The sequence below is a fragment of the Poromitra crassiceps genome, assembly GCF_964638095.1.
Source record: "Poromitra crassiceps genome assembly, chromosome: 9".
NCBI lineage: Eukaryota > Metazoa > Chordata > Actinopteri > Beryciformes > Melamphaidae > Poromitra > Poromitra crassiceps.
In genome coordinates, this window is record NC_139630.1 from 51,587,211 (window position 1) to 51,647,536 (window position 60,326).

The 60,326-nt window shown below is 43.3% G+C and overlaps 1 protein-coding gene and 1 pseudogene across 2 annotated transcripts; both read right to left on the reverse strand.

Annotated features, from left to right (window-relative positions):
- Positions 1–4,575: 4,575 nt before the first annotated feature.
- Positions 4,576–43,762, reverse strand: fndc4a (fibronectin type III domain containing 4a; the record flags this gene model as incomplete). The annotated part of the gene is made up of 6 exons (XM_083643378.1): positions 4,576–4,617; positions 9,750–9,886; positions 19,781–19,870; positions 30,073–30,277; positions 32,082–32,197; positions 43,687–43,762. 6 exons carry the CDS (start codon positions 43,760–43,762, stop codon positions 4,576–4,578), a joined length of 666 nt encoding a protein of 221 aa, XP_083499504.1.
- A 10,705-nt stretch (positions 43,763–54,467) lies between these two features.
- LOC310782579 (single-strand DNA endonuclease ASTE1 pseudogene) lies at positions 54,468–56,820 on the reverse strand (annotated as a pseudogene). Its single transcript has one exon. The product of its transcript is annotated as a single-strand DNA endonuclease ASTE1 pseudogene (transcript).
- Positions 56,821–60,326: the final 3,506 nt, after the last annotated feature.

The following is a 60,326-nucleotide window of genomic DNA, read 5'->3' on the forward strand; positions in this document are numbered from 1 at the left end:
CCGCACAGTGGTCGAGCTGCAGGGCCAGCGCGGCAGGGTGGGTGAGGCGGGCGAGCCTAGGAATCGAGCCCACGAGATGCCTAGTTGGAGAAAATGACCAACAGAGATCCTCTTTAACCTTCCTGCTTTGAACATTTCTTCAGCATAAAAAAGCAGCAAGTGTGAAATTGCTGCTGATAAAAGCAACACAATTAACTTTTGACAAAAGAGAATAATGGAGAATATGCAGAAGTAGTGAAGTTGTCTTTTATCTTCTATTTGCTGGGCCTGTATTCTCATTTGCCTTGAGCTGAATGAGCTACGTTTATGCATCACATTTAAATAAAGATCTGAGGGCACAATAAAACAAGAGATCAAACTAAGAAAGAACATAAAATCACATTTTATGAAAAGGGGCTGTTAGGGGCATGAGTGTGTATCTGCCAGTGGACTTGGGAGCACCAGGCAGCGCGATGCCAGTTCACAGAAGCAGAAAATAAATCAGACTCCAGGGAAGGACTGAAGTGTAAGGGCCTAGATAATAGCTAATCCTTTTTCTATTTTATACTATCACATGAAATCAAATATTTGGTTATAAAGTGCTTTACGGGTTTGTCAGTGCTTGCAACATGTTTGTGGACAGATTCAACAATCTCACTTTTAAGACCTCATTCTGCATTTCTATCCTTGGTTTACATTAAAATTAGTATTTAAAAATAAAAGTAGATCCAGTTTCCCAAGCAGGAACTACTGTATCTCTTCTAAAGGGTATCCCTCCACTATTTTCTCTTCTATCAATGAAAATGCTATTTGCTGCAAACTACTGACTACATCCGATCTTCTTAAGTAGTTCATATTCTGGTTTTCGTGGCGGTCAAGTGCCGAATATCCCCCATGGTAAAACTAAGTGGAGTATTGCCTTAAGGGGGGCTGCAGGCAATGCTATAAAGGAGTTTTGAGTCTGCACTTCAGAACAGTGACTGTCTGATTCCATGACATGGGCAGGGTGCTGGATTTAAAGAGAGAAGAATGATGGGCGAGACACACTCTCTAGAGGCCCTGTTCAGACTCTCTCTCTCTCAACACAGAATATAGGGTTTATAATTCAGTATTTAATTCATGTTCATTATCAATGTCTAATTTGTCCATGGTGGCATGGGATCTGCAAATGAATCACTCATTAGGTGAGTCATTAATTGCTAATTGGCTTTTTAACATCATTTCAAAATGCTTAATTAAGCTGCTGATAACAAGCTGCACTCTGGCCTAATTGCTTGATATTTGGTTGGCAATGGCTGTACCATTTCAGAATTTAAGTGATATTAAGACTCTATTATTGATAATGACATAGGCTGGTGGAGGTCAGAAATGTGTGTTGTTGTTTTTTTTTACAATTATTGCAGCTGAGAAACGAATACAGAGACGAATAATCTCCAAGGCATTTTAACACAAAAAGCAATTGTCTACTACAACTATCTAGAACAACAATAAACAAACAGATACTGAGCTGTCTAAGTTTGATTTGATTGTTTTTATAGCCTATATGCATGATATCACAGAATGTAAGTCAATTAAACTTAATGGAGGAGACTGGAAGTAGTGGTGGATGTAGAAAAGGAACATAATGAATGGCTCAGCAGTGCTTAGTGGGAGTTGATGGCAGCAGGCCCATGAAACCTAAAGAAGCATGAAGGAGCATTGTTACTATGTGCATGCAGAAGACCCAATGAATGTCAGGAGATATAATGAGCTTGTACTTATAGTGATCCTCAGTCCTCTTTGACAGTCTGTTTCTGCCTCATTACTCCGGCCCATTTGCACAGACAAGAGCCACAGTGCAGATGGAGAACAGGGACGGGAGCTGGATGTGGTGAATATCAATAGATACGTGGAAAAAACTGTGAAAATAGAATCGACTGAGTATGCAAACCCCATATTTACAGATCTGTGAAGCAAATCTAAATGAATAGTTTTTCATTTCTGTTAGCCTGTGATGATCTTAGCCATGTCACAATTTACTTATTTGTCTATCTGAGCTATCAACAGACAATTGGCTATCCCCTGACCATCTGGAAGCAGTCTGCAGTAGTTATTTCACCAAGACACAGGTCGGAGATCTACTGTAGGAGAATACGATCCATTAATCCTTACACTGTGATCACCCCCTATTTTAAGCTGAGCTGTACTTAGATACTTCTACAGTATGTAATTACATTTTGATTAAGAAACCTTCCAGTTTAAAGGCCAAGCAAAATGGCTTATTGAATTTATTCTGTAAAGTAATACAGCAGACAGTCCCGTCAGTGTAGACCGATGCTGTGGGACATGTAGACTCTACAAGTATCGACTGAAATCCTTGTGCATTGGCAGTTTTGCTGTAAAAATAAGTTGAACCAATACTGATCTTTTAGGCACTACGTATTACCATGAACAAGAATTCAAATCATGAGAGACCAGTGGGTAAAATTGAACAAGCAAGCTTTATTCACAAATGGCAGGGCAACTAATTTTGGCGTAATGACTCCATGATAAGATGTCGCTCCTCTTGTGGTGAGAGAGGAGGGCATCAGCTCAGACTAGGATAGTCCCCCCGTAGGGAATTCTTCAGGAGTAAAGACATTGGTAGTTGACTGGGGACGTGGGTGGTGCGAAACACCGCTCCAGAGAAGGCGACCAGCCCGAGATCCGCCCAGCCACTGAGGTGAACAATCCGGAAGAGGATGATGACGCAAGTATGACATCACCGATGTTTTGACAGATGACATGGGCTGATTGGCTATTGAGGATGGGGTGATATATGATGCCATAATGGTGACGTGACTGGATCTTCATTCATGAAATTCGGTCGAGACCCCTTTGTAAGTTCTGTCATACTTCATACAAAACATATGGGGCCCTATCTTACGCCCAGTGCAAAGGGCCAGCGTTATCTTTGCTAGTTTCTAGCACTCCAAATCTCCCTTTTTTTCTTTTAATTATCACTGGGTCGCTGAAACACATCCTTTGATTTACTGACCCAGTGGTAAAACACTTTCCCTTGCACTTGTACTGGGCATAATATATGGCCCGTACTGTTTTAACTGAGTTAATCTACAAATAAATGCAACTTCAGTTTTAATAACTATACTATGATATACTGTATGAGCTTTTTACCTTTAACCATCCTAGACCATCAATATCTAAGAAAATTAACATGAATGAGAATCATTTCATACATAAATGTCTTCATATATTTTATGAAAGGTTGTCCGTTCGAAGCCACTACCTCTTGATATGTGTGATCTGTGGTTTTCTCAGTGTCATTCATGCTAGCAAGGATTGTTACTTCTGCTTGGGGCGAGCTACCTCCTGATCTCAAAATCATGAGTCCTGTGCTTGACAACATCAGGCCAACGTTCACTGCAGGCTTGAATGTTTTAAGCAGATGTGTGAGTTGAACATAACTCGTGTTCAACATGTCTCGTCACTTTAAACTCAACTCACCTGACGCATCACAAAAGCAATCCCAGTCGCAGAGCCGCTACTTCAATACAACATTCAACAGAAGCTTTATTTGACACTTCAGATAATACAATGGTCAGGACATTTACAAGATCTAAATCAAGGGAAACAGATGAAAAAAGATCTGCCTGTGTTAAAAAGCAGGGCAAACGGAATAATCAAAATATTAATAGTTTCACAGTATTGCAACAATGTTTATTGTTATGTAAATTAGAATGCACATCAAATGCTATTCTACAGGCAAATAACCTGCATGCAACTGCTTTTCGTAAATGATTGGAATATTTATATACAGACATGATTGCATTACATGTGAGAAATGTGAATGGTATACACAAAATAGCATTTTTTTTTATTTTGAATACTTTAGAAATGTCTGTTGTGGTTTCTTTACATGGATTTGGGATGTCAATATTTGCCTTTATTGTTACTGCTTTGTTCTTGCTGACAGTCTTCCTTCACCACCCATACAGTAATATGTACTGTATTATGATATGGCTGTACATTAACACTCGGTGCAATGGGGGGGGGGGGGGGGGGGGGTCGATTTAAATGACAAGTTGTCTATAATATATGAACATGGCATAGTTGTACAAGCCAATATCAAAAATACACTGCCTATTTAAAACGTGAAGACAGGCCTCCCAGAGATGCTAACTGTGGTAACCGTGTGTATTGTATATATAATATATAATAACATACCAAGCATCTGGCAAAGTCATTGATGTTAACTACATCATGTAACATACGTGTGTATGACTGTGTAGTTGCGTGTGTGTGTGTGTGTGTGTGTGTGTGTGTGTGTGTGTGTATATGTGTGTGTGTGTGTGTGTGTGTGTGTGTGTGCGTTTGGGGGAGGGCGGGGGTAAGTGTATATGTGTGCCTGCCTTTGTGTTGACATTTTGTTTACGAGCATGTGGGCATGCATGTGTGCCATTTGCAAGATTAGCTTGAGCGTCCTGCACCAGCGACCGCACCGTAGACAACAATGTCTCAGCTCAGATATTTGTTTTCTCATCAGTGAGAAAGGTTGAAAATGGGAGTGATGGGAGGAGGAGAGAGAGAGAGAGAACCACTGCATCCGCATTCTTCCCCTCAAACTTCAATGATGTTGATAGATGGCACCGAGGGATGAAACTGCAAAACGAACAGAGAAATAAAAATCAGCATGGCTTGCTTTTCCTTTCTCCTCTCCTTTTAAAGGCATCATTTGATCATACTGCAGCACAGTGGATCTCAGCGTGGACTCCAGGGACCACCAGGGTGTCTCTGAGGGTGTTCCAGGGGGTCCACAGCAAATGGATGAATTGTTAAACTTCAGCATTATTTCATTTACAAGAAGTGAGAGAATGTAGTATATATAATATAACTAGAAGTGCACTCTGAGATCACAGACCTCCACCAAGGGCAGGTCAACATCCTCCCAGCCACTCCCCCTACCCACCCCTGGAACCCCGACTCTCTACGACCTTCCTATCCCTAGCTAGTGTCCTCTAGAGAGAGAGTGGCGTCAGCGGAGGACCAAAATGCGAGACTCATTAGCCAATGAACAGCCAGGAATGGGTCTCGCGCTACTTTTGCATGCTAAAATATAGCTGATAATGTACAATTTGATTCAAGGGATGAAAAACCCTTTCAAAGTACAACACAAACTGTCTATTTTGCTGCAACTCGACAGTGCTGCTTTTTTTTACTCAAGAGTTCCAGGACCTTACTTCCTGGAAAAAAACTGGTCCATTGGAGTGAATGGAGATGTCGGAACTCTTTTATTATACGGCTCTGTCCCTAGCTATGGCCCCTTTACCCTAGCCCTGTCCCTTTCCTGACCACGCCCCCTCCCATCACCCCTCATATACCTAGCCACTCCTCCTATCCATTCCTCATATCCCGACTCTTTACAACCTTCCTATCTGTAGCTATGGCCCCTTTTCCCTAGCCCCGCCCCCTCCCATTGATCCGCCCAAAAATGTAATGGGTTCTTCTTTGACTCATGCTACACCCTTCCACCAAGTTTCATGACAAGTAGTTTTGCCATAATCCTACTAACAAACGGACAGACAAATGGCACTGAAAACATAACCTTATGGTGGAGGTAAAAAAAATATTCTCAGATTTGTGTCTCATCAAATGAGGGTCCATGGCTCTAATGTGTATCAAATAAATGGTCCTTGATATGAAAAAGGTTGAGAATCAGTGCTGTAGAAGGCCACTGCACTACGTTACTAAATGATGTGCACTGAGGAGGACATTGATTTTAGCCATGAACTCAAATAGTATTAGGAGACAATCTATCATCATCTACGTTCCACAATGATACAGAGAGTAATCCCTTTTAAAGCACTTCAAAGGTTTGCGTCATTTGATCTTGGTTAAACTCAATAAGCCCTGAAGTTTTAAATTCCTTAATTAATTTTTTTGTTAGCACGTTTATCCTCCAGAGTGTCTGGCAACAACGATGCTGCAGTGCTTCAAGTGAAATAATTTAAGTTAAAGTCATGAATTTGGGAGGATATTTGGACAACATGGGCGTATAAAAGTCATTAAAAAGTTGCCCTACAGTACTGTAAATAAAAGACGGCAAGATAAAAGAAGACTGTTAGACCTGCAGTATAAGCATCTGTCTCTTTCTCAGTTCTTGCTTCAAGTGAGAGATGATATAAGGACAACATTGGGGCGGGGAGGAGATGAGAAGACTGTCAGTTGGCTGTGTCCTCTCTAGGGCTGGTACTTTGATTTGTTACTGTATGTAAGCCAGTAGATTTTTACAGTAGACCTGAAGGGGCTGTTTCCTCATTCCCCATTTTTTAGCCCATCCGTTGAGATATCACAGGCCCTTCAAAAGCTCTTTATTGAAGTTGTAAGTCACACTTTTTATCGATCAGCCACTCGTGTCGTCGTGTGTGCATCGATCCGGAGTCATTGATTGGCGTGGAGGTGCTGTGATTGGCCAACTTTGTTGTGTCTGTTGCGAGTGTCCTTCCCTCTAGCAGGTCTTTGGAGCCCACTGTGCTGCTCTCAGATAGTCCAGAAGAGAAATCATCAGCATGGATCCCGGTCATCAGCAGGGTTCAGCCTGATCATTCACAGTGAAAAGGACGATGAAAGCCACCTTCCCACCCACCCGATCATTTTTCTCTCGTTCTCTTGTTCATTTTGTCTGCTGCTGTTTTCACTCTCTGCTGTGTGCCTGTGTGTACTGAAAGGCCCAGATGCCGATGTCAAGATTTGAGTGTGAGAAAGGATTGGGGGGTTTATTTCAGCAGCCATACAAGAATGTTTGCAGATTTAAGGTTACTCATGATGTGACTGTAACTCTACTGCAAACCAGTGAACAAGATTTTTTGGAATAGCCTATGTTCTGTCCAGCTAATGCGAGCATACCAGACCATTTTTAATACTTATGTTAAAGCTTAATTAGCCTTTTTCTCACAGCCATGTGACAGTTATGACGTACAAACGACTTCAATAGGGTAGCGTGGGCTTTTCTTGGTGATCATAAAAAAAGCGCCATTATACTGTACACCATAACTGACTGAAATAAAGCTTCAGGAGTAATGGATGTGATTTTATCGTGATCATTTTTTAAGTTTACATACATTACCTACAGTATAGCATAGCCAGCTGCATTTGCGAGAAAAAGCCTAGTTTAATGAGTTTGCAATAAAACGTTATAGTAGACGCTTAATGATCATACGTTCTGAATGGCCTGTGTGGTAAAATTACTATTCTAACATAATAAAAACCAATGAACTAGAATTCAAAAGTATAAAATGATTTATTTACCAAAAAACAAAGTCTACAGAGCCCTGGTTCAACCCCCTCCCCCCTCCTCTGCTGTCTCTGGGGACTGACCCAGAATCACACCATTCAGACAGCTATATAGACCTAATCAGCGGGATGTTTACATTTACTTCCGGGTACCCCTGAGGTCCACACATTATAATGGCGGTGGACGGCACAAACTGACGTGTTGAAGACAAAAACAGACAAAGAAGACAAAAATGGTTCGTCCGTGTTGTGTTGTTGTTTAATATCATTCATAACAACACTTTCACTAATGTTAGTGGAGACCAGACTAGCTAATTTACCTGTTGGACCAGACCAGAGTAGACTTGAAGCTAAATTAAATTAACGTGGCGTCAGTAGCTCTTTCTCGCCGAGAAGAGCCTGGTGACGCGAGGTTAGTAGCTCTGTCTGTAACGTTAACAAGTCTGCAAAAAAACAGCGAGTTTGACAGACGACCAAACGTTATTAGCTAGCTAACACTACATCAAACAAACACAGAAGAAAGGCTAGATACGTCGGACAAGCATGTTTACCAACCGTTTAACCATTTAAATTGAAAGTAGTCGGCCGAAAACAGCGAGAGGGTTTGACAGCATTTATTTGACAACACGCACATTTAAACCTGCCGCCTTCCCCAAGTGGTACCCGGAAGTAAATTTGTTTACATGGTGACGTCACGGTGATTTGGTCTATACCTCTCACAGGAAGTCCTAGATTAAAGCAGTTTACTGCAGATAGCGCCCCCTAGGTCTCCACACCTGCTTATGGCTTCAGGCACAAAGCACCAGCTGGGGACTTATTAGCCTGTGGTCATTATGTCAATAAACAGCTTCACCCAAGATCGAAGATCTCATTCACAGTTCTTGGCTGGTTGAGTTCCTCAAGCTCTCATCAGAGCTTCTCTGATAGAAACCTTGCTTTTCTACATTCGATTACCTAATGAGGACCGGAAAAGGAGACAAGCCAACACAATGACAAAATCCTCGAACGATTCTCCCCTTCAGCTAATTTAAACAGGAGAACTCAATATGTCGCCAAGTTAAATCCTGCCCAGAGGTCAACATTCACAATGCAAATGACCTCTGCTATCGATTTTGGTCATGGCCTCAATACTCAACCACAGTGACTTTATCTGTTATCCATTGCCCCTTTTGACATCGCATGTATTCTCCATAGTATGAGATGCTCTGCGCCCTGCTCTTCCACTCAGTCAACCATGTAGCAAGTCAGGATTTGAGCACAATTCAAAGTTGAACTCTGGTATCATAGAACAGCAGCATGTAGCTACAATGTCTTTTATTTTATTTCTTTTTGAAGTTTTACACTGTTGGGGACTGTGCTTGAGTGGGAATGCAGTGTTCTGGAGATTCCCATGCTCACAGCAGTATAGGAGATATAGCCTACCATATCGTTTATGTGCTCTATTGAATGTGTTTGGGTTTTTTTCCAGTCGAAGAATCCGTGATGGAGAAGGTTACATTATAGATTGGGTTTTTTGCTACAGTAAATATACTGTAGGAATCCATGTCTGAAATGGATACCGATATGAACTGAGAGGGGTCATGGAGAAAATTAGTTGGCGTATATAAAGGTCAAGCTTCAAATCAACTCCAGGAAATCAGGTCTGTGGAGATGTGTCCCAGCAACAGTGCGGTCTGAGTAAATATGACTTCATGAAACTCAACGGGCGATGATTCAGCACGATGCTACGTGGCAAAAATATACAGTAGCTGCTATTTCAGCTGTGCAGGAAAGTGCACAGCACTTGGATAAAGTGTAAAGAGCACCAGAACCAATGTTCTCAGCATGAGAGAGGAGGCACAGGGATGCTTTTGGTGCTCCAGGTTCTCATCACTTACCAATGGGCCAGTTTCCCAAAACGTACTCCTAAGCAGTGTTGGGCAGTAAAGCAACACGTTACTGTAATTTTATTACTTTCCTCCTAGTAAGTAGTAATGTAAGGGATTACAAAAGTAATGTGATTACAGTTACTAATCAAAGTTACTGCATTACTTTTCAGTGCGGTCCAACGACCTTCATCAGATTCATCTGATGAAGGTCGTTGGACCGAAACGTTATTCTTTTGTATAACAAACCTTTATTTGCAAGTGGAGACAGTGTGCGGGAGTCCTCCGTTTTTATTTTAGTCAGCAAAATGCCCTTCTCCGACGCACCCGTCGTGTTAGGTGTGCAAAAGCTTTGCTCCTTCATTTAATTACCTTATTAAATTAATTACTCATTATTTATATACTGCCATATGTTCGATATTGGGGGAAGAGTCAATTATGTATTTATACATGTATGTATGTGTTTAGTATAAAATCAATAAATATGTTAAAACAAGTAAAGTAATCTTATTACTTTTTTAAAGGAGTAATACGTAGCTAATTACATTTTCTGAGCAACTTGCCCAACACTGCTCCTCAGTCTTTCATTCATTTTTGAAACCAGCTGAGATGTGTTGGGAGACGCAGCTCGCTCACCTTGCTCCGCAGCAGCCCCCCGCTGTGATGCTCCGGCGTGCTCCTCTCCGACAACGACGGCTTTGGCTTCTCCTTGCTGCTGCTGGAGTCGTTGTCCTTGATGATGTCATACTGTCGGCAGAATAGGACAATAACCGCTGCCCATGGGGGTGAGAGATAGTCACATACAACACACACACACACACACACACACACACAGGACACACACACAGGAAGAGGTTTAGTAATCCATCACGACCGTCTAATCCTAATGTTAATTTAAAATTAGATATTCCTATGAATCTGGCTTCAAACGACCAAAATCTTTATATGATGATAATAATAATAATCAATGATGGTGGTTCACAGACGTGTGTGTGTGTGGTGGACACACACGTCCCCTTAGTAACAACTCAGTAAGATGTACTGCTTTACTTGAGGGGTCACACACATGTTAAGTAATGGTAAAGTAAGCAGGAACTAATGGTGCATTCCTTACTAACAACTCGGTAAGATGTACTGCTTTACTTGAGGGGGCACAAACATGGGAACTAATGGTAAAGTAAGCAGGAAGTAATGATGCACTAACATGGTAAGTAATGGTAAGGTAATCATGAAGTAACGATGAGTAGCCTACTCATGAACAACTGGTAAGTATTTGGTGGAGTCATGCTCACGAACATGGTAACTAATAGTCAGTTCTTAAGGAACTACCTGTTCATGAACTAGTGAAATATTTAAAAAAAAAAATCAGGAAGTAATCATTACTTACTGGTTCGTTAACATGGTAACTAATTGTCAGTTCTTAAGTAACTACCATGGGAACTAATGGTCAGTTCTTAAGTAACTACCATTAAGGATCTTTAAGGAACTACTGATTAACTATTAATGAACTAGTGAATGAAAACAAATGAAAAAAAAATTTTTTTTAGGGAAGTAATCATTACTTACTGGTTCGTTAACATGGTAACTAATGGTCAGTACTTAAGTAACTACCATTAAGGAACTACCTATCAACTACTCATTAACTAATCATTAACTATTCATGAACTAATGGTTCGTTCCTTAGCCTACTCGTTCCTCAGTAACTACCCATTTTTTGTGTTACAGTATTATGAAGTGTTACCCAAAATTGTACTTAAAAAACTCTGTTGTGTTGACATTTGATGTGTAGTCTCGGTTTCCAGACGTTTGGTGAGCGGCGCCAACAGTGCCACCTAAACACCAAACTGGGAATTTACTGTTCCAAATCTGGTTCATTGAGCCCAGCGAGAAAGGCCGGCAGCAGACACGCCTACATTTATTATTAGAATTGTATTTGGTAGCGGCAATGCAATGCAATGTTTCATAGTTCCAATATAGAGCAAGACACTGATGTGCTGCAAAGAGAGTTTATACCTGTTGTTTATTTTACAATAATTTGTCCTATCCGCAAGCAGCAAGTGGCCCGCTTGCTACTGTGAAGCGCTGTGAAGTCATGATCAGACTCTGTAACGTAGCCTCGGGAGTCGGGCATATCGCTGGGGGAAAGACCTCTAGCCGCCGCGTCACTAGTCTCTTAGGACAGACGAGTTGGCTTCCGCAATTTTCAAATGCTTCCGCCATACCGTCTGTACTTCGTGGGGGAGAATCATGCACCAACCGGAATGGGAAGCAGAAAGGCAGGTCTTCCGCTCATTAGTCCAATCAGAATCCAATATGCCGGCAGAAAGGCGGGTCTTCCGCTCATTAGTCCAATCAGAATCCAATATGCCGCATTCGCGTGTCGTGATTGGTCGGATTCCGTAGAACTTCCTTCCAGTCTGAAGGTTTTTTTTCCCAACTTCCTTGTGCATGTTCTGGGGGTGTAACGTACAGACTGTATATAGCTGCATTCGCCGGATGTAGATGATACAGTCTGTTTTAAGAGACTACCGCGTCACTGGCTGCTCCCAGAAAGCAGGCCCGCCCACAACACTCGTGATTGGCTCTCCGATGCAAGGCTTCCAACAGCACCACCTAACGTTATGAAAAGATTTAAATAGTAATATTCTCAGTCTTACAGTAGTGAAATGGATTAAGACTGAGAGCTGAGTCTATTTGATGTGTGGCTCGATGCCTAGGGGTTTAAATTCCCCGCGAAGTAGGGAGCTACCTGGGTAGGCACCCGTCCAATCAGCGCCGCCTGACGTCACGCCTGCTTTGCATAAACGTGGTACCGTGGGTACCGAAGAACACAGAACTTGACCTGGATCAGACCCAATTTCAGTCCTCTTCATCAGCCAACCTTCATACGCCTTCTGTGTGTACTTTCTGTGTGCTTTTTCACTGCCTTCCAGTTGGTCACCATGAGTGAAACTGTGTTCAAATCTCACCCCTATATATACTGTATGCGGCGTTTTCTTATGGAAGTTGTGTGACACTGTGGTAGTCACGCCTGTGCACAGCTATGTCTTAAGAGATCGCTGTTAAGATAGGGCCATAGCTAAATATATAGGATGAGGCGCAGCAGGACTCAGGGTCACCTAATGTTTTTCAAAAGTTTTTTTTTTGCGGCGGCAGCCAAGAATTGTGTAGCTAAACCGGCCTAATCAATTTTTACATTATTTTGTATGGGGCGGAACAGTCCGTTTGCCATGACCACTATCGTCTCCCGTAGTTTCTCGCTTTGCTGTGGCCAAGATGGCGGAGGACTCCATTTAGGAATTACAATTAACGCCAAGTAAGTAATTTATCATTCAATTTGGAATAATATGACATTTTAATGATTAGACTCATGTTGTTTTGACGTAGCGTTAGGACAGCATCGCTTTACAGACGTGTGTTGCTGCTGTGCATTAGCGTTAGTTTAGCTTAGTTGTAGGGGGGGGGGGCAGAAAATATATTGATTTATTAACGGATATGATATGATAGTGGTTAGGGTGGTGCCTGGTCGGCGTCTGTTTTCACTGATTTATGTGTAGAGGTAACGTGCTGTGTATGTATAATGTTAGCTGGTATAACTAGGATGGCATTTAGCTTGCGGGTGCTAGTTCATCTGAAATCACTTTCTCTAGCAGGTAATCCTTTCATACTCCTACTGTAACACGTGACGTGGTGTTTACATTAGTGCTATTAAGGATAATGTTGATGCTTTCAGATCAGTGAGTTAGTGAAATCATTGTGTGTGCACACTGTTGTTGGGTTGGGTTTGTGCAAAGTTTGGTTAGTTTTCATGCATGGGAAGTCGAACTTCCCGGGAGAAGAATAATACAGGCAAATACAATAAGTGGCCCCTTCGCTGGCCCGGCCACTAATAATAATGCTAAATTCCAGCTGATCAGTGCCGATGGTGTGGTGCACTTATACGCTGTGACACCAGCATCTTAAGAGCATAACAGCTGCAGGGTATCTCTCTCCTACCAGCCTCTTCACTGCCAGTGTGTTGTATAACATTACAATGCTGAATCATCTCAAATGCTGGGAAACAACATCATGTTATTGCACCATGGCCCACTGAACACCTTACCTCCCACGACCATTGAACCTAGTGAGCAGGTCAAACTAGTCCAATCTGCTCTCAAACACACAGCTTCTCTCCTATTTTAGATCAGCTGATCCTACTTCATCTGGACTTGTGTTTATTGGCCGTTTTTCCAACTTGTGTAACAGTTTTGTGATTAACTTCTGTTGATTGTTGATCCAGACTTCCAATACCTGCTAGTTATGTAATAACTTTGGTTCAGTTCCTATATAAGCCAGGTGTGTGATATATTACCAGGACCAACGTCAGGATGCAGACATGATTTGGGATTGAGAATAGATATAAAGTGAGTGTGACAGTCTGGGACTTCATGTGATGCACTTCAGCCTCTTTCTATAACACAAGAGGAGTATTGTAAAACTATTACTGATTAAAAAATAAATATATATTTATATATAACATACATACTGTATATTTGCATGGTCACAATGCTATTTATAGCCTGCATCCGTCTTCAAAAACATCCTGTCTCTCTTCTACGACCCTATTTACAGCCACTGGAGATAGTGTGTGTGTGTGTGCGTGTGCGTGTGCGTGCGTGATGTGTGTGTTTGTGTGTGTGACTGAATATGTATTGGTTCTTGGGACTTGGTATGTGGCTGTGTGTTAATACTGTATTAGTTCTTGGGACTTGGTATGTGGCTGTGTGTTAATACTGTATTGGTTCTTGGGACTTGGTATGTGGCTGTGTGTTAATACTGTATTGGTTCTTGGGACTTGGTATGTGGCTGTGTGTTAATACTGTATTGGTTCTTGGGACTTGGTATGTGGCTGTGTGTTAATACTGTATTGGTTCTTGGGACTTGGTATGTGGCTGTGTGTTAATACTGTATTGGTTCTTGGGACTTGGTATGTGGCTGTGTGTTAATACTGTATTGCTGCACTCTTTGGGGGCAGCTTCACAGAGGAATGTGCTGAGAGTCCAAAATGAGCTGGAATAGAGACGGGATAGGATGACTGACTCTGGCAGAGCCCAGCTGCTGCATTCCCTCTGGCTGTTCGGCTCAGACTTTTATGCTGGTGTGTTGTTGTTGTTGTTGTTGTTGTTGTTAACCGCTCCGAGCATGGCACAGAGAATGTATAGATGAGTCAGACATGGCGATGGATAGCCAGTCTGGAGAGTCATGTGATCAAAGGCATGGCTACAGCCCCCAAACAATCCAAGGGAATGAAATGGTTTGACATTTACACTGGACAGGGCAGCTGTTTGACTTTTCTGTTTTCACCTGATGAACATAATAATTTCTGATGATAAAATGCTAAATACATGACATATTACTATATTATATACATTATTCTCTGCTCACCATATAGGTCTGCTGTCAGCTGTGTGCTTTGTGGTCATGTATTGGTTAGACTGTTTTGCTGCTGGCATACACACACACACACACACACACACGCGCGCGCGCCCACACACACACACGCACACACACACACACACACACACACACACACACACACGCACACACACACACACACAAATGCACAAAAACATACACACGTGTAAAACACACATAACCTCACAAATACACACAGTCCATTCTGGACTCCTCACCATTGTATTCCACTGCAGTGTATAGGGACTTCCATTCATATGGCAGCGGCTGTCACTCAGGGACCTGTCACCACTTCCTCTAACTGAGCACGTTTGAGAGGCCATATGGATAATGTAATTCAGCTCCCAGGGGGGGGCGGGATGTTCCTGCTTTTATCTGCGCGAGCTTGGAAGACGCCGGTAATTAAATTCTCTGTGGAGCTTGATAGGTTGCATTTTGCAATCTGCCAGATGCACTTCTGCCTCCAGTTTTAATAAGTACGCACACAGTTACTCACTTGCTTCACTGAAGTTATGAATTAATATGAGCTACTAATGAGAACTAGGGAGCTGCGAGGAATATTCATAACAATCAAAGTTTCATCTAATTAGCAATTCATCACTGTATGCAGTATCTGTTATGTGGAACTTTCATCGTTTGGCACAGATCTAATATTGTAGTCTGCTTTCAATACATTTTGCAAGATTACAGTTGCATTTCAATGCTCTTTGTAAGGGGAGATATTGATCCTGGCCAGCTGCACAAGGCTGATTGGATGTTTTACTTTGAAAAGCGGGTCTGTCTGTGAGTCTCTAATTGGATGTTTTACTTTGGAAAGTCTGTGAGTCTCTTATGGAATTATTTTCTATTTCCATTGAGGATTTCATTTGTAAATCCGTCTTTTATTGATTCATTTTATTGCAGAGAGACAGGCTAATGGGATGGTAGGTACGTAGGTACTTTATTGTCCCCGTGGGGAAATTGGTTTTCGGTAGAAAAAAATCATGCGCTATGTTTACTTTACTGTACTTTACCTTCCTCTCTGAAAGACCACACTTCTTTGCACACAAACACTTGTTGGCATAAGAGGAAAGACCGGAGTAAAAAAGGGACAGTTCACATTTATCTTGAACCTTTAAACTTTGATTGATGCTGTTCTCTTTTATGGGCGTAGTCATCAGGCAGGAATAAAGATCCCAAATCTTAGGTCCGTGTCCTGTGGTGTTCATCTTCTGGCTTATTTAAGCTGGGAAATAGTGCAGTACCTTTGTGCCCATGAGCTCAGCACTGCAAGAATTGTTTTGCTAAATGTAGTCAACTGGGATATATTTACCACATTTTGTCGTAAAATTCTATTAAAGTTGAATGCTTCTTTGGATGCAAGCGGTAGCTATAAAAGTGTGAAATACTGTTAATGAATAGACAAGGAAGCAGACATCTGGAGTAGACAGAAATGTTAACGAGTGTTTTCAACTTCCCACTTGGCAGTCAAGCCCGAAGGTAGCTACAGATATAGACGAAAAAAGGGCTCGCAACACAATTATTTGATAGCTCCCGTGGCGGACATTTATTGAGATGACAAACAGTTTCGGCCCAATTCGGGCCTTCGTCAGTGTCAAGTGAAAAATACATTTACAAGGAAGTGCTTAAATAGCATTTTCATGGGTCTTTGTCTCCGCCTAGTGGTGTGGAGGCAGACCCATGTACAATCTTCAAAGCAGTTTCACAAAGCATAAATCACATTCTAAGGGAAAGGAAAATGGTGGCAGAACCTATCCGAATGAACATACAATAGCTCTACACAGCAATCACTGCACACTAATATGCACAACATATTTTAGAAAATATTTTTTTGAACACATTGAACATATTTTTTAGACATATTTTTAGACATTTTTGGACGCTGTCAATCAGCTCGACCCTCTAAGTATCTCACAGAGAACATTCATCCATACAGTACCTGGGTCTGCCTCCACACCACTAGGCGGAGACAAAGACCCATGAAAATTCTATTTAAGCACTTCCTTGTAAATGTATTTTTCACTTGACACTGACGAAGGCCCGAATTGGGCCGAAACTGTTTGTCATCTCAATAAATGTCCACCACGGGAGCTATCAAATAATTGTGTTGCGAGCCCTTTTTTCGCTTATTTTCCTGTTTAGTACAGTTGAGCTCAGCACCAACCAGTGGATGTGCGTAAGTCTCTGGATAGCTACAGATATAGAGACATGGTTCAGTCAATCATGTCATGTGCTGTTCCCTCACAAACATCATGTCATGTGCTGTTCCCTCACAAACATCATGTCATGTGCTGCTGTTCCCTCACAAACATCATGTCATGTGCTGCTGTTCCCTCACAAACATCATGTCATGTGCTGTTCCCTCACAAACACCAACGGAACATTTGGCGATGTGAAGTGTCATTATTATGCTCAGTGTGACCAGCACCAATCTGTCAAGCTTTCCCACTTCAACTCCACAGCTATGCAAAGCGAGCAGATGTTCTTCCTCTGGGTCTTTCACTGCATATTCAAGCATTTTGAAGATACTTTACCCCAGTGATACTTAACTTGTGGCCCGGGGGCCAGATGTGGCCCGTGATAGGGTGCAGAGTGGCCCCCCGACCATTTTCTAATTCAAAATGAAAACTGTTAAATAAAGTTTGACTAATGCTTCCCACACACTAGAGGATAAAATGCCCGATTTAATGCCCGATTCCCCTCGGGGGGGGCATGGCCCGATTCGAGGCTAGTCTCAACCGATTTTTTTGTCAAAATAATTGCCAAGTGTCTGGTGTCAATAAATTATTGATTGAATCGGAGCCTGCCCGATCTCGAATCGGGCATATCAAACATGTTTGATATTTACGATGGCTGTCTCCCGACAGGAACCCGCAATAGCCAATGAGAGCGAGCAGACCGGGATGCGTCGACGCGTCATACCCGGATGTTAATGCAGCGCTCACAACAAATGAGCAACAGCAGTGCCATGTAGCTCCTCTCTCCAGCATCGTCACAGCAGCTTAAAACAGGGTGGACAGCGGCGGATGGCTCTCCAAACATGTGCCGAGCGGAGCGGTTTGTTTGCTTCAAGGGAGCGGATATGCTGTAATATGAGCTCTCAGACAGGACGTGGTTTTAGCTGATTTTGCGAGGGTGTCCGCCTTCTTGTAGTGGACCCGCCGCTCAGTGCATGTTTGGAGAGCCATCTGCTGTTGTCTGTGGGAAAAAATTGCGGTTTTGTGGGATATAAACAGCCTACAGTCTAGTTGCTGGAATCGCTTTGAGTCGGTACTTCAAACGGCTGGTGTGTGGTCTCGCAGTCTGGCCGAATCGTCTAGTGTGTGCGTTCAGGCGATTTTAATGTTAAACTCTGATGAAATTGTCCTGATGTCTGTGGTCTCTCATGTTTTTAAAATCGGTTAAGATTTGAAAATCCTCTAGTGTGTAGGCAGCATAAGTGGTCAAATATGGCCATCTGCTCACCGCCCAGGCACTTACAATTATGTACTCAACTAACTTAACCTAACTAACTATCCTGTGTGCACAACATTGCGAGACTAAACTCAAACTGACACCCCAAACACCTACAATCCGCTACAGAAAAAATTATATTAATGTTTGTTTATTAACTGGCCCCTGGCCTCCTGTCATTTTGCAAAAGTGGCCCTCGGGCAAAGCAAGTTGTGTATCCCTGCTTTACCCTTTACAAAATATACAGTAGTACAGTAGACAAGTTCAATCTGATTTTGAACTGGAAGCTGAGGACTGTTTGTAAGTTAGCAGCCTATTATACAATTTTCTGCTTCAATGATTATGATGGCAGTATTCCAAATGTATAGAAAACCTATTTAATGTGATACTATGCATTTATGAAGCAGTTATAAGCTAGAATTGAATTAGCAAAATATGAAGCGTTTTGTGCAACTGCTGCTGCAACTGAGAAGTGTGGGATCAAAAACGGCTCCTTCACTCCCATAGCTCAGGGCCAGGATACCCCACTCTTGGAAGTCTGTCGGATATGCTAGTTCTCATCGTGCCTCAACAATTTAATGAATCAGCACAGTTCCTCAAAGGGGATAGCAAGACATACTTGAATGTAGTGCTGAAGAGCAAAGAATGCTCACAGAGGTGTGACGTTTGAAATGACTGAACAAAACTGCAGGGCCGTGCAGAGACCCTTAGAGGGGCAGGGGCTCAAAAGTAAAAAAAAAAAAAAAGGGCGCAACACCGCGGTGTGGGTTGGTTGCTGACCCACCAGTCAGTCGGAGCTCGGCAGCTGGGCAGTGGGCAGGATGGCGAAGGCATGACCCGCCCATCTCTGCCTCTGATTGCCGCAGGAGACGAGGAGAGATGCAGGATAGGTGATAGCCAAGTGAATGTGATTGGATCAACAACGTTTGACGGGTCATGCCTTCGCCATCCTGGGAAGAAAACATTGCGCACGTCACAGAGACGCAAACCATTACTTAACTTCCGGTTGAAAGGTCAACATGTGTAAAATGTCCGGACGTTTTATTTATTGGTAAATTGTTATTTATTGTTATAAGTTCTTGAATGGCGCTGGGCATGCCTTCACTGTGTAAAAAAAAGAATACAAAATCTCTCAAAAAGGGCACTTTGGGCATCAGGGGAAAATGGGCAGGGGCTTGGGCACCCCTAGCACCCCCCTCTGCACGTGCCTGCAAAACTGCCTGGAATGGGTGGGACATGTTCCAAGTTGTCACATTTATTGTTCTGTCAGAATTACCCAGTGCTTGCGTCATTAACTTTGACTTAGTAGGGGCCCTAGTGGTATTCCTCTGCTGAATGATCGATTGTGACTGGCAGCTTCATTGACTTATTGATTGGTGTGTTAATGTATTGACGTAGCTACAAGGGAAACCACAGCGTGAAGCTTCTTTCCACGATGTGCACCATCAGTCTTCATTATTTAGGCAGACAATAAACGTTGACATGTTACAGATCCATCAAGGTGTTTCATCTTCTTATAGCTTTGCCAGCAGTATTTTAATGTCATTTCACTCATGACAACAAATTCTCAGTAACCTCCCCAGCTTTAAATTGGATTTATATCGATTAAACCTTATCAGACCTTCAAACAACCTATATCCTTTATAGAAGAAGCCACATGGAGAAACTTGTTACTGATAGACTCTGAGGACCTAGGAGTTTATGGTGGTTATAGTCAGAACGTAGTCCTATACCAAACCGTGATAAACTGCAAAACTTACCTGCCCACATGAGCAAGACCACCACGATGATGATCATCTCTCCTGTCTGTAGATGTCTGGACTTGTCCAGCCCCTGTACTGTGGGGTCATCTGGGAGAGAGGAGAGACAGGACAGCTGTGGTCAATAAAGACTGCTCAATACTAAATATACACTAAATAAAAATGTATTGGCAGCAAATGCACCCTCCGACTAGTCTTGTAAACCCTGTTCTGCCTGTATTGTAATATTAACAACTCAAACATGTTTATACTCTCAGCTTTCACATGTAAAGTATCACACTGTCTTGAGCAGCACAAGTTGCGAGTCCAAGTCAAGATCTATCGTCACGAGTCTGAATCAAGTCTGCCTATTATCACAACATTATTTCTAAGAAATGTACTCTAGCTGATAACATTATGGCTCATTTAGCTGTTAGTATGTTGGACTTTGTTTAAACGATAAGGTAACCTAAATTAAAGGGATAGTGCGGATTATTTTAGTTTTAGGAACCACAAGAGTGGTATCCGATACAATACCAAGCAATCTTTCACAGGTGCCCATTGTCCATGAGTCACTAGAGTCCAAGTCGAGTCTGAAGTCAATTTGTATGTGACTTAAGTGTGAATTAATAAGTCCCCGTCCACTGTCTTGAGAATAGTGAGAGAAACAAAACACACACCAGACTACAAAAGAGACATTTAAGAAGCAACTGGCACGCTGATGCTTCAAACAACCGAGAACCTCCTGGCAACCGTTATAGAGTGCAAATCCTCTTAAAACCAGAGCTTCCCACTACTCAGAAAAACCAGTCAACAGCCAATCTATATCAATCACCATTAAGCCGTTATGTCAGCAGGCGCTGGCAAAAATGCATCTCATATAACGGTCATGCCATGTAACAGGAACAACATTGAGAAGACGTGGTGGGCCAAACCACACGTCAATCTTCTAGCATTAATCCTCCTTTAAAAGGATTGTCTAATGGGCCTACAGTATTTCCACCTGCATGGATGGAACTCTTCCAGCACGCCACTCTTCCCAATTGCCCGTCTTCAGTGAATTGAGTTGTCAAGACAATGGCTCAGAATACCAGGCTGTCAGCTGTCTGCTGCACGCGATAGCAATTCAGTACCAAGTGGGGTCAATGTGCCGTCACGTTTTGGGGAAGTGGTGACAGTGTTGTGTGGGTGTGTAGTGGGTAAAAAAGACAGAGCGGTACGTGACAGTGGAGAGCCTAAGTGGTAGGAGGGAAGGAGACTATAGGTCACCAACAGACTCTCATCATTGTTGAAGCGTTGATCAATGTGAAGGATCTGTTGTTTTTTATATTATGATGAAGTGGCCATCTTTCATAATAGTTATTTGCTTTAATTAGGCCCACAACACATCTGGGAGTTTTAACAGTTAATTCTGGCATCCCACGACCTGTATCTATCGACAGGTAAGGTTAATCTACCTCACCTCACTGTGATGAAGTAAACAGCTGGCTCTGTCCTGGACCAGGGTCCAGTGCTTATAGCTTCAGTGTTGCTCCTGTGAGGTGTTGCTCACTCGGTGTGTTTTCTCATTTTCTTTCTTTACATTCAAAATCAATGGAATGCACTTGATTCTCTCTGCCTAGTGGGACCTCCCCAGTTTGATCTGATTCTGATCAATTGTTTCCAGGTTTATTTTGTCTTCAGTCGCTGAAGCAAGAAACTTCAGCCCTCGGTTAGGAGTGCATTCCCTGAGTACTAGCTGCATTTGCATCCTGATAGGATCTGTCTGTGTCTTTCCAACTGAACTTCTTCTTGTTTACACTTTCCTACAGCTCATCTACTGTTCCTGCTTAACGTGTTTTTGATGCCATGTCATGCTGATATAATTTGTCCCATCCTCAATTTAGTATTTTCCAAGTGCTCCATGACCCTGTTACACAATATGTCCTACAAATCCCTCAGTCAGTGTTGTTGTTGTTGTTTTTTTACCTTTATTTATACAGGGGGAGTCTCACTGAGAGCAATGCTCTCTTTTTCAGGAGTGCCCTGTTCACATTCACACACACATTCATACCTGGAAGCTGACCAGTACAACCACAGTCTGATCTGATGGCCACTGATCAGCTCCACTGGAGCAGTTGGGGTTAAGGGCCTTGCTCAAGGGCACCTCAGTCAGTGGTGGTAATGAGGGAGGGGCAAGCGCTGCCTTTTCACTTTCCCCACCCAGATTTATCCTGCCGGTCCCGGGGATTGAACCGACGACGACCTTCCGGTCACAAGCTCGCTTCTCTAACCATTGGGCCACCACTGCCCAGACTAGACTAGGCACCACACTTCTGACATCTAACTGCACCGTGTCTTCAGACGCTCTCAGCATCCACAACATCTCCTCCGATTTGTGCATCTAAAATCCCTCTGTGAGGCGAGGGGGGGATGCAACGGATCAACCCACTTCTCATAGAGTGCTAAATCACTAAGACAGTGTGGCACTTATTTGTTAACATACAAATGATTTTCTTAACCCATTGATACCTGATGCAGCATTTGTTGCGAACCGCGTTAACGCGGTTCGCGGTCTTAAAGGGATACACACACAAATTAGGGATATACACGCAAATGCTGCATCAGGTATCAATGGGTTAAACTGTTCTGCCTTTGTTATGGGTGTCTCATCTGCCACAGATGTCTCCAATCGCCGGGCATTAGCACAAGCTGCACACCACAACTTTAAGTGGTACGGAAACACTGAACTCTCTACACACTGAACTGCTTCCTATTGCCCTTTATGTAGCCCCGCCCACTTGACCCAGTTGTGTTATGACTTCCTGTTCAAAACACCATCTGTTTTACCTGCTCACTAGTACTGTACTGTCACAGGAAGTGTAAACACACTAGGAGGTAACTGGCTGACCCCTGTGTTGGAACATAAGGTGAATAGGCTACCCTGAAGCTGCTCGTTGACTGCTAGATCATCTCCCAAAGCTTCAGATAGGCTTCTCTGATAAGCTCTTCATCAATGCAGAATCAAAAGCTGACCATTTCTCCTTATAGATGTTGCATAGCTGAGGTCAACAGCATTTCGTTTCATTTAAGTCCATTTTAGGTTATCATTCAACTTAGAAAAGAGCTATTTTTGAGTGGGGTGCTGTTATAATCAACTCAACATGATGTCCTCATGATTACCTATAGATTATCATAGTTGATGGCTGAAGGTGAGGTATAATGGCAGCTTACCATGAGATCTAGACCCTGTCATCATGTCTATATTCTTGGAACAGGATTTTTAGGCTGTTTATCAAATGAAAAGTCCCCGATAAAAGATTGTTCTTGTCAAATTCGGGATGAATATTTGTGAAGTAATGCCAAGCTTTATACCAAACAGTGGCTAAAAGGAAATTCCAAAATGTCCCGAACATCGTCTTCTGTGGCTCCATACATATTTCACATGGGATTCGGCACCATACTCAAGACATGCTGTTTGATCCTGTCCTAGAGGAGACTGAGGGCCGGCTGCATTGTGCCTACAGGCGGGGTGTAAGAGAACTTAAGTAGTGTAGTAGAAGAAGGGTAACACACACACACACACACACACACACACGCACGCACGCACGCACGCACACACACACACACAGCCTACTAGTCTGTCACACGGGCTACAGAAGGCATTTCATAATCATCACATTATGGTTGAATACTTTAAGGCTGTTTTATGATTAGAAGTGTCGACGGGGGTCGAGGGAAAGTGTCGGACGAGACTGAGGCTCTAACGAGGAGAGATCGCGACATCTGCCCAAGCTGTCACACACACACACACACACACACACACACACACACACACACACACAAGCTATGGTAGCTAATCACCTTTATATTATAGTAAATTAACAGACATAATAAGCTCATTACTGTCTCATTACTCTATTGCCGTTTTACTACCAAGTTACCGCACCATTGCAGCTGTTTTCAATTCCCTCTTTTTGGTATCCGTAATCGACCTGTAGGCTGCTCATTATTGCTGTTTTACTGCTAATTATAAGTTATGTTGCACAGTTGCAGCAGTTTCGAGTCCCCCCCCCCCTCAGTTCATTGTTATTCGTGCATCTTTCAAAAAGCTCTCTGTGTCGACTTGTAGGCTGCAGAACAGAGGAATCATCCTCACCTTTAGCCTACAAGTCGCTATGGAGGGCTTCTCCTCCCCTCCTCCATTCAAAACAACTCTGTGTTGCAATAATTGCCTTCCTCCTCCTTGTATCAAATCCCTTGGTGTTAGTTGTGGCTATGAATGTGCAGTGACGTCAAGCCATGTACTAGCACACCTGGGACTCTATAGTAAGAGAACTCATCAGATTTATTCTTACATTATCTCTTTGGGAATAGGCAATTATATGGTGTGCTCTTACGTTTCATTAGGATTAAAAGCCCTGAATTAAAATCGATAAACTACGGCAGCTCTCTAGTCCCCACCACGTTCAGCTGCTAATCAATACAACTAGGACACACTGTCACTAAATTGCCATCCAGGCAACCTGTGGGTCTGGTGCCATATGTGACTCGTTAGCCCATCTCCAGTGGCTCCCTGCGGCTTTGACAGAAAAGGCTACGGGAATGAAAATGACGCAGGCAGCTAACTTTGTTTTCAGCGTTGCGTGCATCTTTGTTACTTTGCTGTCAGATAGAGGAGGTGAGGTTTCTGACTCGGCAGAGCCAGCCTGACATGCCTTTGAAGTATCGCGCAGTAATTGTGGCTAAGGGGACCGCATAGCTCGTTATGTTTGACAGCACAGGGCATTAATTAATTAATGGCGTAAAAAATATTGTTTTTCTACCCTCCTTATGTGAGGTTTGACAGTTCAGCGGCAGGGGGAACATTGTTAGTGGTTTGATTTCACTTTGTCGAGGAATTACTTCTATAATTGTATCTGGAGATTATTGTATTGATTGCTACCTCGCTGTTTCTCATGCTAACAAACATAATGAATTCATTGTGGATTTGCAGATCCCATTCTGTGAGTAGAGGAGGATGCTTTTTGAGAAGTTCCTTCCTTAGGCTGTAATTTTACCTGACCGTATCTTCAGCATCGGGCTGGCAAAATGAGTGTTCTTCGAAATATTTTCACTTTGCTCAAAATACTCGAGGCATGTGTCGAAGAACAGTTGAGCAGGAAGATGTTTATGTGCCTGTCTTATTGTGAGTCGTGGCACTGCTACATGTTTCTAACTGAAAGACACAGCCATGCATGCTCTAAATAAAACATCTTTGTTGTAGTTTCTCCAGCTCTCCTGGGTGTTATTCTTACCACAGCAGCAAGACATACCTCACGTTTGAAGAGCAGGCAAAGCACAATAAAAGCTTTCAGTGAAGTGATGAAATTGTTCCAGACTTTGAAACGTCTTTGGAGGAAAAGCAGAAGCCACAGCAGCCTATTTAAATTCAAATTATTTTATCCAGCTACACATGGGGCATATCCGCTTGGCAGGCAGCACTTGCTTTTTATGAAATAGATTCGGAAACCAGTCCAGGAGAGAGGTTCACATTTAGCGGCGTATGCTGTAATATGTAATCATATTACATCAAAGAGCATTGGAGTGTGGGGAATAAAAGCACTATTGATCATAGCTCGAGTTCTCTGAATGTCTCGGAGACGCTGCAAATCCATTTACTCTCACCGGGGAGTGCTTGGCTGTGACAAAGGCTCTTTTCATGCATGCCTCTGTGATGCAGGGCCAGGCTAGATTAAAAAGGCTTTAAAAGCCTTGTGGTCATCAGCAAGAAAAGTCAACATGACAATGTGACATTTAATTGAGCTGGTGACATGTCACTTAATTGGATTTAGGACTAAGAAGTCAAAAAAGAAAACGGGTTTTGAGGTTATTTTGGGAGGGAACATTAAATTCAAAACATTTTCTCTCAGTGGGTACAAGTACATCTTGTAGGACTACATCACTGTGAGAAAATAATGGGAATTCATCTTCAGGTGTAGGAATTAAAAATGCTGCTAAAAGATAGCTGTTTACAATGGAGGAAGTGGAGCTTCAGTTTCTCATTTCATGACCTCAGGACTCAGGAGTTCACCTATAGGGCATGAGGCTTTGATCATTGTAACATCTTACAGTACTCCACCATGGTAGTCAAAAGTCCCTGTGGATGCTTTCATGGGCTCATTTATATCGTACCATTGGGGAATATGTATACAAGCCTGTACCAGGAAAAACGGTATCAACAAACACAACTGTATAATATAGGCTAACGTCAATGCCCTTCTCTCAAACTGGGATAAGACAATTATCCGGTAAACGCCGGACTGATTCAGCCACTGTTGCTAGATGCAGATTTTATTTTCTCCAGTTTTGTGCTTTGCGATATCAGATACCAAGTTCAGTCAACCATAAATTTAGCATAAAAATAACGAGTGAAGATACCTACAGTATGACAAGATGTCAATAATGAAACAAGAAAACATGTAATTGACTTAACTGAATAGAACAAATTGAGAGCTTGATGTGATTGGATGGACCTTTCAAAACAGGGCGTGTACAGTCTGCACTGCACACATTAATTGATGGAAGGTTGACACTGATTGCTTATACAGTAGAACCAGAACCCAAAAGCACACTCCCACTAATGAAGCTCATCCACTGACTGGACTGTTTTTCTGACCCACTTGGATTACTCAGACGGCTACAGCTCCTGATTAACGTTGCATAATACATCTTTTTCCAGAGTCTTGGCCATGCTCAAAACTCTTTTGCATGCTCAAAACTCTTTGCCATGCTCAAAACTCTTTGCCATGCTCAAAACTCTTTTGCATGCTCAAAACTCTTTGCCATGCTCAAAACTCTTTGCCATGCTCAAAACTCTTTTGCATGCTCAAAACTCTTTTGCATGCTCAAAATGCTTTTCCATACTCAAAACTCTTTGCCATGCTCAAAACTCTTTTGCATGCTCAAAATGCTTTTCCATACTCAAAACTCTTTGCCATGCTCAAAACTCTTTGCCATGCTCAAAATGCTTTTCCATACTCAAAACTCTTTGCCATGCTCAAAATGCTTTTCCATACTCAAAACTCTTTGCCATGCTCAAAACTCTTTTGCATGCTCAAAATGCTTTTCCATACTCAAAACTCTTTGCCATGCTCAAAACTCTTTGCCATGCTCAAAATGCTTTTCCATACTCAAAACTCTTTGCCATGCTCAAAACTCTTTTCCATGCTCAAAACTTGGTGCTGAGCATGTTGATGTTGAAGGTCAGCGAGCTTAGCAAAAGCCCTTGTTGTCTTTTTAACGTAATTCAAGATTTATTCAGTCCAGAAATAAGCACAGAAATACATTTCCTCAAGTTATGACAGCCAGTAATGTCTTCAAATGGAACGTACACAGACTGTTGTGTAGAAGGTGACGTTGAATTAGTTTCCTCCTCTTTCACTTTGGCTGATGATGCCAGCTTAATGGTACCCAACCTGAGTCAGCTGAAGAGAAACACTTGTGATTCGCTAGCATCAGCACTTCCCCCTATTCACCTAGACTACACCATATCAATCATGAAGGGGAAAACAGTGTTTCAAGTATAGGGACCAATGTCAAATACAAGTTGCAATTATTTTTAGTTAATTGACTTCGCCCATCTTATAATCATGGCTGAATCACTGCTGAGCAGATTAGCTGAGGAAATGCTTCTGAAATTTAGAAACCTCAACAACTGAATAGAACGTTGATGGCTCTTTCTTCTCCTTTCCTCAGCCGTGCTTTGAGAAACTGAGTGTCACTGAAGCCATTCTCTATTGGTCACGGCCGTCGCGATTCCATTTTGTTTTAGAGTGCGTGTCAGAATCCTGATTAGGCACCCCGAGTGATATAGAGTTGCATAAATTCAGAGGAGCCTGCCGGCAGCCATGCATGGAGAGGCTGTCAATAATGAATTGGCTGAAAGGAGAGAATACAGCTGCTAGATGTGCGGCGAGCCCCCCGGGGGAGACCCTGTGAGAGGAGGCTCCTGGATACATGCACTTATGTCGGCACTAGCCTTTACTTTACCTCGTTTTCAATGTCTGGGTGCTTCAAAGTGTTCAGCAGCCAGGAGAGGCAGTAGCACAGCATCAGGAAATGCCTCTGAAATGGGATGCTGCTGTCTTTGCCTGAAGTAAAAGGCCTTTGGCAAAACCACATGGAATTGAAAGTAGTCTGTTGGCAGTAACTACTGCAGTGACCTATGACCTCCACTATTCTCTGTATTCAAACTTCATAGCACCATCTGCCTGACGGAGGTTATTACTCTCCATAAAACTATAATGCCATCCAATATTTCATACCTCTTTCCAGAGGCTCCTGGTTACATGCACTCATGTTGGCACAACTTTACTTAATTTCCAATGCCACGGTGCTTAAAAGCCTTTACTTTACCTAATTTCCAATGCCAATGTGCTTAAAAGCCTTTACTTTACCTCGTTTTCAATGTCAAGGTGCTTAAAAGCCTTTACTTTACCTAATTTCCAATGCCAAGGTGCTTAAAAGCCTTTACTTTACCTCGTTTTCAATGTCAAGGTGCTTAAAAGCCTTTACTTTACCTCGTTTTCAATGTCAAGGTGCTTAAAAGCCTTTACTTTACCTTGTTTTCAATGTCAAGGTGCTTAAAAGCCTTTACTTTACCTCGTCTTCAATGTCAAGGTGCTTAAAAGCGTTCAGCAGGCAGGAGAAGCAATAGCATGGGTTGCTGCTGTCTTAGCCCTCGTTCGCACCATACGCTCACACCAGCAGCACGCATGCCACGCTCAAGCCACGCTTAAGTGATCTGTTCTATTTTCCAAGCGTGAAGCTGCCAGGCATGAAGTCAATGCAAGTTGTGGGCGGGGGGGCAAAGGCGCGCCGAGCGAGGCGCTGAGGAAAAGAGAGTGCTTCTTGCGTGACCGGTTTAGCGTGACACTCAGCTTCTGTTCAGCTCTGCTTCTATTAAGCGCCTGGTGTCACCAAAAGGCTTTAGCCTGAAGTAGAAGGCCTTTGACAAACCACATGGAATTGAAAGTGAGGCAAACATTCTGCATTATGTTATGTAATGATTAGTCTGTTGGCCTGCAGTGACCTATTGACCTCAACTATTCTCTGTATTCAGACTTCATAGCATTACTTGACTGACAGGTTATCGGTAAAAACTATAATACCATAAAACTATAATGCCATCCGATATTTCATACATTTTTCCAGCTTGCTGCAGTTTTGACGTGCCAAAAAAGAAGATTAGTTGGGAGTGAGTTTTTTAGTTTTGCTTTCTATCATATATCTATTTTCACACCAGCTATTAACTTCTGACCTGCATTAGTAGCAGCAACATCTTTGGCATGAAGGAAAACCTTGCAGCCAACCTCCATTGCAGTGATTAACCAAGTGATGCTGCCATTGGACAGCAGCCACAGAACCAGTGCTGCCTCTGAAATCATCTGAACCTGCTCTAGTCCAAGGAGTCTCCAGGACCCATGTGTTCATTTGATCTTTCCCACCATAGGGAAAAGCCTAGATATCGACACTGCCCCCATAACTTAAAAAAGACTTACTCTAACTCAAAGTCGTAAACGTCTGTGTCCTTGCTCCTTTAGGCAACTGGCGATGGAACATCGATTCTGGCAGCGGTCCATTTACAGACCTTGGGTTTGGGGAGGTTCACGCCCACAGAGGTGGTGACCTCACCCCCTGGGACGTGCAAAAAATCTATCGTGAGAAGATGTACCTGGCTGGGCAAAGCGGGGGTGTTGTTCCGTTGGTCTTGCCGTTGCAGAACGAAACATAACGTGGGTTCATGTGATGATCAGTATATCAGAGATTTGGAGTGTAACGAGCAAAATGATGGAGGGAGACACGTTGCTTGTCCAAGGCAGGCAGAAATTAATCAGGCATGCAGAAATGAATCAATTTATCCAGGAGTTTCCTGTCAGTCTTTTGACACACCTGGTATTATTGGAGCTTTCATGCCCCCCCCCCCTCCCCGAGGGGTTAGGGTTAGCATCAAAACATGGCTGCTATGTGTGTAGCAGGTACAGATGTATGCACACACTACACTCAGTGCAATGATTTGTATGTACGGGCCTTCTCCTCTATAATGTGTTATACTGATAAAAGAGTGACGGCACATTAGTGGGAAAACTTCATTTATAAAGAATAATATCATACAAAGGTCCACCATGAATCCTTTATGATTTGTTGTATTTGAGAAAACGTTTGCTCCCCAACTCTGTCACTGACAAATCTTCCCTTGTTATTGTCCTAGAAACCCAGAATGAATCAAAGATGTTCACCTGAACGTTTCCCATATTTAAATGTGACCCATGTGTCCGAGCAGCAGACAGTACCTTGGTTGGAGCTGTTGGAGGGGAAGCGGTCGGACTTCTTGAGCGTGCGGAAATGGACCTTCTTGCTGGCTTGGCTTTCCCCGTAGAGGCCAATGGACTGCACCTGGATGATGTAGTCCGTCTCCTCGTCCAGGTCCCACAGAACACAAGCCCGGCTGGTGGTGTTCACCTCCCGGATGAACCGCTGCATGTGTCCGTCCTGCCTCTGGGGATAGGAGGAGGGACAGACTCAGTAGCATGAATGGAGAGATAAATGAACTGATATAGTGGGCAGCCGCGTGGTCTAGTGCAGTGATACTCAACTGGCGGCCCTCGGGCCACATGCGGCCCGCGGGCGCCCCCTGTGTGGCCCGCGATGGAATTGCCATTCTTTTTTTTTTTTCTTTTTTTTTACAGTGAACCTGACGCAACATGCAAGATACCGCTGAATAAGTGTCCAAATGTTCATGTCATTCTGGCCAATACTCCACTTCTGTTATAGCATTTCAGTCTGGAATATGGAATATCTTTCAATAATCTATGATTTAGCTGCTAAATTGTCAAATACCGCCGTCTGCTCGCTACCCAGCCACTTACTGTATGTACAGTATGTACTTAAGCTAACTAACTATCCGGTGTGCACAACAAATTCAGACTAAACTCCGGCTGACACCCCAAAAACCTACAATCTGCTACAGAAAAATGTATATTGATTGTTTATTAACTGGCCCCTGGCCTTCTATCATTTCACGAAAGTGGCCCCCGGGCAAAGCAAGTTGAGTATCCCTGATCTAGTGTTCAGAGAGCCTGTTTTTTGTTAACCAGAGGGTGCCGGGTTTGAAAAACATTAACCCTTTGGAAATGTCCTTGAGGAAAACACTGATGGCCCTAAAATGTTGTCTATCAAAACCCATGAGCTGTGGGATGAATTCCTCCTATTTGCATGCTGAGCTCGTAGAGTGCGTATAGAGCGCGTTCTGGCCCATCTGCTCTCAGACGCGCTGGACCAGATGTGTTTTTTATGTCTCAGCTATGCAGAATCTGATATGGAAAATCACTACGCTCTTTAAACAATGAATACTACAATGATATATACTGAACAGCCATATACATACATATACACTCCAGGCAATTACCAGACGTGTTCAAATTCAGACGCTTGACATGATGAACAGCCGTAAGCAGCACCGAAGTTTAGATGTTGGCTACGCCCCATCAGTTGCACTGAGTGAAACTGCTGCATAATGTATTGAGTTCCATAAAGCATAAACATGATTACTGTCAATGTTATATGGTATTCTGTCACTCAGCGCTAGTATTCATTGGGCTGTTTGCCTATGTTTAAGCCTTTGAAATCTATTACACTTACAGCTGCAGATGTATGCATTCACCCTGCAACGTGTTTTCTCTTGACAAATCAAGCGTGCCAAGTTTGATTTTGATTCCAGGCTTGGAGGCACGATTAAAGCAGCCCTCCTCCGTGCTAAGCACAGCTTTGTAAGCGGTTGCTCAGAATATATGCATCCAGACAAAAACAAAACCATTCACCATGGATCTTGTATGTGTGTGTGTGTGTGTGTGTGTGTGTGTGTGTGTGTGTGTGTGTGTGTGTGTGTGTGTGTGTGTGCGCGGCTACTACTCTCTTAGTATTCTACAGAACCTCGGGGGTACAGTGTGAGTGATGATGATGATTTGCTGAGCCCACAAATCCAGTTCAGTCAGTGGACTAATTGTCTTTTCACCGTTCAACAGATACTTCAGTTGCTCGTAGGCATTTAATCAGCGTTTCTACCGCAGACTGTCAAGAATAACCGTGAATTAGTCGAAAATGGACAATATGCAGCTGCTCTTCCTCATACGGTCTCCTGGTCTGCCAAAAGCTTTTCAAAAGAGACGTGACGGAGGCTCGCGGCCAAACCTCCATGGCCGTGGCCAAACGTAAAATTGATGTACTTTTCCCCCTCTTTCTCAGGGTTTGTTCTGCTGAGCTTTCCCATTGTTTGGAAAAGGCTTAGAAGATTAGGACTTACTTGTTGCGAGACGGAGAATCCAATGATTATGTCTCCCTCTGGAACCTCCCAGGATACAGTGGCCGAGTCGGCCCGCAGGTGTATGACGGACACGTTGACGGGAGCCGGCGGGCGGTCTGGTGAACAGGAAACAGATTGTAGGGTGAGTATGCTGCTGGGGGTAGGACAATGTCAGGGTTCGATGAACACTGTCACATCGACATATTGTTTACACACACACACACACACACACACACACACACACACACACACACACACACACACACACACACACACACACACACACACACGGTAAACCATCTATAAAATCTCTGTCTTTTTTCTATAAAAGAAAGATTAGAAAAGAAAGTTTTGTGGATGAGTCAGCGAAGGGAGTCAGGAAACGGCAGCAAGCTGTTTCACCACAGCATGAGCTACAGTGGAGCTAGTGCATCCACAGCACACACACACACACGCGCACGCACGCACGCACGCACACGCACGCACGCGCACACACACACACACACATACACACACACGCACACACACACACACACACACACACACACACAGCAGAGCACATTAGAGCATGAAGCCACCAGGACACCATCACCACCGTATCACACACAACACCTCTGTCCTATACCTCATCATATCCGTCACACATTGGCATCAATATATTTGGTAATTACACCACCTGTTATTGTTGACTCACACTTTAACCTTACGCTGTAATTACGCGTGATCAGGAAGTGATCAGATCTGCCTGCCCACATAGAGGTAGTCTGGCTCACATTGTGTCCAGATCTCTTTCACCCATTTACACCTGGGCCCAGTTGCACAAAGCGCCTTAGGTTAAGATTTCGCCTTAGAGTCAGAATGAAGGTGTCCATAAAATAGAATCGGCTGCACAAAAACACCCTTAAATCTTGTGCTTATGTTTTCCTTAAAATGTTTAACCTTATGGAGAAGATTTAAGGGTGTTTTGTGCAGCCGATTCTATTTTATGGACACCTCTTAACTCTGACTCTAAGGGAAATCTTAACCTAAGGTGCTTTGTGCAACTGGGCCCTGGTTTTTAAATGTGACCATTATCCAATTAACTTATCCGGATATATACAGGTTTAAAAGCCAGGTGTAAACGGGGTGATAGTTACTTGGTCCTAAAATGCCTCGATTGCTTGCTTCGAATACAGGGTCACCGCAAATCACAAACGTCTGTGAATTTTATCCACATTTATTTCCCCCTTCCCTCCAGACAGTCCTTATCCTTCGGCTCGACAGACTGGCCTTTTTAAAAGTAACCACGGTGTCCATCTCCTGTCCCCCACCCCCCGCGGACAGGGCACCATTTCTTCAGACATGTCACTTTCCAGCTATCTATCATGATTTAGTTGCCAGTGGACAAGCTGATTACGGCGGGACAAAAGCCCGGGAAGCAAATGGGCCAGAGAAACAGAGGGTGACAGATCCAATAGAGGGCCTGTACAGCCTTACAGTCTCCACGCAATCACTTGGGTCAAATGGAGAGGTAAGATAGGATTGGTTGGGCGGATAGAGTAGAGGGAACCTGGAGGCGCTCCTCGAGGGCTTTTGTTGGCGGCGCGGGACTAATGGACTTTGTGTGTTGTCACAGAAGCTAATGGAGGCAACGCGGGGAGGGTCAAGTGAGGGGAGAGTCGTATGTCTCGCTCTGGCAGGTCTGCGAAGAAGAATGAGAGCAAAGAATCATTTCTGGAGATGGTATCAAGGAGACGAGGAGACGTTGAAGGAGCTACACTGTATAAGGTTTGCCCTGCCAGAAAAATAGAATCTCGAAGCTAAAATACTACATACTAAATGCGTATAAAATAAAAAAGACTTTGTAAGGAGGATTCCACGTTATAGCATTAGTGAATATTAATTGAAGGTTGTACGATCAATTTGCAACGCTTTTATCGACTTATCAGGAACAAGGTCTCTAACCCAGAGGTTTGCAAAGTGGGAGGCGGGCCTCCCCAGGGGGACTCCGAGCAGTTTCAGGGGAGGCTCAGTGAATGGAAGTGAAAATTTGTTATTAAAAGGAGATGATAGAATAGCCTAAATGTGTGTGATTTGGTTAAAGAGATAGTTGAGAGATACAGTCATTTTGGGGAATTTGACAGTTTTTCCCACTTTCCCAGAGCCAGAAACAAATAAATGCCATCAGACAGACCGCTATGTATTTAGTGTAGTCTGAAGTGTGTCAAACAGCAATATTATCAGGCTATCTTGGCTCAAATGTTGAGTGTCTATGGGATCAAATAACACAATCATGATCCCATAGGCATCCAGGAATTAAGCGAGGGGGGCTCCTTTTTCCAAGCTTTGTCTGGGGGGAGGCCCACAGTCTCAGACTTTGAAACCCCCTGCTCTAACCTCTGACATACGAGAACAATATTTCATCCCAAAAGTGCACTTGGTTGAGAAAGTTGAAAGATAAAATGCTGAAATTGGGAGCTATTTCAAATTCTCCATTCCTCTCACCTCCCTCTCTGCAACTCTCGCCCGGTCTCCGCGTTTTACCTCACGCTCCCTCTCTATTGGCTCTCGCACTACCCTCTATTTTATCTCAGAGACAATCAATAATGGCCTCCATGTTCTGCTGCAAAGCTGAACGTTCAACACATGCTGAAGCCAAAGGAGATCTTCCCAGCGCACACCAGGATAGGATAGACACTTATCTTTATTTGGTTAAAAAACAAGAAAGAGCGAGCCGCGCGTTTCACACATGCTATCAAGATGACACATGCTATCAAGATCACACGTGCTATCAAGATGACAATCAATTCTGAGCCAATGACATTGCAGGAGGTCAGGAGAACCTCGGGTCACGCTATCAGTCTTAACAAAGTCTCCCCCGCCTCGGCCCTCATGGCATCATAAACCTCAGGGGGTCAGGGTCAGATGCCTGCACGCCTCACAGCTCCATGTCGTGCGTGTAGATTGGCTCGTGGAGGGCAGTGGACTGAGCTGAACATGGGACCAGATGAATGGTTAGCCCTCTGATGGAGAGAATAAGGAGAAATGTATGTGGGGGGTGGGCGGCGGCTTGGCTGTTGGTAACGCTGACATCAGGAGGTCAAGAGGTTACACCTGTCTCATTTTGTCCATCTAATGAGAAGCTCCTTCATGGAGGCGGCGGTTCTAATGTGTTGGGATAGAGGTGGGTTAAGAGAGGGGAAGAGTTACGTTGTCCAAATTGTCTTTGGTCTTCTGAGGCACTGAGATAATATGAATGTCGATGATCTGAGGGCAGTGTGGAGTGAGTCACGGATATATTTACATTAATGGTTTCTTTGTCCTTGTGCCTTGGCAGTTTCTCAATGTAATGTAATCACATGCTAATTGTGTGTCATGAACATTTCATACCGGTATGTATATATTTTAATCGCCAACAATAAACTTTCACAAGATGCTGAGTCAGTAATTTGGCTCAGCAATTTACTAAAACACCTTATATCACACTGAACAGCTTTGCAGTAACCTAGTTAGCTGCTACTCTTTTCATTGCAGGACATTTGACCGTAGATTGCCACACAGAAGCCCTTTATGTAGCCCTTTGTGTGGGTTATGCATAGTATACACCTTGCCACAATAGCGAGGTCATCCATTTGTTTTGTCAGGATTGTTATGAACCGTAGCTAGCGGGCAAACGCGCCAAGCCTTGATTGCCTTCAGCGCACCTCCCGCGGTGCACATTCCTCAGCCTAAGGTACACCATTTATCTAAGAAAAGACACAATCATTTCTCCTGTAACTCCTTGTCCTTTAGGTAATGGGGGTTACAGACAGCCACGCATGGGCAAAGAAACAGGCAGTAACCATGGAGCAATAGGCCATTTATTTCTGATGGAGCAAGTGACGGTGCAGTTGAAGCAGGCCATGAATCATTACTAACATACAGTGTTGGGGGTAACTCATTACAAAAGTAACATATTACATGTAATATATTACTTTTAGCAGTAACTCGGTAATATAACTTATTACTTATAGGATTTCAGTAATATTATACCAGTTACTTTGTCAAGTAACTCAAGTTACAAATTGAGTTACTTTTGTTTTTAATCAAAGCACATACCGTATTTAAAAAAGATACAATCATTTCCTAAGCAAACCGTGTGTTTTTATGCAAATAACCACTACAGATGAGAATAACAAAAGGAAAAGAATAACATTTAGAGTTTTGGATTGTTTACACTGACTTATCTTTCAGGATGTTCCGGGGCAGCGATGTCATTCTGCTGCTGCTGTTGTTTTGGTAAAAGTAATGCAAAAGTAGTGTAATAAGTAATGAGTTACTCTACACAGACAGTAATTTTGTAAAGTAACATTACTTTCAAATGGAAGTAACTTGTAGTATATTACATTTAGAAAGTAACTTGCCCAACACTGCTAACATACAACAGTATTACTGCCCCGTTCCTATAGAATGGCTATTTCCATGGCAGGGACTTGAGCAGGGCAAGTATGTTTTCAACTTGAAATGTCTGGATACGGTGGTGTTCTTACAGTGAAACCCCCATTACCGCTGTGCATATGCAGACTCAGACATGCAGTGACCCTGATATTTCAAATGTCATTGTCAGTTTGCTTGGGCAGGCTCAAGACCAGGCAACAGGTGATCACTGTTGCCCTGTGATATTTCCTAGTGCAAATATCAATGATGAAGTTCAAACCTCTTCCCAATACTCCCCTCCTAGCTTAGCTGGATATTTGTCACTGGCCACGTGTCTTGAGTAGCCCCACTTCCAGATGTGTTACGGTAGCATCTGAAATCCAACAGCAATAGGTGTTAGTGGGTGAAAGGTAGCCTGGTAGGCGAGACGTAGGTCGGGGCACACAAATGGTAACACCTTCTTGTGACGTGGGCGCATTGTCAGGAGGAATCATAGATGAGCCATGGCCTAGCTACTCCGTGTAGACAGAGTGCACACGCGGAGATCGCTAAAGTGCAGGTGGATGTCTGAATGGATGACGAGCCACGTGGAATGGAGCCCCACAGTACACCGCTATTTCTGTGCAGTGAATGTTTTGGGTTGTTTATGTTGTCTTCTGAACAAGACCAAAAGACTGTCTAGAGCTGATAGAGCAAGATGGTCAAGCAATAGAACAACAGAATGTGTGTATATTTGTACTACTACTGTCTGCATGCAATCTCCTTGCATGTCTTCAGAAATTGTGATGGCACAGTCAGTAACCCGCCCCGATTTGTGCTACGGTCACGACTCAACATTGAACATCTTCTACAGACAAACTTGAATTGTATTCTCTATTTACACTGAAAGACAAGATTGATCAGATCAAATTGACAGTAGACAACTCAAACAGCCTCATCCACATGTTAACCAATCCAATCTTCTTTAGAGGAATGTGAACCCTAGTGCTTGCTCCTGTGTTGTTTTCTGAAACGACACGCAAGCTGCATGGGCAAATGTATACATATAACGCAGTGGCATTTGCTCTAGTTTGTCAGCACCTGTCCTAGATAGAGAGACAGAGGCTGCTGCTGCTGCTGATTTTACATGACAATGTCAAGCCGCACACGAGTGAGTGCTCCTCATTTTATTCAGGGGGCGTGAAAGTTCCAAGTGACTGATGATGGCTTCACTAACATTGTCATAATGGAACTCCCCTGGGTGCATCATTCATATGGCATCAAACACCCAAAGGCACAGCGTGACACAGCACAGTGGCGTTACAGAGGTGATGGACTCTGTATCCCCATGTTATTGATCACATTTCACTCTCAATTACCACTGTGAGATGTGTGACGTTGATGACAGTTTGAAGGTATTGCTTGTAATGCATTCTAATAACTCCATTGTGTATGATATATTCACTCAGGTTTTAATAATAAATAAGGTTATAACTAATAGGTCCCTCGAATTTGGCCTTTTTCAATACATTGACTTTTTTTCAGATTTCCCCCCTATTTTCTCCCCAATTGTACTTGGCCAATTTTTCCCAGGGCTGCTTCACCCCCTCTGCCGATCTGGGGAGAGCCGTAGACTAACACCATGCTTCCTCCGACACATGCGCAGTTGCCAGCCGCTTCTTTTCACCTGACAGCGGGGAGCTTCACCGGTAGGACGTAGCACCTGGGAGGATCACGCTATTCCCACCAGTTCACTTCCGCCCCGAACAGGCGCCCCGACCGACCAGAGGAGGCGCCAGTGCAGCGACCAGGACGCGTACAGTACATACCCTCAATCCGACTTCCCAGCCGCCGACACAGCCAATCATGCCTGTATGGACGCCCGACCAAGCCAGAGGTAACACGGGGGGCGCGAACCTGCGACCCTCGTGTTGGTAGGCAGGGAATCTACCGCTACACTACCCGGACGCCCAAAACAAAAGACTTTAATTGACATTTATAGATGTATTCACGAGTCAATCTGTTTTAAACTCAGCCATGTGAAGACTAAATCCACGCCTCTGCACAGCAGGGGGTTGTGTTACTGCAGCTCACCGGCCGCAACGTTGCAAATCTCCTGGCAGTGGATCATATAGACCTCAGGCAGCATCCTGCTGTATCTCAGCCTCAGCAGCACCATCTTTCCCTGCACTGCCTTCAAAAGCCAGGCGCTCGTTTCATCTTCCGCCTTTTGAGCTTGATTTCAAGATGAAATTCAGATCTTGCTTTTGGTTGATGCCATGTGGGAGCCGTGGCTACATGTGACCATTGCTTACTTTCATTGCTGTAGTCTACTGGTATCCTGTCGCAAAAACACCGGTAAAGTGTTGATGTTGAATTGAGCATGGAAAGACGTGTGTGCAGCCAGGCTTAGCTAAATCCTGTCCTTTTCAGTGCCTCTTTACCGTAGAGGCACTCTCACGGTCCCTTTCCATCTCTTACACACTGTCCACTTGGTCAGTGATAAAACAGTGTGACCAGATGGGACCAGGTGCCAGTTTGAGCTTCATGTAATCGGTGGCCAAACCCCCATAGGCTATTTTTTAGCTGTGAGGTAACAACACTTTATCATAAGACTGAGGTGGGGTGCAGGAGCAGATTTCTAACAATGTCTCCATAACATGTTCTAGCAGCCATCTTACTGTATCAGTTACAGTGCACATACTGTACTGGTTGACTTGCTGGTTCTATGAACATCAAAACAAGACGCCGCCACACTGTATGAACCTTCTTGTCATCACAGCTATGTAAAATGGAGGGAATGAACACAGTTGCAATCAGAGTTTGTCAGCACGACACTGTCGTCTATATTTCTGTAAGTTTGGAGAATGTCTAAAGTTATGAATGCATGAATAAACATGGGCCTCGCTGTGATGGATTTAGCTCTAGCAGAGAATATCTATTTGACAAGAATCTGTCACTAGGTTTATGAACAGCAAATTGACAATTTAGCAGAGTGATATGGACCTAGCCATCCAATAAATTACAATGCACATTCTTTATTTTCTGGAGCACTATTTTGACCTCATATGGAATAAATTGTCCACCATGCTTGTTTTCCGACTGTAAATAAATAAAGGGCAATTATTTCTCCTCATTTTGGCCACAGCAACTGAAATGTATCAATTCAAGCTTATTTTGTAATTCTCCATAGTGCGTCTCTCCTGTTCGGCTTAGGGAGGTATCATATGTGTCTCTCTCCTGTTTGGCTTAGGGAGGTATCATATGTGTCTCTCTCCTGTTTGGTTTAGGGAGGTATCACATGTGTCTCTCTCCTGTTTGGCTTAGGGAGGTATCACATGTGTCTCTCTCCTGTTTGGCTTAGGGAGGTATCATATGTGTCTCTCTCCTGTTTGGCTTAGGGAGGTATCACATGTGTCTCTCTCCTGTTTGGCTTAGGGAGGTATCACATGTGTCTCTCTCCTGTTTGGCTTAGGGAGGTATCATATGTGTCTCTCTCCTGTTTGGCTTAGGGAGGTGTCATCATATGTGTGTCTCTCCTGTTCGGCTTAGGGAGGTATCATCATATGTGTGTCTCTCCTGTTCGGCTTAGGGAGGTGTCATATGTGTGTCTCTCCTGTTCGGCTTAGGGAGGTATCACATGTGTCTCTCTCCTGTTTGGCTTAGGGAGGTATCATATGTGTCTCTCTCCTGTTTGGCTTAGGGAGGTATCATATGTGTCTCTCTCCTGTTTGGCTTAGGGAGGTATCATATGTGTCTCTCTCCTGTTTGGCTTAGGGAGGTATCATATGTGTCTCTCTCCTGTTTGGCTTAGGGAGGTATCATATGTGTCTCTCTCCTGTTCGGCTTAGGGAGGTTTCATCATATGTTTGTCTCTCCTGTTCGGCTTAGGGAGGTATCATATGTGTCTCTCTCCTGTTCGGCTTAGGGAGGTATCATATGTGTCTCTCTCCTGTTTGGCTTAGGGAGGTATCATATGTGTCTCTCTCCTGTTTGGCTTAGGGAGGTATCATATGTGTCTCTCTCCTGTTTGGCTTAGGGAGGTATCATATGTGTCTCTCTCCTGTTTGGCTTAGGGAGGTATCATATGTGTCTCTCTCCTGTTTGGCTTAGGGAGGTATCATATGTGTCTCTCTCCTGTTTGGCTTAGGGAGGTATCATATGTGTCTCTCTCCTGTTCAGCTTAGGGAGGTATCATCATATGTGTCTCTCTCCTGTTCAGCTTAGGGAGGTATCATCATATGTGTCTCTCTCCTGTTTGGCTTAGGGAGGTATCATATGTGTCTCTCTCCTGTTTGGCTTAGGGAGGTATCATATGTGTGTCTCTCCTGTTTGGTTTAGGGAGGAGTGTCATCATCAGTGTGTCTCTCCTGTTCAGCTTAGGGAGGTATCATCATGTGTCTCTCTCCTGTTTGGCTTAGGGAGGTATCATATGTGTCTCTCTCCTGTTTGGCTTAGGGAGGTATCATATGTGTGTCTCTCCTGTTTGGTTTAGGGAGGAGTGTCATCATCAGTGTGTCTCTCCTGTTCAGCTTAGGGAGGTATCATCATGTGTCTCTCTCCTGTTCAGCTTAGGGAGGTATCATATGTGTCTCTCTCCTGTTCAGCTTAGGGAGGTATCATATGTGTCTCTCTCCTGTTCAGCTTAGGGAGGTATCATCATGTGTCTCTCTCCTGTTTGGCTTAGGGAGGTATCATCATGTGTCTCTCTCCTGTTCAGCTTAGGGAGGTATCATATGTGTCTCTCTCCTGTTCAGCTTAGGGAGGTATCATATGTGTCTCTCTCCTGTTCAGCTTAGGGAGGTATCATCATGTGTCTCTCTCCTGTTTGGCTTAGGGAGGTATCATATGTGTCTCTCTCCTGTTCAGCTTAGGGAGGTATCATCATGTGTCTCTCTCCTGTTTGGCTTAGGGAGGTATCATATGTGTCTCTCTCCTGTTCAGCTTAGGGAGGTATCATCATGTGTCTCTCTCCTGTTCAGCTTAGGGAGGTATCATCATGTGTCTCTCTCCTGTTTGGCTTAGGGAGGTATCATATGTGTCTCTCTCCTGTTCAGCTTAGGGAGGTATCATCATGTGTCTCTCTCCTGTTCAGCTTAGGGAGGTATCATCATGTGTCTCTCTCCTGTTTGGCTTAGGGAGGTATCATATGTGTCTCTCTCCTGTTCAGCTTAGGGAGGTATCATCATGTGTCTCTCTCCTGTTCAGCTTAGGGAGGTATCATATGTGTCTCTCTCCTGTTTGGCTTAGGGAGGTATCATATGTGCGTCTCTCCTGTTTGGCTTAGGGAGGTATCATCATGTGTCTCTCTCCTGTTTGGCTTAAGGAGGTATCATCATGTGTCTCTCTCCTGTTTGGCTTAAGGAGGTATCATCAGAGTTTTGGTTTAGTGTGCCACACACTGGGATTCTCTTTGAGTGGGCGAACTCTTATTACATGGTCATTTGGGACATATGCCATGTGTCTACATATTTTACTGATTAGAAATTAATTGGAAACATTTCCAAATGTGCATTTTAAGACAGGCCTGTGTATATATCTACATTCTGATACTGCAGTCATGTTTCATGGTGACAAACATGCTTAATGGAAGAGTGATGAGCTTTGAAAAGCTATTTCACCCGGTAAGATAAAAGCAAAAACAACATATACAATGAATACGATTTGGGATGTGATTAAAGGAAGCATAGAGATAACAATTTGTAATAATATAATTTACATGTACTACAGTAGGCTTCTCCGGTTTCCACTGGATGATAGTCTGTCCTTTCATGACTTTAGTACTACAGTACTCTCTCATGACAGCAAAGAGCCACTTTCCAGGTCTGCATTAATTGGGTTAGACACTTAGACACAGAGAATTCCCCCTTCTCCATGACTCATTGTATCATTGAAAATGTAATGTGCCACTTCCGTAAACCAGAGGCTCACAGCAGGCTTTCCTCAGAACAACATGTCACTGTGAATCAGATCCCACCGTTGCATGCATAGGAATGGCAGTAATTGATCCCATAGCTTACTGCAACAGCCAAATTATTATTTATGATTTTAATAGTATTCATGTTCTTGAGATCTCCGCGAGAAACACTACAAAGAACATGGCAGTAGCTCTGAATACTTCTCTCCCTCAAACAGACAGGACATGCCCACAGAAGCACAGGCGTGCCAATCGGATTCTCTGATGGCACTATAACATGTATGACTCAGTTCCCTTTAGAGAGAGACAGCACAGAGAGAGAGAGAGAGAGAGAGAGAGAGAGAGAGAGAGAGAGAGAGAGAGAGAGAGAGACAGACAGAAGAGATCAATAAACAGCAAGTCTGAAGTTGGGCTTACAATGGAAAGAACAGAGATGGTTTTACATCCCAAGCTATGGTACCGGCTTTAAAACACATGTGATCTTGCCTCTATGAAGGTGGAGGTGACATACATGGTTGATCGCTCATGGTATAAATAAACCAAGCTAGGTTGGAGCGAAGATAAAGTGCCTGCCATTGTAATGACATGCCTTGATAGATTTGAACTTGGCTGTCCAACCGCTGTGGTGTATTGAGTTAAAGATGTTATTTTGTCCCACAGGCACAGTGGGCACTTTTTAAGGGCATTTCATCCAGAACCATGCCCCAGATATAAGGATGACTTCAGCTCCACTGATTCAAAGAACAATACTGTACTAGTGTAGCCAACGCTCTCTCATCAGGAAGTCATTTCTAGCTTAGTTATATTGTAAACCTGTTAACATTATCCTTATTAAATGCACAATTAGGACCAACTGTCAAGGTTATTATCAAGGTTATCATAGTTATAAATGTAAATATATAACATGAATGATTTAAGATGGAAATCTACAGTTAGACATCGCACCTTTGTTTTAATGAATAATTTAAAGAAAGTAAAGAAAGCAAGCCTAGCCTTGTATCTCACTATACAGTAGGCTAGGCTATATTCTAATCCACATGGGTGAGTTTGCCATTCAGGTACAAAATATGTAAGTAGACCCCATAAACAATAATAGAAAGGCTGCTATGAAGTTGAGAATCAAGTATAGGCTACACCATCACGTGCAGATTGAAATACATAGCTACAACAGAAGCCTCTTCAGACACTGGCAAACGCAGTTTAGTGAGACATGTTCATGCGTTACACGTAATCCTGTGAATGAATGTAACGGAGCATTTTTATAAGCCTTGAAAGTAGTACAAAATATTTGATAGGACTCCTTTGCTTACTTACTTGCTCCCACCAGGAACATGCCGCTGCCAAAAAGCAACAGGACCACGGAGTTAATCAAAACAAGCAGTCGAGCCATGTCTTGACGCGAGTGCCGTTCCTCTTTTCACAAAGGTAAAAACGCAGATCCCCCACTTCTTAATTAGTTCATTTTACAACATGTTGACATTCCTTTTAACAAATCGGTCCGTCATGGAAGGAACGGTCAGTTTGACTGGATCGGGCTACAGCAGGTCAATAAAGTGCGTGACATTTGTGTCAAAATGTCATTACTATTTGAATTCCACAAATCCTTCGTCCATGCGGTTGGTTTCGCACCAAACAGCAGTCTGAGACATGGGGTGCCCGTCTAAATCTGAACTGAAACAAGGCTTCGGCAGCTCTTCATGCCATCTTCCGATGACCATCGATCAATCTTCCCCGGTGCTCGCTCTCTGTGACCAGGTGGTAAAACACTGACGCTCAGGAGGTCGTCGGTCCCCTCAGTGCAGAGGGGACGCGCCGGGGCGATCCAGCACCATGGATAGCGCCGCGCACAACAGCTGCCTGTTTCTTCCCTACGTTACGGTATGCACTCATTCATTGATCCGCGCCGACTGGTCATTCTAATGTCTTCTCCCCGGCTGTCAACCAGCTTATAAGAACCTCCTACTGTACTTTCTAGCACTTTAGCTTTTTTAGGCACAATGTAGGCGCAGCACGTTATTATGGTTAATTCACCCACGTGTCATCAGAGGATGGCCGAGCAGTTTTCGCAGCCTTTGCTCACAGAATGCTTTCCATGCAGCTGTCAAGAAAATAATAGCCTACCTACCGGGCAATATGCTACACAGAATGGATACCAGGTTATGATGCTCACTCAGCCATAAAATTACGCTCCAATGTGTGTGAAGCAACAGGAGTGTTTTCACGTGTTAGTCTAATTTGACAGTTTGGTTTAAATGTTGCATGTCACTCAAATCTTATTTGTTTGAGAGAAGCATTGCCATGTAACTGTCTGACAGGGAAAACTATAGGCCTATATTTAGGCTACAACTAGACCTATATGTACAAAAAAATCTATTCATTAAACTGGGGAGTTCTGGCTGCCTACAATATCTTATGGTCGATTATGTCCCACATGTGATGCCACATAATGCACAAGGCATTACACTTTGTGTTGGAGATGAATCATGTTGATGAGCTGAGTGCATTGGTTTGTTGGACACGTGTCCACGTCAGATCGCTTGTCCATATGGCTGTGTGTGTCAGCAGGTGCAATCAACATTAATTCCACACAAAAAAGAAGAAGAAAAAATCTTGTAGGCTAGTGTATTATGAATATACCTTTTATACAGCAACTCAAATTAATTATTCCATCAACAGCAGTGGTGTAGGTGTGTGGCACTTGCTAAAACTTTATTTGCTATCTCTATTTTTACCTCAAATATTTTAGTGGTCAAGGAGAGATTGTTTTCCATTCTCTGAGACGTTGCCATAGTTTCCATGTGCACATCAAGCCTCTTTGTTGGAGCAAACAGGGCCTATAATACAGTTTGAATCCCTTCCAGTGATTGATTGAGCTCCTCTGTAGCAGAATCAACAGACTTTTCTTAATACTGCCACTTTACACTTTGGAGGTTTTCAATTATATTAAACCTCTGCTTGCCTCTTTGCAAAATGCCTGTTGTCTCAGTGATGACTCATCATTATCATGGCATCTTAGGCCTGACTTCTCAAAATCAGCTCACCATTACTTTCAGTCCCTTTTCAATCCTGCAAATAAATCAGCCATGCTTGGATCCCACATTAAAGAAAAATATAATTTGTAATGCTACTTGGTCTATACTGTGGCCTGTTTGCATTATAGACTGGTCTAATCGAATGACAATCTCTCAGCTTTTGGTTCACCATGAAATGTGTTGGATTTTCGCATCAACTTTTCCAGTTACACAACTTCCGCAGTCTTGCAATCTCCCCATATTTGTTTCTGCCTTTCCCCCTCTGTTTTGTCGCTAACGAGATAAAATTAATTCTAATAGCACGGAAACAATGAAATGTACTACACATTTCGATACATATCTAATTTTCCACTTTTGATGGATAACGTAATTTTTAACCCAGACTTTAGCCATCATCATTATTGCAAGGATCAAGTTCAAGTTCAAGTTCAAGTTTATTAGTGTCCCAAAGGGCTGGCAAAGAAAGGATGGCAATTTGATGAAAATGGGCATTGGTTTAAAATTAATAACCTTTATCCTAATGGTTTCATAAAGTCTGTGGCAGGCAGCCTTATGCAAAGTCTTATCATGGTATTAATTATGTAGACACTGCAGTGGCTGGAAGGCAGCTGCTACTTTAAGGTCATCAAACTGCATTAAGGCATTATAGTAAATTAATAGTCAATCGCCATAAAAGCGCCAAATTATAGGCCTACTTCAAGATCCTCTTTGTCCATTGGCTTTAAATGGAACAGTAATTATCACACAGTCTCATGGGACAAGGAACATTTTAGAATTGTGCATAATATAATAACAGCACTCGACTTGGCCTGTACTCATCTGAGGATTTAGCTCCATGCTATTTTTGGACAGAGGAGCTGTTTGTTTTTAACATAATTGCTTGACTGCACCAGTAACCTCAGTTGCTCAGCTAGCCGTTACACAAGGGAGAGTAGTCGGTAACCTCAGTTGCTCAGCTAGCCGTTACACAAGGGAGAGCAGTCTGACCAGCTCAGTGGCCTTGTGGTTTGAGTGTCCCCCCTGAGAGTGGGAGGTTGTGTGTGAGTTCGATCCCCGGCCGAGTCATACCAAAGACTATAAAAATGGGACCCATTTGCCTCCCTGCTTGGCACTCAGCATCAAAGGGTTGGAATTGGGGGGTTAGATCACCAAATGATTCCCGAGCGCGGCACTGCTGCAGCTCACCGCTCCCCCAGGGGATGGGTCAAATGCGGAGAACACATTTTGCACACTCAATCAGTGTGACAATCAGTGGGACTTTACCTTACATTGTGTTTGCAAGCTACAGTAGGTGCAACATGGAGTGAAATTCAACTACTGCAAGCTGTGTGTATCAAATACACATTGTGCCCTGGGGGGGTCAGCCTTGCACATTTTAGTATGCCAGCATCACTTGTGATAGAGGATTTGTGTGATTATAGGACCTTAAACCATTGGAATATTTAAACACATGCTTCCTTCATAGCAGATGGTCTGCACAGTGACAGCATTTGATGAGACACACAGAAGCTTTGGCTATGCTTGCTCTTTTGGGGTCTTTTTCCTGATGATTTAGAGCTCAGTGGATACACACAATATATTGTATTCAGAGTGATGTTGACGTCCTCTGCTTAAATTTCTGCTTGGAGAAAAAAAGCTAACAAGTGTGTCCGGGTCATTGGCCACCTTCAGGGCAGGAGATACCGTGTAGGGGCTATATCATGAGAAGTGCCTTAATAATAAGTTACAGGTGGATCGTCTTACTGTGGAAACTTCTAGATAAGTTCTCGTTATCCTATCAAGAGGTGTTGGTGTATGTGCATGTGTTTGTAGTAACGAAAATTCAAATTCCATATCGTCTTTGAAATGATTGGCTATTTCATCAAATCCCTGAACATACTTGTGCTTTTATTGCATGTGGAGAGAAACAGCAGAAAGATAGTGTGAGGGAAAGCAGCTTTTGCTGGAGCAGTAGCACAACGCTTTAATAGGGGTCAGGTTTGCTCAAGGGGTTCATGTGTTCACAGTTCATTAGACCTAAAAGCACAGTACAGTATAGTACAGTGTACACACGCACGCACGCACACACACACACGCACGCGCGCACGCACGCACGCACGCACGCACACACACACACACACACACACACACACACACACACACACACACACACACACACACACACACACACACACACACACACACACAGCTATCTTAGTGGACATTCATTGACATAATGCATTCCCTAGCTCATGCCCCTAAAGCTGCGTTCACACCGACCTATTAAAGTTTTTCGCTGGCATCGAGTTTACATACAAAGTCAATGCAAACGAGCGATTGAGTGTATATTCGCCCCGGGAGAAAAATCGCTGGGCGTCCGAGCGACAGAGACAGAGCGATAGGGAGAAAATACGCTCGTCGCCCCAGATGAAATATCCCAACTCGAGCGAAAATACGCTGGCATCAGTCGCTCGCTGTTCAACGCTGATTGGCTGCCGTGTGAGAGTGAATCAAGGATCACACTGGCTTGGAACAAACTGCTGGCTTATTGTGTGGCAACAAACCGCATTGACAGCTGATTGACAGGCTGACAGCTGACATGAAGTGAAGTCTGTACTACCGGTATGGAGCTCGCGTTAGGAGCACGCTGATAGGCTTAGCTTGTAAACAACTACGGTGGCTCGTAGTGGACAAACATCATGACATTGCATAACGTTATAGCCCCCACATGTCCGTCAATTCGTGTGCCTGTTGATGAGCGATTTAAACAGAGCGACAGAGCGATTCCACAGGGTTGAATCAAGCGACAGAGCGAAAAATAAATATCTCGGTGTGAACACAGCTTATCCTTAACCATCACAACTAAATGCCTAACTCTTACCCTAAGCCAAACCCAATTCTACCCTAACCCTTCAAACCAAGTCTTAGCCTTCAATCAGACCTTTGAAGGTGTGAGGACTGGTCCAAATGTCCTCACTTTTCCATTCCCAAGTATAAAACTCAAATTGGTTGTCACTAAGATAGCTGTACAAGAACACACACACACACACACACACACACACACACACACACACACACACACACACACTCAGCTCCAATGGCTGCTGACAGAATGGCGTTTCAACGCACTCCATTTCTCAAGTTCAAACATTATGACATAGAACTTTTAATTTTATCCAGGTCATGTTTTAAGAGCTGGTTTTTAATGAATAAATTAAGTGTAACACAGACTTTTAAAAGGCAGCAGCTCACATCCGAACCACTTGGGGTTTGAACAGCATGTTTTTTTGGCACAAATATCTCTACTCCCTCTCCTTGCTTTGCCTAAATTGCCTTTCTCTCTATTTCAAAAACCCAAGGTCCCGAAAGGACTTGGAAAAATAACTTCAAATGACTTGAGAAAAGTCTCAAAATGTGAATTGCTTGGTGCTCGGGGGCCTAGTAGAAGTGCTTTGTAAGAAATGGGAATGCAGATAGATATGCAGGGATTTGAATGTGTGACTGCAGATAATGGCTATTGTCCCATTTGGCCGTCTTCTTGATGACTTTACACCTTATTGGAAACCTTGCAGACGACGCTTCCCAAGTCCATAGAGTTGTATGGCTTGATGGAGAAGTCATAGCGTAACATAATTTCTTAGTCACGTGCTAATAGGAAGAAATGACTGTGGCATCATACAGAATCAGACAAAGTTTACAAAACTTCGAACGGAAATCTTTCCACCAATGATTTTTCGTACAAAGTGGGTTTATTTTGCTCTGGGTCATATGTTGACACACACCTTGCCTCCACCTCCAGAAACATTTTGATTAACTTGTTAAAAGACTTTAATTTTCGGAATAGTCAATGAGTCAGAATTACCGCCACACGGAGGAATCATCAGCTTTAGCTTCCTCGGTAGTACGGTACAAAATAATAACGTAGACCACTGAAAACCAACCATCACTACATATTCCTACATATTTGTTACGCATTATATTTTTCCTATAGTAACCACTATAACCACTCTGCAACATAAAGCATGACATTCTGTGCTACTTGCTTCTTGATTTTGACATGGAAGTTAGTAACAGGCAGAGAGAGTGTGACGAGTTTAATGGCAGAGACAACCATCCAAGGTCAAAGGTACATACTGTATATGAATATTTACAAGGAGCATGCTTCTGCTATATAAATATATGTGTTGACATTTGCTAGACAAGCTAGTAGGAGAACAGAGGATAGTGACACCAAAGACCTTTAACTGGTCCGGGGCACTGCGCCGCATACTGAGCAGGGACGATGAGATGTCTTGTTGGTCAGCTAGCAGTAGACTGGAATGATTCTGACACAAGATATCAGGTGTTTACATACGTTTTCCTTACGTGTGAAACATCACCAACAAGACTAGCCCACTGTTTTACTGTCCATTATAAGGTATATGAGACTGTAGTTCTTTTAAGCAACACCAGAGGGACGGATGCTCTCCCATTCATTAATTCGTGTGATTTTCATTCTCTTGTCTCTCCTTAGATTTTTGATGAATTTGTCTGATTGATTCAAATGTTTTAACATAAAGAAGAAAAACGTAAGAAACACAAACATCTACAATAAACACACAAAATACATACACAAAGAAATTCACTCATAGCCCACATTGCATAGGCTGGCAACGTTGCTGCACCAGGGCACATACAGTATCATTCTATTTCCCCTGTAGTTACCGGTGCCCTTGACACATCATTGAGCTCAACCAGGGTGGTTAATTACCACACGCACTGTGGGGGTGAGAGAGAGAGAGAGGGGGGGGGGGGGGGTCCAGCTACCTCATGGCTATGAGGCTCCCAACGTTAAATATATGACATATTACTCATATATCAAGATAGAATGTCAATCTAGCAGATGGTTTCCCGAATCCTTCCCTTCCTAGAACCCAAAGAAAAGAAACAGCATCTATAAATTGTGCCTCTACAGTACAGTCAGTACGTGCAGATCTTTTATTGGTTTCATCAAAGCAACTTCCATTAGCACTAGTGGTGGCCTCTGCATAAAAAAAATCAATTTTGGTCAAAAGAAAAGGAATGCCTCCAGGTTATGTATCTGTACAATATAAGCCAAGTAATAAATTCAAACTCACTCCTTCCTCATCGTTGGCGTTTTTATAGGACAAGAGATAGGAAAAGATTTTTTTAATCCTCCATATGATAAGTCAATTTATTAACATAATAATAGTAAAGTCCTTTTCAAGGACACTAGGTGTCACTGTCAGCAGTGGCGTCTCTATTATGCCACCTGGTTTCACTGTGTGGAACAGAATGGTAATCTCACTGACACAGTAACATTGGACAAAGGAAGAAAATATAATTATGTTATCAATATGATCTTGACTAGTCACATTTCAACATTTCTGCAGTGTTGTCATGTGGCACTTTCTGTAAAACCACCAGAGCTCCTGTCCTGTGTCCAAAAAGTCTGTTCATTCATGTATTCACTTTCAGTGGAGCAGCTCCAGAAAGTGCTGCTTCATGACGTGTTCACATGAGCAAAGTCTCAAAGATGATGAAAATAATTTGAATGTTGCTTTACATTGGATGTTTTTTTTTTCTTTCTTTTTTCTTTTTTTTTGCTGCTCCAAAGCTTTCTCTCAGGGTATTCCTTTATTTAGATGATCAATCAGACCTTTATTTAACAGGCACGTAGTCCATAGATGCCACATACACAATTACAAAAGGCAGTGGCGCCGTATAGGGGGGGAAACCTAGGACGGTTCTAGGGGCCCTTGAAGCTGACAGGGGCCCTAAAAAAAAAAAAAAGATTTTTTTTTTTTTTTTTTTTTTGCAATTCCATCGCGGGCCACACAGGGGGCGCCCGCGGGCCGCCAGTTGAGTATCTCTGGTCTAGTCTGTCCGGCGCCATCTGAACATTTATTCAACTTTTCTTAACTACTGGAAATTACCCTGTTAGACCTTAGTCAGTCCCTCCAGGAAATTGCAATTTTGCGATCGCAATAATTAATGCAAATTCAACCAAACTCCACGATATTTGCGGGGGCTTGCAATTTTTCAAAATTCCCGTGATTTCGCCGCAAAAAGTTAGTAAAATGCCGCATCTTTACCTGGGTTTGAGATATGTGTGCGCTGTCATCTTGCCTGGTTGCTGTGGGAACGAGGGACAACAATAGGAAGTGACGAGAGTATGGGACGTAACGTAACACGTCATCGCATTGCGATGAGGAGGGCAAACCCCTCACATTTGCCAACAAAAATAACCGCAAAACAATTACCAAATGTTTCGTATGAAAGTGGAGGCAAACTAATTTGCACTCCGTGCAACACTGCCGTGGAGGAGGAACAAGGAAGTGTGTGGCATATTTAGCTTAGGGTCTAGTTGTTTGAATATTTAACAAGGAACAAGGAACAAGGAAGGGATGAGGAGGACAGGGAAGGCATGAAGAGGAAATAAGGATAAGAGGAAATATATAAAGCACTAAGGATGAGGATGAGGAAGAAAGGAGAAGAGAAACGATGAAGGGAGGAAAAGAAAAAATTTAATTAAAAAATAAAATCAAATTTTTTTCCTCATCTCCGCAATTTTTGCCAGTTCCTGCAATTTTACCGCAAAAAAACACATTAAAATGTCGCAAATTGCACCGCAAATTTTGAGAAAAGCAGCCGCAAAATCAAGCATTTATGATCGCAATAATCACAAAAAAACTCTGCGAAATCCTGGAGGGACTGACTTAGTGAAATATGCTTACTTCACATAGAGTGTTTACATTTCCCTCCTGTCTAGTGAACATTTAATCAATGCAAACAATTGTTTGCAAGCCGTTCCTAACTGATGAAGGAGGTGAGACACACACAGCAGCATTGTGTTGAATGACATGGTAGTTGGCACAATTGCAGTGGGTCTGTGGGGATTTATTTGTAATACTACTAATAACAATAATAATAATAGTAATAAAAAAATAGGAAGGATCAACACAATGTATTTGTCCACATAATGACCATTATATGAAAGGAAAAGCAGCCCACAAATGACAGCCAATGAGAAAAGGAGAACATAATGATATTAAGACTGAATAATGATATCACAACAGTCTCATGCTAAACACTCTCCTGTTGGACTCCACATGTGTATCAATATTCTTTCTAGTCATTAGTTGATAGTGTTTCTTTGTTCCCTCTGGTGTATTCAGAGCAGAGAGAGAGTATGATGATTCAACAGGGATGAGAGTGAGAAAAGGAGCAAATATTGATGGTTAAGACTGAATAATGACAACACTACAGTGTTATCCTAATATAATTTAAAATGCGATATTATCCTCTAAATCAGCTTCAAACAGCCCAAATTTTCCGGCCGGCGCCCTTCGGACGCCGGCATCAGTGGGGCCCATACTATGTCCTGTCATGGGGCCCAAAATCCCTGGCGGCACCCCTGACAAAAGGACAGGAAAGCACATAAGAGCACTAAAAAAACATACACTATAAAAGGGAATCATACCAGAATTTCCACATATGTGACTGGTATCTCACAGTACTTAGCCCAGGATCAGTCTGAGCAACTTAATAATGACATTCTGAGACACGTTCAGTCGACAAATGAATCAGATTTCTCAGGAGCGCCTGAGGTCACTATTCGTGTGATGTTTTTGTCCCTCTGTTGTTTGTTAGAGGACCGCAATGGAAATAAGCCAATGGCTTTATTGTGTTTTTATCCTCGGTGATTGTCTGTGATTCCCTGTCTCTTTGTTGACATTTCACCAAATAAAGTCAATCAATCAATCAAACTAGCACTACTCGGCTCGGGGCGGCTGTAGCTCAGGAGGTAGAGCGGGTCGTCACTAATCGCTTTGGATGAAAGGAGTCGGTGGTTGGATTCCCGGCTCCTCCAGTCTGCATGTCAAAGTGTCCTTGGGCAAGATACTGAACCCCAAATTGCTCCTGATGGTGTGCCAGCACCCTGTGTATGAATGGGTGAATGTACCTACTGATTGTAAAGTACTTTGGATAAAAGTGCTATATAAATGCAGGCCATTTACCATACTCCACCTGGGCTTTTTCAGCAAGATACGCATGCAGTCATTATAGGAAACTTGAAGTTTATGGATGCTTGCCTTTTTTAACTTGGTGGTTAACCAAGGCGTTACCTATCATACAACCCATTCTGCAGCCTCTTTAGGTGGACAGATAGATCATCCATATACTGTATAAATTGAAAAGAGCAGGGGAGAGTAGCCCCCCCTGCCGTACCCCATTACCAACACACAAACACACAAAAAATATATAAAAAATGATATATATATATACACACACTGTACATGTGTATGTATGTATGTATGTATGTACAGTATGTATGTATGTATGTATGTATGTATATATATTCAAGATTCAAGATTCAAGATTCAAGATTCAAGATTTTTATTGTCACTCCATGGTACAAGTACCACGTGTGAAATTCTTGTGCAGTGGACTCCGTTTACGACATAGTACAAATAGGCAACAGCAATAAGTAATAGGCAATAAGAAATAGGCATCAATAAGCAATAAGACAGCAATAAGGCAATAAGAAATAGGCATCTTATAAGCAATAAGACAAGTCGGTGGCTTATACGACAGTGGCATATTCATTGCACATAGGTGCACATGTCATGTGCATACGTTAGACGTGTTCAGACATTCCAAATTCGACGTTTTATACATACATGTGCAAATAGCATGTACCTTATTAAACATACACTTAAATTTACAATTAAACGTTAGGCACCTTATTAAACATACACTTAAATTTACAATTAAACGTTAGGCATCCGTAATAGTAGCAGCTGCAGTACGGTACTGCGGTACGACTACTGCACTATTTGTGCATATTTAGGAGTCTCGTGGCCTGCGGGAAGAAACTGTTCCTCAAGCGATTTGTGCGTGTTTTTGGAGCCCCCCCTATATATATATATATATATATATATATATACAGATGCATAGGCTAAGCTAGTCCTAATTGGTCTATCCTCTCATGCTACAAACATTGTGCTACTAATGGACACCTCGTTTCCCTAGCCCACCCCCTTTCTTGTCTCCCCTCTCCCACCACCAACATCCCCCTAGCCACTCCGCCTAGCCACCCCTCGAATACAGAATCTTCATATGCATAGCTATGGCCCTTTTCCCCCTAGCCCAGGGATATTCAACTTGCTTGCCACTTTTGCAAAATGACAGGAGGCCAGGGGCCAGTTAATAAACAAACACCAATATAATTTTTTCTGTAGCGGATTGTAGGTTTTTGGGGTGTCAGCCGGAGTTTAGTTTGACAATTTTGTGCTTAGGTTAAGTTAAGTTGGTTAAGTACATATAAGTGCCTGGTGAGCAGGTGGTGATATTTTACAATTTAGCTGGAGCTCAGTCAAACTTTATTTAACATTAGTTTTCATTGGGAATTAGAAAATGGTCGGGGGGCCACTCTGCACCATATCACGGGCCCCATATGGTCCCCGGGCCGCAAGTTGAGTGCCTCACCCCCCTCACTTATCCCCCTCCCCGCTGCTGACGTGGTTTATTGAGGCTCAAGATTCAAGATTTTTATTGTCACTCCGTAGTACAAGTATCACGTGTGAAATTCTTGTGCTGGGGCACGGCAGCCAGCAGGGGGCGGTACAGCTGTATGCTGGTGGAGTTGCTGTTCAGGAGAAGCTCGGGGGCTGTCCCTGTCTTCAGCTTGTTGAGCAGCTGGTGGACCAGTGGCCCCTGGTACAGCCATGCGATGTGGGGTTCAGGTAGAGGGCAGCCCAACAGCCGGTTCAGCTGAAGGCTGTCCAACATGCAGGCCTGCCATTGGTTGTAAGCGTGAGCCACGTCCAGATTGAGCTTCTGTGTACAGTGTGTCTTCTCAGACTGTGGAGCTCTGCTCCCAGCGTTCTCTCTCTGTGTTTCTCCAGTCACTAGTCCCAGCATCAGCGCTTGTAGCAACCTGTTGTCTGGAGGAGGGCTGGCCTCCCGCATCCAGTAGCAGGTAGCTGCCACCGGGAGGCGCAGCTGAGGCAACAGCCCACTCAGACAGGTCAGCTTCACCCCCAGAGCCTCCAGAAACACCCGGAGACGCAATGAGTGTGCAGCCTGATCCAGTGAGTCTAGTTTGAGCTGCTGAGCGACCCCCTGCAGAGCAGGACGGACCATGCAGCTGCTCAGCCTGAGGTCCTCTCTGTCAGACTCCTCCACTTGCACGCTCTGCCTGCCGCCCAGCAGCAGCCCGTACATCACCTGGCGGAGCGGGCGAGAGGTCAGGTGAGCGCTGGGAAAACTGCTGTGGTCCACCATGGCGCCGAGCCTTATCCTCTTCGACAGCAGCACGTTCAGGAAGTTGTCAGTCAGCCGGCCCTGGGTGAGAGGCAGCCTGGCCCAGTCTGGGACCAGAACCACCGCCTCTGGGAGGAAGGGGGGCACTGTACCATCAGTGAAGAACCGCCTCAGCTCGCTGGGAGGGACCCGGTACTCCTCGCTGCCCAGAGACAAGCCCTGCAGCACCTCCGTCTCTCTCTGCCTGCTCAGGTTGCCCATCAGTCCCAGCGCCGCCTCCACGGCGTTCCGGGGCTGCTGGAAGTCCCTCAGCCAGCAGAGCAGCTCCTTCAGACGGCCTGTGGACCCACTGCCGGCCGGGGCGGAGCGCGCCCAGTGAGAACTCAGCTCGGGCAGCTTCACGTAGTCGTTCCCGGCCAGCGCAGCGAACACCGGCAGGACTTGGGGCTGGATGTTGAACAAGGTGCAGAAGCTGAAGGTGGTGTAGCTCTTACAGTGGATGAAGCTCTCCCTCCAGGACCCACTCCGCCCCCCAGCCTTCCACTGGAAATGTTGGGTGGGCAGCAGTCCTGCCGGGAGGTCAAAGATGTAGAAGTCGCTGTCGTTGGAAAGCACCGGACATTTCCACTCTCTGGCCAGGGCGGCGATCTCTTGGTCGGCCTCTCCAAAGCACTGGGCCGCCGGGACCTCCAGCCGGGCCAGCGTCTGTTTGAACACTTGCTTGGCCAGTGGAGGCATGACGTTCTTTTTCCTACCCTTCTCCGCTGCTGCGTGGGCTCTCTGGATCAGGTTTTCAGCCTTTTTCTTCAAGGTGTCCAGTTTCTTAATGGTAATGTCCGCCCGTCCGTCCAGCACCACGTAAGGCTTGATCTGGCAGTCTTTCAAGGCTTTGACAAACTTTCCGATCAGGTCCTCAAAGGCAGCATACTCCCCGCCATGATTCTGGTCCAGAGCAGAATGAAAATACAGCCAGTAGCACAGATTGCAGCCGTCAACCACCAGCCGGCTGTCTCTGAAGGGGATATCCTGGTAGATCTGGCTGTTAGCATCGATTAAGCTGCACAAGCCCTGAACCCCCATCCTGAGTCTGGATGATTTTCAGCAGCATGGATATTTATACCAGAGTCAGTCTTGATTTCCTAAAGTTTCACTTTCCTGAGACATCATAACCATAATAAGACCTAAGACTAATAAGACTTATGAAACCCGGTATTTATATCCACTGCAATCACAGACAGACTGGTGCAACTGGTTTTATGTCCCTATGTAACCTCATCACGAGACTCATCAGTCATTCTCAGGGGTGAAAGTGGATTGAAATTCTTGCCGGTACTACTACTCCAACCTTCATCGCGCCATTGTTCTCGTCCCGCCCCAGCTTCATGCGTCCCTGAACACACATATTTTTGACATCATGTAGTCTATAGCCAATTATTTATTTAATTATTTATTATTATTATTATTATTTAGCAACTTAGTAGCCTACTTAATTAACCTGTATACAGTGTGGCACAATTCTGCTTGTGCTTTAAGTAAAACAGTTGTCTAATGGTAAAATAAAGGCGAAAAATAATTATGCAAAGGACAAATAATATGAAAATGAATAAGCAAGAATATGAAAATGGATTAAAAAAGGCACATTTTAAATTGCATTTTGCAAATCAGCATTAATTAATCAGTCTTCCATTTGTCAATTTAATTAATTTAATTTAAATGGCTCATTTATAAGCATTTTTATTAATAAGGGTTATAAATAGTTTTATCAAACAGCTCATTTAAAAGCATTTTTTTCTTCTAGAAGCCGTCTGGAAGGTGAATAATATGTAGCCTACACTAACCTAAGTACAATACTGAGAATTAGCCTACTGCTTGGATTTATAAAGCTTTTTATAATGCAGGGGACACAGAGGAAAAAAGCACAGTAGATTGTGCACAGAAGAAATCCATGCAGTCAGTAGAGAAATCCCTATCCAAAGCAAAAGATTCCCACCAGGAATCAAAGAACAGACACAGAATTGGGCACTGGGTGGGCAGACAAGACAATCAAATGCCATCTTGAAAACATTCCTGGATGAACTTTTACGCATCGGAGGCGCCATGAAACCATGCATAAAATCAATCAATCTCTCTCTCTCTCTCTCTCTCTCTCTCTCTCTGTCTCTCTCTCTCTCTCTCTCTCTCGTTGGTTTCATGAAGGCACACAAATTAAGGGTAAGTCCACTTTAGGCTTCTTGCTGCACACTGTACAGTCAATTAACAACATGTGCTCCCATGCGCAGCTGCATGCAATGTCCATGGATCTGACATCATGATGGGAATGGACAGGCTTTTGTAGAATTTAGAAGCAATTTATAAGAAACGTAACTGTTGTTTATGTTAACATAACGTCAGCAGACGTGTTTCCTTTTTGGAAATGCGATCGTGACGGCTTCTGTTCTGTGCTTTTTGATTGACAGTCAGCTGCTGTGTCACTCTGTCTCTCCCCTATAATGGTGCGGTGTTCAGGCACAATATTTTTTTACCGGAGCGAAGCACCGGACCGTTCAGATCCACTTTCACCAGTGTTCTTCCTTCTATTGTCTCGGATGGGCCTATGTCCACTGCAAGATCGGCTAAATGGCTTCACGCGATATTCACGTCATCAATCACAATAAAACTGTACCCACCTCCGAGACAATGTTGTTATCCAAGATGTGGTTGCCATGGCACTCCCAAATACTGCGTAGTTTCCAATACCGAGCCCTCATTCACCTGCCGAATAAGGAAGAATGACTGATGAGTCATCCTATGGAACTTTCAAACATGTGTTTATCTATATTCAAATTCCCTCTCAGCAGTGAGAGCGACCTTGGGCATAAGATCAGTCTGATATCCCCCCCCAAAAAAAGCTAAAATGGCTCCAGATACAGGAGAAATGGCATTTCACCTTCAAAAGCTCCTAGGGCATGTGACCTATTGACCTCAAGCCAACTCTGTTTTATTCAGTCTGCAATATTGCATGATGCACGGACATGAAATATACAGTACAAAAAAGTGTGTGTGTGTGTGTAAGTTTCATATGCACATCCATTTCAAAGTCTTGTGAAAACGCCATAAGTTAAGTTAAGATAATTTATCCTTTATTTATCCCCATGGGGAAATTCATCCTCTGCATTTGACCCATCCTCTACTAGGAACCTTCCTAGAACTAGGAGCAGTGGGCAGCCGCAGTGCAGCGCCCGGGGACCAACTCCAGTTCAATTGCCAGTGCCTTGATCAGAGGAGTATTAACCCTAACATACATGTCTTTGATGGTGGAGGAAACCGGAGCACCCGGACGAAACCCACACGAACACGGGGAGAACATGCAAACTCCACACAGAAAGGACCTGGGACGGACCGGGGTTCTAACCCGGGACCTTCTTGCTGTGAGGCAACAGTGCTAACCACTGAGCCACCGTGCTGTCAGTAAGCCGTAAGCTGACTCCCAACATGTTGGGCTACCTTGCCCCCGTGGGGTGAGCCTGGATGATGGACCTCAAGCATTTGATGAATATAAACTCATAGATCATTTGGATCAATATCAACTCTCATAGATCATTTGGATGGGGATCAAATGACAACCGTTTATCTTGTCAATCTTCCTGTTGCCACTTAATTAAAGTCAGGACTGCACAGCCATGGATTTTTTTTTTTTTTTTTTTACTTTTTATTGACAGTTGACAGATTATTACCATCACATACTTGCATTGTATACATTGTAGATATGTACTGCCATAGGTTTTTTTTGAAAGAGAGATAAAAGAAAAGACAAAACCACAACAGCCGCAACAGCAACAACAAAACAAACAAACAAAAACAAAAAACAAACAAAACAGGGAGTCGACTTTTCCTTATACATTCATCTTTGATCCAAAAAAATAAAATCTGGCCTAATAGGTGTTATATATTGAACCCAGCATTCCCATCTTGAGGTAAGTTGTTCTACTTTATGGTTGATAACAGCAGTTAGTTTTTCCATCTTATATATATACCCATCGTAATATTCATCCATTCTTTCACATTAGGGCTTTCCTGTGAGAACCACTTCCTGGTGAGGGCCATGAGTGAATGTTCTGTCAGTTCTGACATCAACAGTTTGTATGTAGTTTGTAAATTACTTCACATAGGCATGTTAGCACTTTCAATAAAGTACTGAATAGAGTATTTCAATAACTTTTTATATTACATACTGTAAATCCCTACAACAGGAAAAAAAATCCCACAGGAACACCATTAACAGCTACTTTCATGAATGTACAAAGTATTTCATTTGTGTCTTGTAGAGATCTCTGACCTTCTGTAAGATTGTTTCTCAACTGAGCAATATAACGTTCCCTTTTGTTAATTATTAATACAATGAAATACTGTGTTGGACTGCATCGAGAACACAGCCTATAACATCAGACTGATTGCATCAGCTTTCATATGTCAATCAACTGCGTGTGTAAAATATCTTACTAAATGATTACGTTGTATTTCACTCCTAACTGAAATGCATTATTCATGTGAAAGCTCATGTGATGCCGTACCTGAGTCTGGAGTGCTAATGAACAGCCAGTAACTTTAAGATACGTTTATCATTAGTATGTCCTAGTCATTGTCTACTGGACAAATGCTCATTTTGTGAAATGTTATATGCCATCTTCGTTTCAA